General features: G+C 40.7%; 1 long non-coding RNA gene across 1 annotated transcript; it reads right to left on the reverse strand.

Moving 5' to 3' along the window:
- Positions 1-9040: 9040 nt before the first annotated feature.
- On the reverse strand, positions 9041-35095 carry LOC140739009 (uncharacterized). The gene is made up of 3 exons (XR_012101532.1): positions 34978-35095; positions 32085-32152; positions 9041-10012 (listed from the first exon to the last, which is right to left on the reverse strand). It is a non-coding gene; the product is annotated as an uncharacterized lncRNA (long non-coding RNA).
- Between the last annotated feature and the right edge of the window lie 36994 nt (positions 35096-72089).

Raw genomic sequence — 72089 nt, forward strand, 5'->3', positions numbered from 1 at the left:
GCTGGCATTGGAAGATGTACTGGCTCCACAGAGCGACTGACTGGCTTCCTCCTTGCGAAAGTTGAAAAACGGCTTTCTGGAGGATGTGTATCTCCAGGCTCTGTCTGCAAAACTTCTTGCTGTGGCTGGTCACAGCGGACAAAAGACTTTGATATCTCACTGGGTCCACACTGGCTCAATCGTACTGTGATGAGATTCCTCAACAAAAATAGTTTGGACCAAATGCTGGAGTAAACAAGGCTAGGATTGAGACACAGAATAAAACTGGATTGAGAACTGAGCACAAAATAAAATGCAAGGCAATATCTCTGGCTGGAGTTATGATTGAGCACTGAGGCACTGTTCAGATGCTCTTTAAGTACTCAATTCTTGAAGCCCAATGCATGATTGCCAATTAGTGGGACAGTCCTGAACCCTTAAAATGCCAGCTATCCATACTCTGGAGAGTTAGACCGTCTAACTCCTGGAAGCTAGCGTGGTTGGGTATGTCTCATAACACAAAATGCTGGAGGAATTCAGCAGGTCAGGAAGCATCTATAGAAATGAATAAGCAACCAAAGTTTTGGGCTGAGACCTGTCTTCAGAATTGGAAATGAAGAGTGAAAATACCAGAATGAAAAGGGTGAGGGGAGAAGGATAACGTGAAGGTGATAGGTGAGGCCAGGTGGATGGGAAAAGTAAAGGGCTGGAGAGGAAAGAATCTGATAGGTGAGGAGAGTGGACCATAGAAGAAAGGGAAGAAGACTGGGTACCGGGGGAGGTGATAGGCAGGTGAGGAGAAGAGGTAAGAGACCAAAGTGGGGAATAAAATAAGAGGAAAGGAGGAGGAAAAAGACAAAGTTACATCTCTGGGTGAGAGGACGGTACTAATAATTCAATGGATCCAATGGATTCACAGTATATTTATCATCAAAGTATGTATGCAGTGTTCACATCTGAGATTCATTTTCCCCTCAGACAGCCACAAAACAAAGAACCGTGGCACCGGTTCAATGAAAGAAACATCGTACAATACATCAGGGACAAAAGATCAAATCCTACTACAGCAAACTGAAATAGCTCAATAAATGTCGAATGAAATGTTAGTATCTGTAATAGATCATAAGATACAAGACCATTTGGCCCATCGAGTCTGCTCTGCCATTTCATCATGGCTGATCCATTTCCCTCTCAGCCCCAATCTCCCCGTATCCCTTCATACCCTGACTAATCAAGAATCTATCAACCTCTGCCTTAAATACACCCAAAGACTTGGCCTCCACAGCCGCTTATAGGAACAAATTCCACAGATTCACCACTAGTGGCTATGAAGTTACTAAATGGTCATTAAATTTCATCTGATTCCTCATTATCCTGAAAGGAAGGAAGCCTGTCGTCCTTAGCCAGTGGAGCCGACATATAATCATAGACTCACAACAATGTGGTTCACCCTATGAATAACTTAGCAAACCAGACGATGAGTATTCTGGACTGCCATCCTTTCTAGCCAGTGCTTGAAGAACATAGCCAGTGTCTTTCCCTTTTGCCCAAGATGATACATGTTTACTAGGAATATAAAAGCAAGGATGTAATGTTGAGACTTTATAAAGCACTGGTGAGGCCTCACAGAGTATTGCGAGCAGTTTTGGCCCCCTTATCTAGGAAGGGATATGCTGACATTAGAGACGGTTCAAAGGAGATTCACAAAAATGATTCCAGGATAGAAACACTTATCCTATGAGGAGTGTTTGATGGCTCTGGACCTGTACTCACAGAAATTCATTGGAATGGAGTGGGGGGGATCTCAATGAAATCTATCAAATGTTGAAAGGCCTAAGTAGAGTGGATGCAGAGAGCATGTTTCCTTTGGTGGGTGAGTGTCAGACCAGAGGACACAGTCTCAGAATAGAGGGTATTCTTTTAGTACAGAGATGAGGAAGATTTTCTTTAGCTAGAGAGTGGTGAATCCATGATATTCATTGCCACAAGTGGCTGTGGAGGCCAAGTCATTGGATATATTTAAGGTAGATGTTGATCCATACTTGATTAGTCAGGGCATGAAGGGATAAGGGGGAAAGGCAGGAGATTGAGGCTGACCGGGAAATGGATTAACCATGATGAAATGGCAAAGCAGACTTGATGAACCAAATAGCTTAGTTCTCTTATATCTAACAGTCTTATGGAAGAGGATCTAGGGAAGAGGAAGCTGATCTTAAAGACTAGTTAAGCTTAAAGTGAGGGCAGAAGGAAGCTAGTGAAAGATGTGAGCTTAGGATGAGGTCAATTCTACAGTTAAGCAACATTTGTTTAGAAAAACATTCACCAGGGAGTAACAATAAATTCAATCTTTCCTCCTCTTAGCACAGATGATAATAGTCAATAACAGGATATATGGTTCCAATTAGGCCTTGAAAGCCATGTAAATATATCCACTGCTGCAGTGTTAGATAGATAGATAGATAGATAGATAGATAGATAGATAGATAGATAGATAGATAGATAGATAGATACTTTATTCATCCCCATGGGGAAATTCAACTTTTTTCCAATGTCCCATACACTTGTTGTAGCAAAACTACTTACATACAATACTTAACTCAGTAAAAAAATATGATATGCATCTAAATCACTATCTCAAAAAGCATTAATAATAGCTTTTAAAAAGTTCTTAAGTCCTGGCGGTAGAATTGTAAAGCCTAATGGCATTGGGGAGTATTGACCTCTTCATCCTGTCTGAGGAGCATTGCATCGATAGTAACCTGTCGCTGAAACTGCTTCTCTGTCTCTGGATGGTGCTATGTAGAGGATGTTCAGAGTTATCCATAATTGACCGTAGCCTACTCAGCGCCCTTCGCTCAGCTACCGATGTTAAACTCTCCAGTACTTTGCCCACGACAGAGCCCGCCTTCCTTACCAGCTTATTAAGACGTGAGGCGTCCCTCTTCTTAATGCTTCCTCCCCAACACGCCACCACAAAGAAGAGGGCGCTCTCCACAACTGACCTATAGAACATCTTCAGCATCTCACTACAGACATTGAATGACGCCAACCTTCTTAGGAAGTACAGTCGACTCTGTGCCTTCCTGCACAAGGCATCTGTGTTGGTGGTACTCTGGAAACCAGAGGAGTTTGTAGAATTCTTCCAGGCTGCCTCAGTCCTCAGTGTGTTCTGTGGCAGCAGCAAAACGGTGGTTGACCGGCATTGCTCCAACATCGTCCCTCCTGGAGGAGAGAATGCTGATAACTGGAATTTGCTTTGCATGGCTTGTGGCCTTTGGTAGGAGTTGAACCACAGAGTCAAGTTTCTCATCTCTGAAGCTTGCAATGCAACTGGAAGTTTTGAGAGGAGAGGAGGGCAGTTTAGTAGTGATTTAACACTGATGGACATCAAGGGAAAACACTAGCCACCTCCAGGTTTGCCACCAGGAGGGAAATTTAATTCATGTTCTTTTCTTCTACAGTATACTTTGCATGCGGTACGGGTGTGCACACTTTACCATCTTAATACTGAGACCTTCTATGGAATCAAATCATGTTGGTGTAATACATCTGTTGTATTCCATCCTAGTTCTAAGTTCCTCTTTAGTGCTTCAAAGTTCAAAGCAAAGTAATTTATTCTCTAAGTACGTATATGTCACCATATACAACCCTAAGATTCATTTTCTTAAGGGCATACTCTATTGAATAATAACCATTGCAGAATCAATGAAAGACCCCACCAACTTGGACATTCAATTGGAGTGCAAAAGACAAAAAAAAACTGAGCAAATACAAAAAGAAAGAAAGAATAATAAATAAATAAGCAATAAATGCTGAGAATATGAGATGAGGAGTTCTTGAAAGTTATTCCATTGGTTGTGAGAACATTTCGATGATGGAGCAAGTGAAGTTGAGTGAAGTTACCCCCTTTGGTCAAGACCCTGATGGTTATGGGTAGTAATTGTCGCTGAACCTGGTGTGAGAGTCTTGAGGCTTCTGTCCCTTCTTCCTGATGACATCAGCGAGAAGAGACTATGACCTGGGTGGTGGTGGTACTTGTTGATCGACACTGCTTTCCTGCGACAGCATTTCATGTAGCTTTGCTCAATGGTGGGGAGGATTTTATCCATGACTGGGCCATATCCAGTACTTTTTATGGGATTGTCCATTCAAGGGCATTGGTGTTTCCATATCAGGCTGTGATACTGAATCAGAATCCGAATTAGGTTTATTATCACCGGCATGTGACGTGAAATTTGTTAACTTAGCAGCAGCAGTTCAATGCATACATAATCTAGCACCTCACATCTATAGAAATGTGTCAAAGTTTTAGAAGATAAGCCAAATTTTCACAAACTTCTAAGATTGTAGAGGCACTGCCTTGCTTTCTTTGTAATGACACTTACATACCGGGCCCAAGACAATTCCTCTGAAATAAAAACACTAAGGAATTTAAAGTTGCTGACCCTCTCCACCTCTGATTCTCCATGGCCCTCTGGTTTCCTTTTCCTGAAATCAATAATCAGTTTAATGCCAGTAAAACATTAATTCTTAAAAGTTCCAACAGCTTGCTTTTGGGAGACGAAATTTGGAGTGCTGACTATTGTCAAGCTGATGTTGTCACATCTAAACAATTGCTAAACCTGGCAGAGGCCAGGATTCAGAAGCAGAAAGGTCAAGCACTCACAACTCTTACAAATTATTTATTTCTAATGACATAAGAACATAGAGATAGTAGCCACGTGCATTGGTTAAGAAGGTGTATGGTGTGTTGACCTTTGTTAGTTGGGCAGAATGAGTTCAAGAGCCACAAGGTAATGTTGCTGCTCTATAAAACACTAGCTGGACCACACTTGGATATTGAGTTCAGTTCTGCTCATCCTAGTATAGGAAGGTTGGAGAAGCTATAGAGAAAAAAAGCAGATGATTAGAGATGAGGAAAGATTGAGTGAGCTAGGACTTTTTACTTTGCAGTGAATGAGGATGAGAGGTGACTCGATAGAGATGTATAAGGTGAAAAGAGGCACAGATAAAATGGACAGTAAGCATCTTTTTCCCAGGACGAAAATGGCTAAAATGAGAGGGTGTAATTTTAAGGTGATTGGAGGAAAGTATCAGAGAGATGTCAGGGATTAGGATTTATTACACAGTGAATGGTGGGTGTATGGAATGAACTGTCAGGTGTGGAAGTTGAGGTATAAACATTAGAAACATTTAATAGACTGATAGATAGACACATGGATTAAACTAGAATGGAGGACAATGCAGGATGGAGGGGTTAGATTGATCTTGAGGTAGGTTAAATGTTCAGCACAACATTGTAGGCCAAAAGGCCTGAACTGTGCTCCAAAGTTCTATGTTACAGGAACAGGAGTTAGCCAACTGGACTATCGAGCCTGCTTTGCTGTTCACGGCTGATCTGGCTGAGGATTCAGCTCCACCTGCCTGTTTTCTTCCCCGTAACTCTTAATTCTCCTACTATGCAAAAATCTATCTCTCTATGTTTTTAACACTTAATGAGGTACTGTAGTAGTCTTTACTGCTTCTTTGGGAATTCCACAGAATGACTACTCTGTAGGAAATGCAGTTTCTCTTCATCTCCATGCTAAATCTTTTCTCCTGAATTTTGAGGTTGTGTCCTCACAAGTTTAAAGAACTTTCCAGCCTCTATCCTATCTACCTGTTTCATTATTCTATATGCTTCTATAAGATCCCCTCTCATTTTTCTGAATTCCTGTGGGTATGGACCCAGGTGGCTCAATTTCCCCATTTCCAGAATCAAAGCCAGTACAGTATACCTTTCCTCAAGTCAGTAGTCCAGAACTGCATATAAGAAAAAGCCTCCATGTGAGGCTTTATGTGTCCCCTGTACATGTGCAACAAAAGCTCCCTGCTCTTAAATTCAGTCCCCCTAGCAATGAAAGCAAACATACCATTTGCAGTCTTGATACTCCATTGCACCTGCAAACCAATTCATTGTGATTTCTGCACAACACTCCCAAGTCTCTCTGCATGTAATAGCATACTGCAATCTTTCACAATTTAAATAATGAACTGATTTTTCAAAGGAATGACCTTGCATTTATCAACATTGTACTCCATCTGCCAGACCCTCGTCTATTCACTTAATCTATCTATATCTCTTTGCAGACTCTCCTCATCCTCTGCACAATTTGCTTTTCCACTCAAGTTAGTGTCATCAGCAAACTTAGATATGCTATGTTTGGTCCCCTCTTCTGAATCATTAACATATATTGTGAACAGCTGCAGGCACAGTGTCTACCTTTTTCCCTTACCAATGACTGCTAGCCAGAGAAACACCTATCTTTAATTTGTTAACCAATCCTCTCAACATGCTAATACATTACCTCCAACTCCATGCATCCTTATTTTATGGAAAAGCCTTTTATGTATCATCTTATTGAATGCTGCCTTGAAATCCAAGTACATAGCATCCACCAGTTCCCTTCTATCCATTCTACTTATTACATTCTCAAAGAACTGCAGTATGTTTGTCAAACAGGTCCTGTCCTTCATGAATCCATCCTGTGTCTGCCTGATGCAACCACTTCTATCCAGATATCTTGCTATTTCTTCCTTAATGATAGCTTCAAGCATTTTCCTGACTACAGTCATGAAGCTAACTGGCCTATAATTAGCCATCTTTTCCCTACATCCTTTTTGAAACAGTGCTGTGACATTCACTGTCTTCCAGTCCACTAGGATCTGCCCTGAATTCTATGAATTTTGGTGAATTATCACAAGTGCATCTACATAACTTCTGACATTTCTTTCAGTATTCTGGGAGACATCACATCACTACCGGAGGACTTGTCTGCTTTAAGCCCATTAGTTTTCTCATGCCTACCTCTTTAGGGATAACAATTGTATTCAGGTCCTCACCTCTCATCGCATTCACAGCATGTCCTCCACTGACAAGACCGACAAGAAGTATACATTCACGCTCTCAGTTATTTCCACGTTACCCAATATTAATTCCCTCTTCTCATCTCCTAAGGGAGTGATGTTCATTTTAGCCAAACTTTACCACTTTATACTGTATAATTATAAACATTTTTACAATCTGTTTTTATATTTTGTTTAGTTCACATTCATAATCTCTTTTTCCTTTTCTTAATGCTTGCATATTTGTTCTTGTTGGTTTATCAGGTTTTCCCAATTTTCCATTTTCCCATTCCTCTTGGTAACTTTGTATTCATGAACTTACAGTTTTATGCATTCTTTGATTTCCATAATTATCCAGGACTGGCTCTCCTCACCCTTTTTGTCCCTGCATTTAATTAGAATACATTTTTGATCAACACCATGGAAAAATTTTCCACTGCTCCTCAACTCTTCCACCATATGGCTTGTGTTTTCCATCTGCGCCAGCCAATTCTTCCCTAATCCCATTGCAATCTCCCTCACTTAGAGCCTTTGCTGCTGTGATCATAAAGAAGGTACTGGAGCCTCAGGATTCACACCACCAGGTTCAGGAACAGTATTACCCCTCAACATTCAGGCTCTCGAACCAGAGGACATAACTTCACTCAACTTCACTCACCCCATCATTGAAATGTTCCCACAACCTGTAGACTCACATTCAAGGATGCTTCATCTCATGTTCTCAATATTTGTGAGGCTTATAAGTTTATCCATTAACTCTGCTCCGATGACAGGAATGCAAGAACAACTGCTCTTGCAACTAAAAGTTAAGGAACAAATTTCATAACAACTGAAATATGCTTGCAGCTGCTTTCAAGACCAAAGCTTAATGGCATAGCACACCATTGCCCTCCCCACTATTGAGCAGATCCACACATAGTGCTGTTGCAGTGAATGTAATTGGTGGAAATGTGCATAATTCACAATCATCAACATTGAGTTGGGGTTACTATACAAGGCTGGTCTGGTGTGATAATGTAATAACGTGAAGTTTTTTTACTGTGCTTTATATTCTGTGTTTGGTTGAGAATAAAGAATTGTTACAATTTCCCTTAAATGTAAAACACCTCTGCCATTTTGTTTAGGAAAATCTACAATAGTCCTAACAGGCATCTGATATTCCAATATAACCTCTACTTAAAGAGACCACATAGATTGACTGCTCGTTTATCATCATTGGTTTGTGGTTAACATCTGAGTTTTTCAAGAGTCAATTCCTGTTCTTAGCAATAAAATAAGGGCTCTTGTAAAGCACTGTGCGAATATCTGATACTGAATTACTGAATTACTAATTTACTGATACGGAATAACTATTGGAAAGCCTAGATCGAGTGGATATGGAGACGATGTTTCCTATGGTTGAGAAGTCTAGGATCAGAGGAAACAGCCTCAAAATAGAGCAACATCTATTTAGAATGGAAGTGAGAAGGAATTTCTTTAGCCAGAGGCTGTTGAATATGTGGAATTCGTTGCCACAGAGAGGTGTAGAGGCCAAGTCACTGGGGGTAGTTAAAACAAAGGCTGATAGATTTTTGATAAATCAGGGCCTGAAAGGTTACAGGGAGAAAACAGGAGAATGGGGTTGAGAGAGGAATAAATCAGTCATGGAGCAGATTTGTTGGGTTGAATGACTGATGTCTTATAGTCTTATGAGTTTCACTTGCCTGTTCAGAAACTGGTCTTTTTCAGTCATTGGTAACCTAATAGGTTCTAACTTTGGACAAGAAGAAAATGTGATGAAAATGAAGTAAAACAAGGGCAGATGGAAAATGGAGGAAGGCAAATAGTGACCATTTCACAAACCTCAAATTCACTAACAGAGTAACAGAGCATTACTATGAAGGGCTACATTGAGCTACATTACCTCTGGAGACACCGATCAGACTCAAAGCTGAGCAGGTCAACCTCAAATTCACCAACTGAGCAATAGAAGATTATCATGAAGGTCTTCATCGAGCTATATTGCCTGTGGAGTCACAAATCAAACTCAGAGCTGAGCAGGTCAGTTGTTGCTGTCAATTACTATTAGGCAGTGATTCCTTCAAAACATAAGGCTTTGGGTAATTGATTATGCGAGGTGCAAGAGATTCAAAGTACATTTATTATCTAAGTATGTATACTGAATACAGCTCTGAGATTTATCCTCCCTAGGGAAGCCATGAAACAAAGAAACAGCATGGAACCTGTTCAAGGAAACATCAAACACCCAATATGCAAGAAGAAAGAGCAAACTGAGCAAATGTCAAAAAGTGAGCAAACAGCGCGTAGAATATCCACCATCAAACCAGGATTCCAGTGGTACTCAGCTTAGTTCAGTCCAGCGCCATGCTGCTAGCCCGCTTCAGGCGGCATTCTTTGCTGAAGTGCCCCAGACCGCATCAATCGCCTTAATCAACCTGTTCCAAAACAGCAAAAAAAAAGTAACCAGAATCGAGGAACACATGCAATATGAACCTCAAAGTCCCTCCAAGCGAATCCATAGCCTCATCAATCAATCCAGGTGTCTTGGGATCCATGCACTTCCCTCCGACATCAGCTAATGAGAGGGAGAAGAAGACTGGTCAAGCACAGGCAGATGGTGCCGAACGCCCAACCTGTCATCTGCTCTTGTCCTCATCAACACCAGTCTTGCTCGACACCTCAGTCGGAGAGAAGCAATGGAGTCGATCAAGGGGCCGTGTTATCAATAATTCATTGATTTATTCATAGATTTCTGGGCATCTGTTGTTAGCAAAGTCATTATCCCTTAGAAGCTGATGGTCTCACACCACTGTAGTCAAGGTACTCACACAAGGTACAGATGAGTGAGGAGTTCTAGTGTTTGAAGCCAGAGGTGAAGAAGGACCCCCAGCATATGTCCAGGACAGGATGCATGTAGGCAGGCATGTTCCCATCTGTCTAAAGCCTCATTCCTCTCAGTCATACAGGTCACAGATTTGGATGCTGTTGTCTCATGAGTAAAATCAGTCCACTTTTTCATCGTACGGTCAATAGGCACCAGTGGTAGGAGGAAGGCGTAAAGTGATTGTTGGACTTGAGACATCTTTCAGGTTATGGAACCGGAGTAGAGGCCATTGATTCAAACTTGAACCAGTCTTCAAGAAACCTGCTGAAAAGTAAAATACAAGCAGTAATCAGTTTTGAAATTAAAAGGATATCTGTAACCAAACAGCACTGTCTATGGAAAAATGGGCTGAAGCAGGAGGCTGGCTACTCAAAAGATATAAGCTGACATGACATGACATTACTGTGTACGTCAACGAAACATAAGTCAATTTGTTACGGGCATGCGTATATTGGCAACCCAGATACCAGCTAAGTACATTAAACACTTTTGTTCTGCCCTTCGAGCAATTAGTTTGTTTTTACTTTGTGATTAAGCATTTTCAGCTTTTTTTGATGAGCAGTTTCTGGTCTGTATTAGGTCCTCAACACAATTCCTGCCTGAGTTCTCCGTGCTGAGACCATCCATGTGAATTACTTTGTCCCAACAAAGGCATTTGAACATTCAGAGATGTTATATCAGTTATAATGTGCTCCTGCAATAAATATATACTTCAATGAATCCATTTGTCAGGCACAAGGAATGGAGGTAAATGCTAACATTGTAACTTTTGAAATTGCATTGAATCACCTGTTGTTATCTTTGTTCTTAGGAGTGTAAAAACATGATCTACTCTGAGTTTCAGAGGGTTTCCAGGTGAATGTCTGCTTGTCATGATAAATAAAGACTTTTCATATCTACCAGTTTTTCCAGTGACTTAGTCACAGTCACAACAGAATGAGTGCACAGGGTGTCAGTGAAACAAATGTTTAAGGTGGTACATGGGATGCCAATCACACGGGTTGCTTTGCCTCCAGATGGCATCGATCATTTTGAAAATGCACTCATCCAGTGACATACTATTCCATCATGGATTACCCTGTATAATGATTTGCAGATAATGGATAGGTTTCAGGGCGTCAACAGTTAAATCATGTTCACAGCATATCCTATCTCTGCCCTACTCTTGTAGTTACTATGTGTACAGTATATGGATAACCCAGGATAGATGTAGGACATGGCATTGTTAATGCATTCAACAGCGAGAAGAATACACTGAGCAAGCTTTCAAAAGGTGATGCCTCAAAAAGATGGCATCCATCATTAAGCATATGCCCCATCACCCAGGACATGCTCTCATCTCATTGCTACCATCAAGAAGGAGGTACAGGAGCCTGAACGATTCAGGAACAGCTTCTTCCCCTCCGTCATATGAATTCTGAATGGACGATAAATCCATGAATACTACCTCAGTATTTGCCCTCTCATTTGCTCTATTCACTTAATTTACTTTTTATACAGTATATACTTATTGTGATTCATAGTCTTATTATTATATATTACAATGTACTGTTGCTGCAACACAACAAATTTCATAACGTACAATACTGTGTAGAAGTATTAGTTGCATACATACTGTATATGTAGCTAGGGTGCCTTGCACCAGAGACGTTCTGTAATGATCAATAAACCAATTGTTTGGAATTAAATGACCTTCCTGGTGTCTCAGAGCTGGGTGTGTCTGTACCCACACCACTCCCCATCCTTGGCACTCCTTCTCTGCCACCTGTCCCACACCCTTACCATTACCTTTGCTCCCGTCAGATTTACAAACTTACTCTCTGCTCCACATTGACAAATACAGTACTGTGCAAATATCTTAGGCACTGTGTGTGTGTGTGTGTGTGTGTGTGTGTGTGTGTGTGTGTGTGTGTGTGTGTGTGTGTGTGTGTGTGTGTGTGTGTGTGTGTGTGTGTGTGTGTGTGTGTGTGTGTGTGTGTGTGTACCTAAGAGTTTTGAACAGTACTGAATTACAGTACACTGTTACTGCAAAACAACAAATTTTGTGACATATGCCAGAGATATTCAACCTGATTCTGATTCTGGATATGAGTCATGTGCTTGCTGGTGATTCTGCTGTTTGGAGGGAATAATTAAACTGTGATGGCTTCTAGAATGTCACTAAAATCAGTCCATCCTGATTACCTTCCAAGGACGTGATGAAGATAGTGGATGCAGGAATGTCAATGAATATTAGTTCTGTCAATACTTAGAAGGCATTTGATAAAGATCATCAAAAGGGACTGTTAGTTGCAGTAGAATTCATAACATTGACGGCAAATTGTTTACTACAGCCCTGGATCACAAGATGTAAATCAAAGATAGTAAAATTACATAAACAAAGTAGGATCTGCATGGAATATAGAATGAAAACTTCACAAGGCTCCGATGGAACTGATAAAGTCACGAGAGCCACGGTAGTGTAGCAATTAGAGTGACATTATTATAGCTCGGGGCATTCCAGAGCTTTGAGTTCAATTCCTATGCCGTTCTGTAAGGAGTCTCTGTACGTCCTCCCAGTAGAATGCATGGGTTTCCACTCACTCCTATACTGGTCATTGTAAATAGTCCCGTGATTAGGTTAGGGTTAAATCGGGGTTGTTGGGGATGCTGGGTCAGTATGACTCAAAGGGCTGGAAGGGCAAAATAAATAAAAATAGAGGAAAGAGCATATTTCCTTTGGTTGGAGAACAAGCCTAAGGAATCAGATCTTACAGAACGCAAAAAAAGGCTCAATAAACTACATGCCATGGTCCTGTTTAGTTCCTTTGTTCCCTTGCTCCACTGTCCCATTACAGCACTGTCTCATTACAGCACTGTTCCATTATGGCACCGCCCCATTAAGGCACTCTCTCGTTACAGCATGGTCTCATTTCAGTACTGTCTCATTACAGCTCTGTCCTATTATGGCACTGTCTTATTATAGCACTGTCCCATTACAGCACTGTTCCATTATGGCACTGCCCCATTAAGGCACTCTCTCGTTACAGCATGGTCTCATTTCAGTACTGTCTCATTACAGCTCTGTCTTATAGCACTGTCCCATTACTGCAGCCTCCTGGATATAAGTTTCTACTTGTTCTTTTCAAATAGAATTTTTCTCTAGTTATGGAAATTATTTTTCTGGAAGAGCTTTCATCTCATGTGGGTTACAAGAGTTCTCTGACAGGCCATTGCTGTACAGGTACTGCAACACTGGATAAAAGGATCTGGGAGCTTTTACTGGAGCTGCCATAACAACTTAACCACTCTGAACCTCTTTGCTGCACCTTACTTCAAGAGTTTCTGACTGACTTCAGAGTTGAAAGTAACGTCTAATTCCCTTTCCACCAAACCCATCACTAGGTTGCAAGGTCTCGAAGGGTGATTGATTAAGTGACCTCTCCAGGGCACAAGCCTGGGTGGAAGGTATGGAGATTCTGGGATGCCCAGTCATCAAGATCCCCCTCCTGGCCTCACCAGTGTAGTCCAAAGGAAAGCTATGAAGTAATATGTTTGGCACTAGCTTGGCTGCAGAAGCTGCTGGAAGGATTTCTGTCTGGGTACTCCCATAGACTTCATCTCTCCTGAGGCTTCCCACAAGGCAGTGGGGCTATTTACCCATAGCTGGAGGTTTGGTTCATGAGCACCAGGGTGTGTCTATATGCCAGTGGGCCTGCATACTACGTGTGCATGGGCCACACTTCCTCCTGTCCTCTGTAGTTCTGCCTGAGTTGAAAAGCAGTTCATTTTCTGTGTGTCGCCAGTGAGGAGGCACTATTTGAGGCTTGCTGATGGAGAGGCTATGCATTCAGCTCTCCTTTTCATGAGACTGTTGGCCAGCGGTGGAAGCTGAAAGTGAAAGCAACAAGCACTACCCACTACTCTACCACACTAGATGCGTAACAACAACCATTTGAAACTAAGGTGCAGTTCAGGAACAGTTATTATGCCTCAACCATCAGGCTCTTGAACTGAAGGGGATAACTTTACTCAACTTCCCTGAACTGTTCTGACAACCTATAGACTCACTTTCAAGGATTCTTCATCTCATGTTCTTGATATTTATTGCTTATTTATTATTATTACTATTTATAAACATTTTTTCTCAGCTCAGGCTGGTAAACCTCAGGTGCAGGCGTAACCAAGTACATTCATTTCTCTATTGCCAAGAACTTTTGGACCATTCTAATGGTGTTTAGTGTTATGGCTTTCTAAAGATTTATATAGATATTGCTGTGCAGCCGGAATTGTATAACAATATTGTGTAGTGACTTTGTGATGACACCAGGTGTAGACATTCCAATTGGGACAATGTATATCCTGTTCATGTTCCAAAGCCTTTCAATTTCCTCTTTTAATTCATCATATTTCTGGTGTTCTTCACTTACTGATTTCTGCATTAATGTGTGTTTGGAATGGCTATACCTATCAAGTAAGTTGTTCTAGTTTGTTTATTCTGTGTTATTATATATGGACAGTTATTATGGATTGTATTATTACTGTTATTTATTTTCTTTCTTTTGTTGTCTTTTGCACACTGGTTATCCACCGTGTTGGTGCGGTCTTTCATTAATTCTATTATGGTTATTGGATTATTTGAGTATGCCCTGAAGAAAATAAATGCAGGGTTGCGTATGGTGACATATACAGTATCTACTTCAATAACACATTTACTTTGAACTTTGAAGATAATTCATTATAACAACAGGATATTTTCTCTCACAAGATATTGATTGATGCCTTTTGTGTCTAGAAACCTATCTATCTCCCTCTTAAATACAATATATTCAGCTTCTTGTTCTCCACGGTCTTTTGTGACAGAAATTCAAAGGTTCTCCACATCCAGAAAGAAGAAATTTCCCCTCATATTAGTCATAAAATTCCTATCCCATATCCTGAGACTGGGACTCAATTTGAGAGCCTTCAGGCAGGGAAACATCCTCCCAGCATCTGATCTGTTTAATGGTGTCAGAATTTTGACTATTTCAAAGAGATACAGTGTCGTTCTTCTTAACTCTTATACATGCAGGTCTGATAAACCAAGTCTCTCTACAGCAGTCATGATATCCTAGAAATCATTTGGGTGAAGCTTCACTGCAGTCCCTGAATGGCAAGTATAGCCCTATGCAAACGTTTTAGACACATATATATAGCTAGGGTGACTAAGACTCTTGCACAGTACTGTAGTAATTTTATGTTTTGCACTGTACTGCTGCCACATAAAAAACAAATTTCATGGCATATGTGAGTGATGTTAAGCCTGATTCTGATATGGTTTCTATTGTGGACTGAGAGTGGGAAAGGCTCAGGGAGAGGGGAATCATGGTTGATAGAAGGGGAAGGGAGAGGGAGGTACCAGAGGGACATTTTGTAATGATCACTAAACCAAATGTTTGGAATTAAATTACATTACCTGTTGCCTCAGGGCTGGGTGTGTCTGCACCTGTGCCACTCTTCCGCCCGTGGCACTCCATCTCTGCCACCCGTCCCAAACCCCTCCCACGGCATTCCACCCTTACCATTCCCAATAACCTTTGCTCCGTCCAGATTTAAAAACTCACTCCCCACTTCACATTGACAAATACAGTACTGTGAAAAAGTCTTAGGCACCCTGGCTATATATTGGCGCCTAAGAATTTTGCACAATACTGTATATTCCTTCTTGACCAAAGCTACACATATTATTCCTAGTGCTGTCTCACAAGGTTTTGTAGAGTTGTAGCAAGACATCACTGGTTGAATGATAAAAAATTTTGCCAAACTTCTATAGATGCACAGTGGAGAGCATACTGGTGGTTGTATCAAAGCTTGGTATGGAAACAGCAATGCCCTTGTATGGAAAAGCATATGAAAGTTAGTGGATACAGCCCAGACCATCACAGGTAAAGTCCTCACCAACAATGATCACATCTACAAGGACCTTCTTAATTCCTTGCCGTATCTGCTTGTTTGCTTTCAGCGATAACTGTACATATTCCTTTAATAAACAAAATTTCCTAATACAGGTACAGTTCTGTGTAAGGATCTGAGGCTTATATGCATAGCTAGGGAGCCTAAGACTTTTGCACAGCCCTGTATTTGTCAAGCAGCACACACAAAATGCTGGAGGAACTCAGCAGGCCAGGTACCATCTATGGAAAAAAGTCCATTTCCTTCTTCCATTTCAAATGAACTCCCTTCATGTCAATGTTCCCTCTAATTTGTAATGACTAGTGTCCGCAAAAATCTTGTGCTGTGCAATTGTCTGCCCTGTGACAACAACATGTGCACACTGAATTTTTAAGTGGAAGTAAACCTGAAGCTATTTGAAGGATAATAAGCTATCAAGTCCACTTGGTACTTTTTTCCATAGCCTGGCCTGCTGAGTTCCTCCAACATTTTGTGTGTGTTGCTTGGATTTCCAGCATCTGCAGATTTTCTCTTGTTTGTGACTCAATTTGTCAATGTGGAGTTGGGAGCGATTTTGTAAATCCAGCAGGAGCAAAGCAAATTGGGAATGGTAGGTGTGGAGTGCTGCAAGAGGGGTGTGGGACAGGTGGCAGAGAAGGAATGCCAGAGGCTGGGCGATGTGGGGCCGTGGGGTTGCAGGCTCCCTCAGCCCTGAGTCACCAGGGAAGATCATTTCATTCCAAACAATCGGTTTATTGATCATTACAATTATACTTCCTTCTCCCTTCTCTGTCCCTTACTCTTTTCTCAACCATGATTCCCCTCTCCCTGCCCCCTTCCCACTCTCAGTCCACAATAGAAACCCGTATCAGAATCAGGTTTATCATCACTCACATATATCATGAAATTTGTTTGTTCAAGAGATGTTAGGCATCCAAAAGAATTTCCATCCAAATTTTTGTGCTTAATGTATGTATAATGGAAAATAGTTAAATGCAGTGTCAGAGATGTATTCATCTGGGAAGCTATTTAACAACATCTGAAATATGATGTTGGGTGGTGAGGTGGGCGTACATCATGACCAAAATGTAAGCATTGTAAGGAATTCCTTCTCTCCGCCGTCATGATGGCCCATGTCATACAACATGGCACGTAGCAAACAAACTATTTTGAGCTCTTTTTCATATACCTGTTGCATTTGGATATCTTGTTAATATTTCATTGGAGCATTTCAGTTTTTTCCATTAGTAAATGGCAGGCACTGTTCCTTTTGAAGATTATTCATGAATAATCAACAGTGTGATTCTGGGGAGAAAATGGAACCTGTGTCAAAACTGCCAAATTAAGCGTTTCTAATTTTAAAAGTGTGTATATTCACCTGGGAAGATGACAAGTCAGAGCTCCCCCTGCAAATGGATTGCAGATAGCAGAGGCTTATTTCTAATGGATGGTTATTATTTATCAATGTATGCAGAAAGGAATTCTTTACAGAAGAATTAAACTATTTAACTGAACTCATAAGAGAAATGGTAATTTAACAACTTAGATTTCAGCAAATGATGCAGCAATAATTCAATGGGTGTCAAACCAGAATTATATATCACTAAAAGAAAGATCTCCTCTCATTTTAACTGCTAGAAAAATTCAAAGCTAATCACAGTCAATGTTCCCTCCAATTTGTAATGACCCGTGCACAAAAATCTTGCGCTGTGCAGTTGTTTGCCCAGTGACAACATGTGCGCACTGAATTTTTAAGTGGAGTAATTGTTTAACAGAAATAAAATAACACACAACAATGAATCTTATTTCTCAAATACTATATGACAGCATGTAATAATATCAATCATTTCATGTTATTAAAGAATACTCTAAATAACTTAACAGGCCAAAATGGTAGAGGGTGACAACCTTTTGTAAATAGTTTAAATACCTTTGTGCACTAGTAGCAAAAGAAGTTTACATGCACACACATCAGGGAGAACAGTGATCACTGTACACTCTGACAAACCCACCATCCTCAGTGCTTTAAGGTGCTGCATGCTAGATTTGCTTTACCTGAGAAGGCTCTGCATTCCACTGGAATAATGCCATGTTGCACATGCCTTCAACTCTTCCAAACAAATCTCAATGATTGACTGCTATTCCACCTATCCCAATGGCAAATAATAGTATTTATTTGCATTATGCTATGATAGTCTTATGTTTTGCTTCATGGAATTAACAAAGAAATTTAAATGTGCTTTAAGCCATTGACAAGAACATGCCTATGGCAAATGCAGTTGCAACAGGGTTTTAAATGATGAGGTGAATTGCAGCACCTGTCGTAACCTGCATTGGTTTGAGGGAATTTAATTTTTAATCTGTAACCTAACAGTGAGAAAGGAAATAATTGTATTTCTTTCCAACTGATAGATAATTAAGAAGGGGATGGAGCAGCGGGGGATCCTCATTGAAACTTCACAAATGGTGAAAGGCCTTGATAGAGTGGATGTGGAGAGGTTGTTTCCTGTGGTGGGGGAACCTAAGACCAGAGGACACAGCCTCAGAATAGAGGGGCGTCCATTAGGAATGGAGATGAGGAGGAATTTCTTTAGCCAGAAGGTGGGGAATCTGTGGAATTCATTGTCACAGGTGGCTGTGCAGGCCAAGGCATTGGGTATATTTACCCAAATGGCCTAATTCTGCTCTTATATCTAATGATCTTATTATTCACCCATTTACACTAAAGATTTCCTGAACCCATTTTATTCCCACACATTATCATCAAATTCTCCCTGGAAGTTGTCACTTGCCAACACATCTGGGACAATTTACAGCACAGGAGATCAGGGCAGAATGCAGTTGTCTGGAGTTGTGAAGCAGTCTTACGTTAGCCATACCATTATGTCATCACTTTATGAGAAGAGTGAATAGCTGTTTGAAATACCGATAGGATAACACTCACCCTAACTCTAACACTTAAGGGCCTTATTGCCTTAAGTCATCCTAAAGTTTTCACAAGTAGCTCTCAAACAGAATGAGTTCTCCATGCTCTTAAAGAAAAATGGTTAATCTGAGACAACTACTTCCAACTAGGCTTCTAATTTGATTATGTTTTAGTATCGCTCTGCTTTATAATTTATACGTTTGAATTCAATTAATTATGCATCTGTGATACAGGATTTTAATGCATATTCAGTATATATATTGTATGAAAGAGTACTGCCCGCATTTAATTACACATGCTATGCCTCTTTATCCAATTAATGCAATACAACGAGACAAGCCAGAAGAATTCCAATCAGCAACACTGGGAAGAATATTAGGAGTGGGGAAATAAAAAAAGGAAATTAAGATTTTCGGAAAGTGTTGAAAAATAGAGAGACATACAATACTGTGCAGAACAGCTGCTCCCATGGCTTCACGTGACCTTGACCGGTGGGGAGGGGGTTAAGTGAGTGCTGCATCTTGCTTAAGGGTGTCCTGCAGCCTAGCAAAGAGAAGGAGTGCCTTACACCTCCTTTGGTAGAGATGTTTCTCCACCCACCACACTTTTGAAGTGGAGACTAGCTCAGGTGCTCCCGAATACTCTCCTTTTTTACATTACCTATTTTAAAATTATTAAGAATTCAGCAAATGGAAGTTTACCAAAGAGGTTCCCCAAGGGTGTGTCATCTCTCCAGTACTGTGCAACACCTGGTTAGATGACATGCTTGTCACGACATTGAGGAAATGTGCTTAGGGAGACAGTGTGACACTCAGAACACAAGTAAAAATCTTCAGGGATTTAGAAAGTCTGCCAGTGGACATACCTGTCTTAACCCAGCACTGACATATCTTCTTGTGACTCTTGACTCATCAGTGTCAGATGCAATATATCATTTTAAATGTATTCTTTAACTCTACAGTATATGAGACACTCAAAAAAAATCTCCCTCGATGGTAGTTCAAGTTCTTTTGGTCGCAATTGGTGGAAGATAAATAATCTTTCTGAGGATGATCATTTTTAAAGCGATACACACAAAATTGAAGTCTTGTATTTTTCCAATCACTGCTTCACTAATGACCTGACCTCAAATTGCTTATTTCTTTGCTTATATTGTTTCCAATGTCTCATTCATCATCATCAATATGTGCCGTGTTGTATGACATGGGCAAAGGTGGTCTTGGAAAGTTTTTCCACAGAAATGGTTTGCCATTCCCTTCTTCTGGGCAGTGTCTCTACAAGACGGTTGTAGAGACATTATCAATATTACCAACCATTATCAATACACTTCGGAGATTATCTGCCTGACGTTGGCGATTGCATAACCAGGAGTTGTTATATGTACCAGCTGCTCTTACGACCATCCACCACCTGACATCGGTGGTCACATGACCTTGATTGGGGGATCTAAGCAGGTGCTACAACTTGCCCAAGGGTGGTCTGCAGGCTAGCAAAGTGAAGATACAGCGTGAAAGAGGCCCATCTGGCCCTTCGAACCACACCACCCAGCAGACACCTGATTTAATCCTAGTCCAATCATGGGACAATTTGCAATGACCAACTAATCTACCAACCAGTGCATCCTTGAACAGTGGGAGGAAGTCAGAGCACCTGGACGAAAGCATCACAGTCACAGGGAGAACATACAAACTACTTACAGGCAGCGGTGGGAATTGAACCAAGATTGCCTACACTGTAAAACATTGAGCCGACCACTGCACTACAGTGCCACCCTAAAGGAGCGTCTTATACCTCTTTTGGTAGCGGCAAATCTCCACCCTGCCACCCAGATGTCCCAAAGGATCTTGTAAAATTAAGATATTTAATCAGCTTTGCATGAGAAACTTATATTTTAAACAGTTTCACTTTATTTCTGTCATTTAAGGATTTGGCATTTTCCTACTCCTCTACATTGTGCTCATCTCAAAAAATTAACAATTTCGAGACGGTTCAGAATAGTATCAGGATGATTCAGCTGCAGGAATATTCTGTTTGTTCTGTTCTTCTGTAGACCTTAACAATCATTTAAAACATCACTGCCTTGTGAGAAATCCATGTAATAACCACGGCACCAGAGGATATCCTTAGCAGTCAAATTTAAAATATTCAGTGAGTTGTCAAAACCAAGATTCAGCCAGCTAGTTGGATAATGCTCAAACTGTAAACCTCCTGTTGTCAACTGACACTGTAGGATATGTGATGAGCAAGATCTGCAGCTCATGTAGTGACTGAAGTAATGTGTCTGCCAGTAGTGAAAGTCAAACAGGACCATTAGGAATGTGAATCAATGGACATACAGTGTCACAGATATTAACATTCAACAATAATGCTTAGTTAGACACTAAGTGAATCTATACTAACTGACAAATATTGTTTCAGTTAACAACAAGCATATGAATTTATAAACGCACACCCACCAGCTTTCTCTGTGCTTCGCTGAACAGTCAAAGAATAGAAAAGATGACAGCCTGGAAAAGGAGTCTACACTGACCAGGCATTTTTCTTGATCCCGCTGTAATCTCCACTCCGCTCCTCTCAACTCAAGAGTCTTTCTTCTTCAGCCCTTGACCTTTCCCACCCACCTGGCTTCAACTATCACAAACGGATGGCGATTGATGACTTTGTAGTCAAGTTTGCAGATGACACAAAGATAGGTTGAGGGGCAGGTAGTTCTGAGGAAAAGAGAGACTACAGAGGACTTAGACAGTTTAGGAGAATGGGCAAAGAAGCAGCAGAAGGAATACAGTGTCTGGAAGTGTATGGCCATACACGTCAGTAGAAGAAATAAAAGCATAGGCCGTTTTCTAAATGGAAAAAAAATTCAAAAACCCAGGGCACAAAGGGACTTGGGAGCCCTCTTGCAGGATTCCCTAAAGGTTAATTTGCTGGTTGAGTCAGTGGTGAGGAAGACAAATGCAATGTTAGCATTCATTTTGTGAGGATTAGAATATAAAAGTAAGGATGCAATATTAAAGGTTTATTAAGCTCAGGCCAGGCCTCACTGGGAGTATTGTGAGCAGATTTAGGAATCTTATCGAAGAAAGGATGTGCTAACATTGGAGAGAGTTCAAAGGAGGTTCAGGAAATGATTTTGGGATTAAAAGGCTTAGCGTATGAGGAGTGTTGATGGCTCTGGGACAGTACTCACTGGAAGTCAGAAGAATGACGGGGATCTCACTGAAACCTATCAAACATTGAAAGGCCTCAGTAGAATGGAAATGGAGAGGATGTTTTGTATGGTGGGAGAGTCTAAGACCAGGGGGCACAGCTTCAGAGTAGAGGGACGTCCATTTGGAACTGAGGTGAGGAGCAGTTTTTTTTTAGCCAGAGAGTGGTGAATCTGTGGAATTTGTTACCACAGATGGCTGTGGAGGCCAAATCAGTGGGTATATTTAAGGCAGAACTTGATAGATTCTTGATTAGTCTGGGCATGAAGGGATATGGGGAAATGGCAGGAAATTAGGACAGAGAGGGAAATGGATCAGCCTTGATGAAATGGCAGAGCAGATTCAATGAGCCAAATAGACTAATTCTGCTCCTCTACCTTATGGTCTTATGGGTTTTTTTAAAAATCTAATTAAATAGTTCTTATTTCTCATTAATATAAAATCTAATTCCATATTTTGCATAATTAAGACACTAACCTGTGCATAATTGTTTTTGTGTTTTTGAGCTTATGAATTACAACTTTTGCCCTCTTTTCTCGGCAAACCTGGCCAACAGCAGCTGCTGCGTTTCAAGCATCAGAGTATTGTCACTATCGTTTCTGACAATTATTTAAGCTAATGGCACAGTTTATTTGTTCATCCTTAGTTTGTTACTAATACTGATTGCCATGCATCTGCGTAGAGTTTTTTTCCAGCATCCCCCCCACCGGCACCAGCACAGGACAAACTCAATTTCAAGTAGTTAAGCAGCAGGGTGTCTATTCTTGCTTTCTACATCAATATGTCATGGCGTACATCTCTCTTATGGCTTCCTAGTTCCCATGATTTTAGTAAAACATGCAAGAATTTCCGCGTACGTTACCGTCTACAATGTTTAGTATAATATTCACAACGTTGCACCAAATGCTAAACACTGTACATACCAGACATTAAGGAAGTTGCTGTTTAAACTAATGTTCAGGAGAACTAAAGGTCTGCTGGAAATTATTCTTAGGCTGTATGGATAATATAAATTCTGCAGTTTGAAAAATAATCTGCTTCAAGTAATGACACTTGAAATCAGTTACCAAGTATTTTATAGTTTAGTTACTGAATGTTCTGATTTTTCACCCATCTCTGTTCTAACAGACATTTTTGCACCCCAATTTAATGAATCCGTCAGCTTTTGTATCTTATAATAAAATGATTATTAAGAGTTAGAACTTACCTTTATTGTTCTCCAGAACAGTTTATATCAGTTACTTTGTAACTGTTCTCGATGGTACTTATTTCTGCTTCAAAGCATTTCACACTGCAAGACTACTTAATTGAAACTTTGCAGATCTGAAGGATTCAATTATGTTTCACTATAACTCTATGATCCCGAAGACAAATTCATATACCTTTAACTGCAATCATAAAGGTGCAGTCAATTTACCAGGTTGTACATGCAGTACAGTGATGATTCCAATTATAGAGAAATCTGTGTTGTGTGTTGAAAGTTCAAAGTAAATTTATTATCAAAAAATAGGCATGTTACCTTATACAACCCTGAGATTCGTTTTCTTGTGTGTACATACTCTCAGAAACTGACATTGGGACACTGAAAATTGACAGTAATTTCAAATCTGTCAAACTTGATTCAAGATAAATCAAAAACACGAGAAATCCTGCAGATGCTGGAAATCCAGAGCAACACACTTAAAATGCTAAAGAAACTCAGCAGTCAGGCAGCATCTATAGAAATGAATAAACAGTCAACATTTCAGGCCGAGACCCTTCATCAGGGCTGGAAAGGAAGGGGGAAGTTGCCGGAATAAAAAGCTGGGGGAAGGGAATGAGAATAACCAGAAGGTGATAGCTGAAGCCAGGTGGGTGGGAGAGATATAGGGCTGAAGATGAAGGAATCTGATAGAAGAAGAGAGTGGACCAAAGGAGAAAGGGAAGGAGGAGGGGAACCAGGGGGAGCTGATAGGCAGGTAAGGAGAAGTGGTAAGAGGTTAGATTGGGGAATAAAAGAAGAGGGAAGGGGGAGGGAAAAAAGAAAACAAAAATAACAGAATTACCAAAAGGAGTAATGAATGTTCAGTCTACCAGGCTGGAGGCTAAGCAGACAGAATATAAAATGTTTCTCCTCCACCCTGAGGGTGGCTTCATTGTGGCATAAGAGAAGGCCATGGACCAACATGTCAGATCATAAATCATAAGACAAATCAATCGGTTTTAAATTGTTGACACAAGTTCACATGACAAGTTGAAGTATCCAAATTTGGTACAGCAATGGAAGAAAATAGATGCAATATAATACTCTCATCTATAGACAGGGATTTTCAATCCATGTCTATAAATGTCATGCTTTAAAATGAGTTGATTAAAATTATTAACTATATTTTACACAAAATGGAATAGCCATTATGTTTTTTTTTAATTTGGAGAAAACTATATTCACTGCTACAGTTTTATTTGCTCTGTCATCTGTTTAGTATTTACCTTTATTGCAAATTAGATAAATGGATGGCCTTGGAGAAATGTTGAATAGGCTTAATAATGAAGCATTAATAATTCACAATCTATCGCAGGAGTGAAAACACTGTATTTCTTTAAAGAGACAAAACAGCACCATAGCGCACCAATCCTAAACTTATCATCAAACCCCCTGCAAAAATAGGTGCTTTTGTAGTGTGGCGGATTGCCTTCTACTTTGCAGAGGCCAGGCGACAACATTGATTTCTACTTCCAATATTTTTTTTGGTTTTTCTTCCCTTCCCCTCCCTAATCTTCGATTCCCCATTCTGGCCTCTAACCTCTTCTCACTTGCCCAGAGCATCCTCCCTGGAAACCCGCCTTCTTCCTTTTCTCCCATGGTCCTCTCTCCTCTTCAAATTAAACTCCTTCCTCTCCAGGTCTCTACCACCCCACTCACCGGGCGGGCTTCACGTTTCACCTTCTAGCTATCCTCCTCCCCCTTCCCCCACCTTTTTATTGTAGCGTCATCCCACTTCCTTTCCAGTCCTGAAGAAGGATCTTGGCCAAAATGTCAACTGTTTATTCATTTCCGTAGATGCTGCCTGACTTGTTGAGTTCCTCCACCATTTAGTCTGTGTTGCTTGGGATTTCCAGCGCTGGGAGAATCTCCAGTGTTTATGGTGTGATGAAGGTGCTGAGTGCTGCAGATCTTCGTTTATCATTTTGCTGCAATAATTGCAATGAGTTTCAGATTATATATCTACTCAACCAGCAAAAGTGTCCTCCTCCACCTCCATTAATTCACCCACATCCATTCCATGCTGTTCTTAACAACTAACATGACCACCTTATGGCTTTTCTGATCTACTTCCCATTTTCCATGCTAGTTCACATGAGGTCATCTGAAACTTCATGAACTATGACTCAGCGTTCCCCAGTATCATTGTATTTCAATTTATTTATGTCATTGACTTTTATGCGGCAATCTTGCATTGTTTTAAACGCTCATGGTTCTGTTGGCTCTCTGCAATCCCTTTCTGCCCTACAATCATTCTCTGACCTTGGGACGGCAAATCTTATAAATACCAATTGTAATCACTTTGCCTACTTCCAGTTGCCCATCCCCTTCACTCTAGATATCTCTCCTTGAAATTTCTTTGAAGTTTAATCTTTCTGCCTTTGCTTATGACACTCAGCTCTTTGACCAAATGATTCCTCATCTTTCTTGTGTCGCTGCATGTTTGTTTGAATACATTCCTGTGGGCAGCCTAAGACCAGAGGACACAGCCTCAAAATAGAGAGGCATCCTTTTAGTATGGAGATGAGGCAGAATTTCTTTAACCAGAGAGTGGTGAACCTGTGGAATTTATTACCACAAATGGCAGAAGAGGCTAAGTAATTGGGTATATTTAAGGCAGAGGTTGATAGATTCTTCATTAGTCAGGGCATAGAAGGATGCAGGGAGAAGGCAGAAGATTGGGACTAAGAGGGAAATGGATCAGAAGTGATAAAGTACGGAGCAGACTCAATGGGGCAAATGGCCTAATTCTGTTTCTATATCTTATGGTCTTATGGTCTTGTTTTACATCAAAAAAGAAATATGAGTACTGGTATTGTTTTACGATCCAAATACATTTTGAATGGGCTTGGCAACTTTTTAAACATTTGCAAGGAATATTTACAATAATTTCTTACTGACATACAGTACTGTGTAAAAGTCTTAGACACATACATATAGCTAGAGTGCCAAAGACTTTTGCACAGTACTGTATTTATCAACATGGAGCAGACAGCAAGTTTGTACATCTGGCGGGAGCAAAGGATTTTGGGAATGGCGAGGGAGGGTGGTGCACTGCTGAAGGGGTGTGGCACAGGTGGCAGAGAAGGAGTGCCAGGGTGGGGAATTGCACAGGTGTAGATACACCCAGCCCTGAGTCTCTGGGCAAAGTTATTTGATTCCAAACAATTGGTTTACTGATCATTACAGCATGTTGCTCTGGTGCTTCCCACTCCATCTGTGCTTAAGAGTTTTGCACAGTAGTGTAAACTGAACACATTGCATCCCTACTCAGAATACAAAGAATAGTATGTTCTGTACTTTTTGAGCAAAAGTTGATTTATCAATTTCATTAATTACATAAAGACAAACTGAATACAAATTTTCAGCTTTAACAGGGTATAGTCACAACTTATAAAGTTCAAGTATCTCAACTTTCATTACATTGAAATATTTATAGAATCATAGAAAAGCACAGCACGGAAACAGGACCTTTGACCTATCTAATCCAGGCCGAAAATTTAACCTACCTACTCCCATTGATCTGCATCCTGACCATAGCCCTTCATACCCCTAATGTCCATACACCTCCAAACATCTCTTAAGTGTTGAAATCGAGTTTGCATGCACCACTTGTGCTGGCAGTTCATTCCGCACTCTCACCAACTTCTGAATGAAGAAGTTTCCCCTCAAGTTTTTCACCTTAAACTTTTCACCTTTCACCCTTAAACCATGACCTCTGATTGTAGCCCCGCTCAACATCAGTGAAAAAAGCCTGCTTGCATTTACCCTATCTGTAACTCCCATAATTTTGTTTACCTCTTTCAAATCTCCTCTCAATCTTCTACATTCCAAGAAATAAAGTCCTAACCTATTCAATCTTTCCATATGACCCAGGTCCTCCAGACTGGCAAAACCCTTGTAAATTTTCAACCTTATTTACATCTTTCCTGTAGTTACATGACTAAAACTGCACATGATACTCCAAATTAGGCCTCACCAATATCTTTGTCCTTTCAATCGCTCTGGTATTATTCCTGCCTCTCAATCGTCACCAGTCCATATATTGACCTGTCAATCAGTTAACATCTAATGCATGATGAAGCTTCATAAAGCATTGTTGAGGCCTCAATTGGAGTATTGTGAGCCTTGATCTAAGACATTAGAGAAGGTTCAGGAGAGATTCACGGAAATGATTCCAAGATTGAAAGTCTTGTCATGTGAAGAACGTTTCATGGACTTAGCCCTCTACTCACTGGAATTCAGAAGAATGAAAGGTGACCTCATTGAAACCTATGGAATATTGAAAGGCTTTGATAAAGTGGATGTGGAGAGGAAGTTTCCTATGGTGGGGGAGTCTAGGACCAGAGGACACAGCCTCAGATGAGAGGGGCATCTTCTTAGAACGCAGATGAGGAAGAATTTATTTAGCCAGAGAGTGGTGAATCTGTGGAATTTATTGCCACAGGCAGCTGTGGAGGCCAAGTTTTTACATATATTTAAGGCAGAAGTTAAAAGAGTTTTGATTGGTCAGGGTATGAAGGGAAATGGGGAGAAGGTAGGAGGTTGGGGCTGAAAAGGGAAATGGATCAGCCACGATGAAATGGTAGAGCAGACTCAATGGGCCAAATGGCCTAATTCTGTTTCTATATCTTAGACCTTTTACTTTAATTCCTGTGTAGATTCTCATTCATTTGGCACAGTATCATTTATGTTTGATGGACAAAATAGCATCCTCATATAAATATAATCTCAGTACAATATCCTGTCAGTTTATGGAATGGGGATGGAATTAAGGGGCAGCCATTTAATCAAAGCTAGATGTTAAATAATTCAATTTTGTTGAGCAAAGTAAATGTTGCTTGATATATTGTAGGTGAGTGGCATCCATTTCTTTGGATAACCTCTAATCAGGGACTCACTACATGGGGCAATCACAGTGAGGGATTTGCATTTCTCTCCTTAATGGCGTATTGATGTGTGTTTGCACAGTTGTCAAGATGAATGAGGTAAAAAGTGTTTTAATTCAGAAAAGAACAGTTCTGTTCAATAGGTTATGAATTTATTTAATTTCTAAACTGCAGCAGTCATTTGCATGACACAAACAGCAGGAATATAACTAAGAAAGTGCATACTTTGTGCTCCCAAAATAGGAATCTTCAGCTCTAGTCAAAAATAGGCCTTGTGCCTTATTTCAGAATTAAAATCAGAGTCAGAATCATGCTTAATATCATATATCATGAAATTTGTTGTTATGTGGCAGCTCTGCATTACAATACATAATAGTAACAACTGTGAATTACAGTAAGAAGGATATATATAGAATCATTAAATTAAATAAGTAGTGCCAAAAAATTAGTGAGATTGTGTTCATGGGTTCAATGCCATTCAGAAATCTGATGGCAGAGGGGAAGAAGCTGATCTTGATATGTTGAGATGTGCCTTCACACTCCAGTAGCTCCTCCTTGATGGTAGCAATGAGAAGAGGGCATATTTTAATAAAGAGATCAATTTGTTATTGTCTGACACTCCTTTACTTCTCAGAATTAGAATGGGGAGGAGATGGGGTTGGGTGGGGGGGGGGGGTGAGTGTTGACAATGAGACAGTGCCAACTATCAGGAGTCCCATACAACCCAGAGATAATGGTCTAGGCATTCCATGTAAGGTTTCTATTTTTTTGGAATCACATCGCAATACTATTTCTTCTTAATTCTTCCCTATAATGACCCTGGCATTTAGGGCAGCAATGAAGATCTGCGTATCCTCCCCCCCCCCCCCCCCCCCCCCCCCCGTGACTATGTGGGTTTCCTCTGGGTGCTCCTTTCTCCTCCCACAATCCAAAGGGTATCGGTTGGTAAGTTAATTGGTCATTGTAAATTGTCCCAACTGGGCTAGTGTTAAATCGGGGTTGTCGTGAGTGGCTGGGTGGCATAGCTCAAAGGGCTAGAAGGGCCTATTTCACACTGTAGCTAAATTAATAGATAAATAAACCAATTTATATTACAGTACTTATCTGTTCTCTTTCAATCCTTTTTCCTATGCCCTACCACGCAATCCTACCAAGCTGATCTGTCTGCTTAAAATAGGAAATGTAACAAGGGATAACACTTTACAGTACTAGTGACTTGGGTTCAATTCCCACCGCTGCCTGTAAGGAGTTTGCACATTCACCCCTTGACTGCGTGGGTTTCCTCCAAAGGCTCTGGTTTCCTCCCACGGTCCAAAGATGTACCGGTTGGTAGGTTGATTGAACTCTGTAAATTGTCCCATAATTAGGCTATGGTTAAGTCAGGGAAATTGCGGGGCAGCATGGCTCAAAAGGCCAATAATAAATTAAAAAATACCATGACAAAATCTTTTTTATTGGAAAAATACAAATCTATAATGTATTTCCATGATCCATAGTCCATAACCCATGATTTACTGTGATGAAGTATGTTGAGGGGTTGGTCATGGTAGAATTATAAAAATCCTATAAAAGGTAGTGGATTCGGCCTAGTAGATGATGGGTAGAGCCCTCCTAACCTTTGAGCACATCTACATGAAACGTTGTCGTAGCAAAGCAGCATCCATCGTCAAAGATCCTCACCACCTAGGTCATGCTCCTTTCTTCCTGCTGTCATCAGGTAGAAAGTACAGGAGTTTCTAGACTCAACAACCAGGTTCAAGAATGGTTACTACTCCACAGCCATCAGGCTTTTGAACAAAATGGAGATAATTACACTCACTTGCCCATCCTTTAGATGTTCCCACAACCAATGATCTCATTTTAAGGACTCTTTACCTTGTTATCTCATGTTCTCATTATTTATCGCTACTTATTAAAATTTGCACTTGCACAGTTTGGTGTTTATCGATCCTGTTGACAGCTACTGTTCTATAGTTTTGCTGAGCATGCCCATAGGAATCTCATGGTTATATGTGGTGATATGTATGTAATCTGATAATAAATTGTACTTCGAACTTTGAACTTTGAGGATCAACTCCTGCCCAAGTAAAGTCCTGGACATACTGCAATTTGCCTATTGCCAAAATATATCTACCGTGGATACAATCTCACTTGCTCTCCACTTGGCTTTGAATCACTTGGACAATAGTAGTACCTACATCAGCTTGCGATTTATTGTTTACAGCTCAGCATTTAACATAAATCAGACCCTCAGTTCTAATCAGCAAGCTCCAAAACCTGGAACTCTATACTTTCCTCTGCAACTGGATCCTTGAATTCCTCGCTTGGAGACCTCTGTCTGTACCGATTGGAAATAACATCTCCTCCACATTGTCAATCAACACTGGCATACCTCTTATGGCGATGAGGAGGCATACAAGAGCAAAATAGATCAGCTAGTTGAGCGATGCTGCAGAAGCATCCTTGCACTCAAACTCAGTAAGAGCAAGGAATTGATTGTGGACCAGAAGGAAGAGGTTGAGACATTAGACCTCATTGAGAGATCAGCAGTGGAGAGAGCAGTCAACATCTCTGAGGATCTATCCTGGGCCCAACATGTTGATGACATTACAAAGAAGACTCGACAGGGGCTATATTTCATTAGGAGTTTGACAATTCTTGGTAGGTCACCAAAGACATTCGCAAATTTTTTAGAGGTACCGTGGAGAGCATTCTAACTGGTTGCATCACTGTCTGCAATAGAGAGGATTGGAAAAAGCTGCATAAGGTTGTAAACCCATCGTGGGCACTAGCCTTCGAAACATCCAAGGCAGCTTCAAAGAGCGATGCCTCAAAAAGGCAGCATCAATCATTAAGGACCCCCATCACACAGGACATGTGCTGTTTCATTGCTACCATTAGGAAGGAGGTACAGAAGCCTGAAGACACACACCCAATGTTTCAGGAACACTCTTTATTGTACGGTATAGTTTTTACATTATTATCTCGTGTAATGTACTGCAACCGCAAAACAACAAATTTCACATTATATGCCGATGATATTAAACCTAATTCAAAGGTTTCAAAGGTACATTTAATGTTAGAGAAATGTATACAATATACACCCTGAAATTCTTTTTCTTCGCAGCCATCTACGAAAACAGAGTAGTGCGGCAAAGAATGAATGACAGTTAAATGTTAGAATCCCACAGACCCCCCCCCCTCCTGCACATAAGCAGCAACAAAGCAAAGATCCCCCCTCCCCCGACAGCAAAAAGCATTGGCACCCCCCACCGAGCACTCAAGCCTGCAGCAAAGCATCAATAAAGACACAGATTTGCAGCAGCCCAAAGACTACCCATTTACCAGGAAATTCCACATACTACAGGCTCTCTCTCTCTCCCTAATAAGGGAAAAAGAGTTGTCCCCATTTTTCAGCGAGAGGGGAAACATAACAAAATAATTCACTGAGTTATGATGTTAAAAGTCTGTTGTGTCACTTTTTCCGAGCTCTGTGCCCAAAGAACTCGGGTCTCCGGGCACACAGCCAGCAGTCAGCTCGCTGCTTTCCATCCTCTATGTACTCTCATGACACACCAGGTTCCTGCGGAGGCACCGATCTCGAGTCTGCCTCCCTCCAGAGCCACGGAATTGGAATCCCGTAACTCTGAAGGCGCACTAGTCCTCTAGGCTGTGTCCTTGGTATATCGAATAGAGGCCAGTCATGGGATCCAAAGACCGGGTCTCATTCCAGTGCAAAGAACCAAAGTCAGCATGTAACTCCAGGTCAGGGCCTTCAAAGTGAAAGTAAAGGTATTAAAGATAGAAATAGAGCTGTTTCCGAAGATGCAAGCAAACGAGCTGCTGTTAGGTGCCATCGTCTCCTAAGCTCCAATTCTGATTGTGTCGTCTTCTTTATAAATAACATCATTTTTCCGCTTGCTTATTATATCTGGGGAAGCATTTGAAATTAATGGATTCAAATACCTTCAATAATATAGAAATACCTTTCAAATATGAATAAATTCCAATTAGATATTTATTAAGGGCCATATTTGCGTGTCCAATCATATAAAACTATGGTTGAGAGATTATTGAGCAATAATTAAACATACATTCTGACAATGGAATGACAAGCAAAAATTCCTTTCAAATCAGTTAACAATCATCGTGTCATTGCTACCTTCAGGGAGAAGCTGAGGATTCAGTCATCATTTTAGGAACAGCTTCTTTCCCTCTGCTATTGGGTTTCTGAAACAACAAACACCAATCACTACTCCTTTTTATGAACTATATGCTTATTATTACTTTAACAAGAGTAATTTTGTTATGCCTGCACAGTAATTCTAAAACAAAACAAGGGATTTCATTACTGATGTCAGTAATATTAAGCCTAATTCCGATATGGCTAAATTGTGCTGCAATATTGGTTACTAAGATTCTGTTTTTGATGACAGATTGTTTGATGGTCAGTTGTCCCGTGTATGATATTTATGAAGAGACAATTTACACCTGACCCAATAGTAGTGACATCTTTTCCCTTTTTTAGCCTTCCAGATGAAGTGGCTGTGATAACTCTCTCAGAAGATAAAACTGACAGTTGTCTAATCATTATAATGGACATTATAATGGCAATGGCCTAAAACAAGTGATTGTTCTAATATCAAAGCACCATCCCATAATGGAACATTCTAACTAACATATCAGTATTGGATTGAGATGAAGCCTCTGTTGGTCAGGGTCAACCATGGATATTGCATCCTAGATATGCAAGCTAGGGCAGTACAATATGGAGAGCATGCTGTTGCTCTTATAGCAAGCTCTCCCTCTCCACGCAGTTGTTGGAATGGTACGGACCGATACAGTTTGGCTGTAGCGATGTCACAGGTGTTGTCAGAATAAAACTATAAGGACACGTTATTCTGCTATAACTGTAAATAAATAAATGCAGACATGGAGAGATAGATAGAAATCCTAGTCCTATTAATCAACCCTTTGTACATGGCTTTTACTTAAATTGCAAGACATTTTCAAATATCTGTTCTAGTTTCTAATAAGACATATTACACTATTTATATAGCAACACACACAAAATGCTCAGCAGGTCAGACAGCATCTATAGAAATGAATAAACAGTTGGCATTTCGGGCTGAGACTCATCCTTAGGACTGAGTAGGAAGGAGGAAGACACCAGATTAAGAAGGTGGGTGGACGGAAAGGAGGCGAGCTAGATGGTGATAGGTGAAGCTAGGTGGGTAGGAAAGTTAAAGGGCTGGAGAAGAAGGAATATGATAGGAGAGGAGAGTGGAACATTCAGCAATGTTTTCCAAGCACAGACTAGAAAGATCAGCAGTCCCAGCTGCTCATCATCCGGCTGGTCAGGTTATTCACAGTGTGAACCACATGGTTGTGAGTCTGTGATTATACGTCAGCTCCACTGGCTAAGGACGACAGGCTTCCTTCCCTTCAGGATAATGGTGAATCAGATGAACTTTCATGACCATTTAGTTATTTCTTGGCCATCATTACAGATACTAACATTTCATTTAACACTTATTTAGCTATTTCAATTTCCTGTCGCAGGATTTGGTTTTCAGTCCCTCAGTCATTAGTGCAGTCCTCTCATCCAGACCTTCTCTTTTTCCTTCCCCCTTTCCTCTTCTTCTATTCCCACTCTGGCCTCTTACCTCTTCTCCTCACCTGCCTATCGCCTCTCCCTGTTGCCCCTCCTTCTTCCTTTCATCTATAGTACACTCTCCTCTCCTGTCAGATTCCTTCCTCACCAGCCTTTTACCTTTCCCATCCACCTGGCTCCACCTGTCATCTTCTAGTTAGCCTCCTTCCCCTACCCCCACCTTTTCATTTTGGCATCTTCCCCTTTTTTTCCAATCCTGAAGAAGGGTATTGGCACGAAACATTAATTGTTAACTGTGTATTCACTTTCATTCATTTTGTCCTGACCAGCTGAATTAGAGTCACAGAGTCATAGAATAGCACCTCGCAGAAACAGACCCTTCACCCCATCTAGTCCAGACCAAACATGTAACCTGCCTACCCCCATCAACCTCCACACGGACCATAGCCCTTTATACTCCTCCCATCCATGTACTTATCCAAACATCTGTTAAACTTTGAAATCAAGCTTGGATACACCACTTGCACTGGCAGCTCATTCCATACTCTCATGATCCTATGCCTGAAGAAGTTTCCCGTCATGTCCTGCTTAAACTTTTCAGCTTTCACTCTTAACCCATGATCTCTAGTGGTAGCCCACCCAAGCTCAGTGGAAAAAGCCTGCTTCCATTTTTATCCTATCCATACACCTCATAATTTTGTATACCTGTATCACATTTCCTCTCAGTTAACTACTTTCCAAGACATGGTCCTAACCTATTTATTCTTTCCTTAGAACTCAGGTCCTCTAGCCCCAGCAACACCCTTGTAAATTTTCTCTGTACTCATTCAACCGTATTTATATCTTTCCTGTGGGAGGGTGAATAAACTGCAAACAATTCTTCAAATTAATCATCACCAATGTTTTATACAATTTCAACATAACATCCCATCTCCTGTACTCAATGCATTGATTTATGAAGGCCAATGTGCCAAAAGCTTTCTTTATGACCCTATCTACCTGTGACTCCACATTCAATTGATTATGGGCCTGTATTCCCAGATCCCTTTGTTCTACAGCACTCCTCTGTGCCATTCTGTTCACTGTGTATGACCTACCCTGGTTGTCCCTACCGAAGTGCAACACCTTGCACTTGTCTGCATTAAATTCCATCTGCCATTTTCAGTCCATTTTTCCAACTGGTCCAGATCCCACTGCAAGTCACGATAGTCTTCCTCGCTGTCCTTTACACCCCCTGTCCTGGTGTCATTGGCAAATTTGCTGATCCAGTTAACCACATTATCATCCAGATCATTGTTATAGATGACAAGCAACAAAGGACCCAGCACCGATCCCAGCAGCACACCACTAGTCACAGGCCTCCAGTCAGAGGGGCAACTGTCTACTACCATTCTCTGGCTTCTCCCACAACACCAACGCCTAATCCAATTTACTACTTCACCTTGAATGTTGAATGACTGAATCTTCTTGACCAACCTCCCATGCAGGACCTTGTCAAGTGCCTTGCTGAAGTTCATGTAGACAACATCCACTGCCTTGCCTTCATCAACGTTCCTGGTAACTTCCTTTAAAAAATGGTAATTAAGATTGGTTAGGCATAGTGTATCACACACAAAGCCATGCTGACTATCCTTAATCTGGTCCATTAGAACACTTTCCTATAATTTTCCCACTACTGATGTCAGGCCTATAGTTTCCTGGATTATTTTTAGAGCCTTTCTTAAACAGCAGAACAATCTATGCTATCCCGTGGCACCTCACCTGTCACTAAGGATAATTTAAATATCTCTGCTAGGCCCCTGGCAGTTTGTGCACTAGCCTCCCGCAGGGTCCAAGGGAACGGCTTGTCAGGCCCTGGGGATTTGAACACCCTAATTTGCCTCATGGCAACAAATGCCTTCTCCTCTGTAATCTGTACTGGGTCCATGAAGTTGATGCTGCTTTGCCTCACTTCTGTAGAACCTGCGTAAATTCAGATGCAAAAATATCATTTTAAATCTCTCTGATGTCCTTTGTATGCAGTACAATTCTGATCTTCCAGATCAGTTTTGTCCCTTGCAGTCCTTTTGCTCTTAATGTAGCCATAGAATTCCTTAGGATTATCCTTCACCTTGTCTACTAAGGCAACTTCATTCCTTCTTTTAGCCCTCCTGATTTATTTCTTAAATGTTTTCTTGCATTTGTTATATCCCATAAACACCTCATTTTTTCCTACCTGCTTATACCGGCTATGCACCTCCTCATTTTTATTAGCTGGGGCCTCAATAACTCTTCAAAATCAAGGTTCCCTAAACTTGCTACTTTGCATTTTATTCTGACAGGCACTTACAAGTTTTGCACTCTCAAAATTTTGAATGCTTTCCATTTAAACAAATACACCTTTGCCAGAAAACAGCCAGTCCCAATCTGCACTTGCCAGATCCTTTCTGATACCATCAAAATTGGCTTTTCTCCAATTTAGAATCTCAACCCACGGACCAGACCCATCTTTTTGCATAATTACTTTGAAACTAATGAGATTATAATCACTAGATCCAAATTGTTCCCCTGCAGAAACTTCTGTCACCTGCCCTGCCCCATTTCCTAATAGCTGATCAAGTATTGCACACTCTCATTCCTCCAGCATTTTGTGTGTGTTGCTCTGGATTTTAACACCTGCAAAATCTCGTATGTTTAAGTGCATGGGTTAACATCATGGAAACCACCACAACAGGAAGGCAGGGACAATGTACTTGACAGCATTAGTGGAATTGATAAACACTTTGATATTCAAATTTGGAACAAAGTAAACAAGAAACTCAACCTAAGTTTATCACTAAGTTGTACATGAAAAGCATTTTGTGCCCTATTAGAAGTGTTAGGATCATTCCTGTGGAAGTCCTATCATCAGAAATTTAGACCAGTACTTTCTGTCACAAATCACCTGAAAGCTGAGGAGAAAACTTCACTCACTCGATAACTGAACAGATTCCACATCCTATTGACTCATTTTAAAAGACTCGACAATTCATGTTCTCAATATTTATTCCTTATTTATGTATTGTTATTATTTTGTTTTTTAATATATTTGCTCTACTTGTCTTTTGCACATTGATTGTTTGCCCATCTTTTGCAGTTTTTCATTGAGTCTATTGTGTTTCTTGATATTTACTGTGACTGCTCTCAAGAAAGTGAATGTAAGGGTTGTATATGATGACATACAAGGGATGATTGATAAGTTTGTGGCCTAAGGTAGAAGGAGTCAATTTTAGAAAACCTAGCACATTTATTTTTCAACATAGTCCCTTCCTACATTTACACACTTATCCCAGCGGTCGTGGAGCATACAGATCCCTTCTTTGTAGAAGTCGACGTCTCAGACCTCCAGAAGCGATCGACAGCAGGGGTGATTGATAAGATCGTGGCCTAAGGTAGAAGGAGATGAGTTGTACAGCTCTCGTTATATGCACGTGCAGTTCAACTCTTTGAGTGATTATGCAGAAAGTTTGAAGTTAATAACTCATCTCCTTCTACCCTAGGTCACAAACTTATCAACCACCCCTGCTGTGGACCACTTCTGGAGGTCCAAGACGCCGACTTCTACAAAGAAGGGATCTGTATGCTCCATGACCATTGGACTAAGTGTGTAAATGTAGGAGGGGACTATGTTGAAATATAAATGTGCTAGGTTTTCTAAAATTGACTCCTTCTACCTTTGGCCACAAACTTATCAATCACCCCTCATATATGCAATTTTTAAATAAATTTACTTTGAACTTTGAAATCTCTTCTGCATTCTCGCCATAGCCTTCACATCCTTCCTGTAATATAATGATCAGAACTGCACACAACACTCCAAATGCAGCCCAACCAATTTTCTATAGTTGCCTAATGACTTCCTTATTTTTATACTCAATTCCCCAACTGATGAAAGTGAGTATGCCTTCTTTCTTGACCTGTGTTACCAATTGTAGACAGTTTGTTCCCCCAAGATCACTCTAGGCATCAATGCTCCTAAGTGTCCTATCATTAACTGTATACTTTCCTGTTACATTTCACCTCTGGATTAAACTGCATCTGCCAGTTCTTTGCCCATATTGGCAACTGCTCTATATCCTATTGTATCCTTTTGATGATTGTCCAAAATACCACCATTTTTCGTGTTATCTGAAAACTTCATTCTCAGTCTATCTATTTTCTCAACTAAGTCACAAACAACACAGGTTCCATCTCTGATCCCTGCAGAACATCTTTAGTCACTTACTTCCATTCAGAACAATACCCCTCCACTACTTCTCTACCTTCCCTGGCCAAGCCATTATTGAATTCAAGCTACCAAGTTGCCATAAATCTAATGCTTCCTAATTTCAGCAAACCAAGAGAGAACTTGTCAAAGGGTGACCCAGTGACTGTAGCACAAATTCTATTTAATCTGTGCTCCCAGTGTTGAGTTGTGTCACATGATACTCATTACATCTGTTGAGGCAATTTCCCCCATTTTACCGAAACCCCTTTCCATTCCCTCACCTCTATTGTAATCGCATAGAAACGTCCCTGTAAAAGACCTAACCCACTTAAAACCCACAGGTGATATAATCGCTATCAACATAGCAAGATGTTTTCATTCCTGAAACCTAGCACAATAATAACTTCTTTAAGAAAGGATGTCCAAACATATAATCTTTTTTTATGACTCCTAAAAGGTCAAAGCGGAGGTTGACACTGTGGTCAAGAAGGCATACTGTGCATTGGCCTTCATCAATCGTGGAATTGAATTTAAGAGCTGAGAGGTAATGTTGTAGCTATATAGGATCCTGGTCAGACCCCACTTGAAGTACTGTGCTCACTTCTGGTCGCCTCACTACGGAAAGGAAGTGGAAACCATAGAAAGGCTGCAGAGGAGATTTACAAGGATGTTGCCTGGATTAGGGAGCATGTCTTATGAGAATAGGTTGAGTGAACTCAGTCTTTTTTCCTTGGAGCGACAAAGGATGAGAGGTGACCTGATAGAGGTGTATAAGATGATGAGAGGCATTGATCAGGTGGATAATCAAAGGCTTTATCCCAGGGCTGAAATGGCTAGCATGAGAAGGCACAGGTTTAAGGTGCTGGGGAGTAGGTACAGAAGAGATGTCAGGGGTAAGTTTTTTATGCAGAGATTGGTGAGTGCACGGAATGGGTTGCCGGCAATGGTGGTGGAGACGGATACGATGGGGTCTTTTAAGAGACTCCTGGATAAGTACATAGAGCTCAGAAAAATAGAGGGCTATGGATAACCCTACATAATTTCTAAGGTAAGGACACGTTCGGCACAGCTTTGTGGGCCAAAGGACCTGTATTGTGCAGTAGGTTTTCTATGTTTCTAATTGGTTTTAGCTCTAGATGCAGCATTTATTTAGCACACTGGATATACCTCATGCCTAATTTCTAGGCAACTGAACACTGAGAACACATGTGTGTTTAGAATCACTGAGTCATAGAAAAATACAGCACAGGTACAGGCCCTTCAACCCATTAAGCCATGCCAAAACCATTTAAAAACTGTCTACTCCCACCATCCTGCACTAGGACCATATCCCTCCATACCCCTACCATCCACGTACTTATCCAAACTTCTCCTAAACATTGAAATCGAGCTCACGTGCACCATTGTGCTGGCAGCTCATTCCACACTCTCACCACCCTCTAAGAAGAGAAGATTCCCCTCATGTTCCCCTTAAACTTTTCACCTTTCACCCTTAATGCATGACTTCTGGTTGTACCCCTCAGTGGAAAAAGCCTGCTTGCATTTACCCTATCAATAGCCCTCATTTATCAACTACAGGTAAACCTGATGTTTATAAGGCAATTGTTCAACTGCCAGAGCTTACATCTTTAGCTCTATTGAAGAAAACCCCAGATGTTATATACAACTCAGAACATTCTCCATCTATTCTCTATCCATTACATTTTTATAGTTAAAAAAAAACTTTTCTTCAAGGCTTTTTATAAATTCTTCACAGTCAAATATTTACTTATTGCAATACACGCACAGTAATTTCAAAAACAATATTGGACCTCTATACAATGTCAATTGAGTCATAAATTATTCCCCTGACTTGTTTGTCTGATGAAGTTGGAAAGTTAGCCAGTGTATTGGAAAAGACATTGTGCAAAGGTGAAGGAGCACATATTGCATTTTGAATTTGCTTATTGTTAGATAATATTTTACAGGTGCTAACACTCTCTGAAACACATGCATGAATGGTACGTTGATGGTCCATTGTGTTCGACGATGATGGGAAAGTTGTGTGAGAGAGTTTTTAAAGTGGAAAAACAATTGTTCCATCAGATCCAGTGGTATAAGCAAGTGTCACAAATGGGGGGCTTCCTTGGTTGTCATGCCGTTCACTCTCCACGGAGCATTGTAGTACCGGCTACCTGACCGTTGGATCTCACTGTGGATCTCATCCGCCCAGTTCGCTGGAGCTGGCTTCACAAGCTTTTTTTTATTAAGTGCAATCGTGAACAATAACCAGATCAGAAATGCTGATCAAGTCAACTAGTTTGCAAAGAGAACTCTGATAGGCCAATCAGATGGTTCACTGCTGCTCAGCGATAGAACACAAAAAAAATCATATGTACAATTAAGAAACATTTTATAAAATAGTAGAAATACTGGAGTCATGATGATCATGATGAAGTCTGCTGGAGAGAGACATTTATACACATGCTGTCCTCCACAATTCAAAGAGATTGAAGGATAAGGCTGCAGGGTGACAAAACGTGGCAGGAGCACTTGGAACTAAAAACTAATCCCTACCGAGAGAAAAGAGCACCTGCTCTTTCCGCACTGTTCTCCAGCAGTTTAAGGACCAAGTCCAGCCTTAGCTAGGCCAGGCTTGTCCCTGTCTCACCGGGGTATGAAGCCACCAGCTACCTTAACCTGGTTTAGTCAGGTCTGTCGAAGCGGTGTACCAGGTTGAGGACAATGTCGCATGCAAATAGTTACTTGGAGCTACAGATGAGAGCTGAGTGCTCAGTGGGTACCAAAGGTGAGTGTACTTCCCCAGAACGAACATGATAAGCCCCTACTACCCCTCCTTGGACACCCCATACACCCCCATGCATAAATAGTACAAATTACATTACATCACCAACAAAAGACTTAAGCAACATTAATACACACAATGCGTTGGAGGAGCTCAGCAGATCAGGTAGCATCTATGGATGAGAATAGACCATTGATGTTTTGGCCCGAGACCCTTCATCAGGACATTGTGTGCATTGCTCTAGATTTCCAGCATCTGCAGTACCTCTAGTGGTCTTTGAAGTAACATTAGCTGTTTACAAGAATTCTAATACCACTTAGGTATAAGTTGAATAAGCTCTGACTTTTTTTCTACAAAACACTCCTGCTTACACTTCCTGTTGCTTTTCATTAGGCCTAGCTTGGTTGGAAATAACCCACGAGCCCTTGCTTTTGTGATACTATTTAATTATTGTTCATTCTTTTCAATAGAAATGGAATACAAAATTCTGTTCCTCATTTGCTAGGGTGCCTAAGACCTTTGATCAGTACTATAGTAATTTTATGTATTGCACTGTACCGCTGCCACAAAAGGAAAAACAAATTTCAAGTAATATGTGAATGACGATAACCCAGATTCTGATATGGGTTGCTATTGTGAACTAGAGTGGAGGGAGCAGGAAGCACCAGAGAGACATTCTGTAATGATCAATAAACCAACTGCTTGGAATTAAAATTACCTTGTCTGGTATTTCAGGGCTGAGTGTGTCTGCACCCACACCACTAGCACCCCCTCCTCTGCCACTCCTCCTCAGCCACCTGTCCCATACCCAACCATTCCCAATATCTTTTCCGCCTGCTAGATCTCCGCTCCACATCGACAAATACAGTACTGTGTAAAAGTCTTAGGCATCCTAGCTATATACATGTGCCTTAGACTTGTGCACAGTACTGAAGTTAAAATCCATTCATTAAAGAAGATCCTAAGTGACTTTTAAATAGGAGAGAAAGGAGACCATTAAGTCCATTTTGCATGCAAAGACCAAGAAGGGATATTCCTTAGATTACTCCTACTCAGTTTCCACCCTGTGAACTGCAGCCCTTCAATTGCTCAACCATTAACTTCAGTAAGAATTCTTGTCTCCACCACCCTTCCATGCAGTCAGTTCCAAAACTCTTCAACTCTTCCTGAAGCCTTTTTAAACTAATTTAAATTCATGTTCCATATTCATTGAACTCTGGCAGGAGACTCTTGCTGTTCTCCCTGGCAGGGCCTCTTACTCTGAGACCAAGATTTTAAGTGTTCCCTCCGTCTCCTTTGTTCCAATAAAAACAACCTTACCATAGCTAATCCTTTCATACAACTAAACTCATTCAACAAACATCCTCATAAATCTCCCCTGCATGCTTCCTAGTGCTATTGTATCCTTCCTATATTTAAAATAAATCTGCACACAATTCTCCAGCTGTGTTTCAATTTGAGTTTTATGTGAGTTACCTTATTTGTTGCTCTTCCTATAGACTGAGATTAACACCTTTAAGTTTGTATTTTATTACTTGCTTTCAGGAAACAGCAAACACTTAGACAGTCAAATATTATCAGCTCACAATTCTATTGTTTCTTCATGTTTTTCCAACATCTGCTACCTTGATTAAATATAAGGGATTTCCTTTGTTTTCTGCGTTGAATAATTGTCGGAACTGCAATTTACATTGTAGCTGCTGCTTATGATTCTCTGTCAATGAGGTGCTGGACCACAACTTTTCACTGATAACTCCATTCACAAAAAAGATCGCTGCTTGATCGTCTCATAATTATAGCGTGCTCCTGTTTACCTCAGCAGTGTTGAGGTTGAGAAGGTTGGGACCTTGAAGTTCCTCAGTGTGGACATCACCCTTAGCCTGTCCTGGTCCAACCATGCTGATGGCATGGGCCAAGAAAACTCACCAACTCTTCAACTTGCCTTTATTAGTTGACGCATTGAGTTCAAATGACACGAGGTTATGCCATAACTTTATAAAACTCTAGTTCGGCCACATCAGTCCTGGTCACCCCACTATAGGAAGGATGTTGAGGCTTTGGAGAGGGTGCAGGAGAGGTTCACCAGGATACTGCCTGGTTAGAGGGCAAGAGCTATCATGAGCAGATGGACAAACTTGGGTTCTTTTCTTTGGACTGGCGGAAGCTGAGTGGAAATCTGATAGAGATTTATAAGATTATGTGAGGGTAGATAGAGTGGACAGGGAGTACTTTTTCCCCCAGGGTAGAAATGTCTAATACCAGAGGGCATGCATTGAAGGTGAGAGGGGCTAGGTTCAAGGGGAACGTGAGGGGTAAGGTTTTTACTCAGAGAGTGGTAGATGCCTGCTATGGTGGTAGAGGCAAATACATTAGATGCTATTAAGAGACGTATAGATGGGCACATGGATGGAAGGAAGAAAGAGGGATATGGACATTGTGTAGATCAGAGGGATTAGCTTTTGGGTGTTTTTCGATTTACTTTTTTTTCTCTGGTTTGGCATAGCATTATGGGCTGAAGGGCTTGTGTCCGTGTTGTACTGTCCTATGTCACTTCCTCAGGAGGTAAAAGATATTTGGCATGTCACCAACGATTCATATCAATTTTTTTTTTATTAATGTTCCACCAAAAGCATTCTGTCTGGATACATACCAGCTTGGTACAGCAACTGAACTGAACATGACGTTGTGAAACCGCAGAGTTGAGCACACAGTCAGCATAACACAGGAACCAACCTTCCCTCTGTGGATTCAGTCTTCATTTCTCACTGCCTCAGTAAAACAGCCAGCATAACCCTTCTTCCATTGGGCAAAAGATGCAAAAGCCTGAAAGAAAATACAACTAGGGACACCTTCTTTTCCACTGTATCAGACTCTTGAATGATAAAATAGATGCTTGGTCTCACTGTACTTTCTGGCAGATTTTGCACTTGATTCTGCATTATTATTGCTTTAAGTTAGAGACTAGTCTCTAGCAAAGCAGGTATAAGGCACTCCTTCTCTCTGCTAGACTGTAGGTCACCCTTGGGCAAAGTGTAGCACCTGCTTAGCCCCCGATCAGGGTCAGGTGAAGCCATGGGAGCAGGTGGTGGATGGTCGTATGAGCTGCTGGTGCATATCACAAGTCCTGGTTACGCAACCACTGACACCAAGCTATTGATAATGGCTGTGTTCACCCATCTTGTAAAGACACTGTCCAGAAGAAGGCAATGGCAAACCACTTCTGTAGAAACATTTGCCAAGGACAATCAAGGTCATGGAAAGACCATGATCGCCCACATCATACGACAAAGCACATAATGGACGAACGGTGATCTGTATAAGTAGTCTGCAAGACCAGCTTTCCACTCTGAATAGAGACATATGACATTAATAAATTAATATCAATGCCAATACCAATCATGGCTTTACTTTCAGTATTATATTTAAATGTTTTTTTTCAAACAACACAATACAAAAATTAAATAACTCTGAATACTGCTTAGCATTAAATATGATATATATGTACAATGTCTGAAATACATCTTATGGCAATGCTTGTTTGATGATGAACTTCAATAAAAAAATAAATTACAAAAAAAAACTCTTTTATTTATCACCTGAGTGTTAAACATCACTTAGATGGAATCACTGCCACTAAAGTCAGAATCAGAATCAGGTTTAATATTTACTTATTTATTGAGATACAACACAGAATAGGCCCTTCTGACCGTTTCAAGCTGCGCCACCCAGCAATCCTAATCACGGGACGATTTACACTGACCAATTAACCTACTAACTGGTACGTCTTCGGACTGTAGGAGGAAACTTGAACACCTGTCAGAAAACCCCCCGTCACGGGGAGAATGTACAAGCTCCTTACAAGCAGCAGAAGAAATTGAACCCGTGTCACTGGTACTGCAAAGTATCGTGCTAATCACTACGTTACTGTGCCATCCCAATTTCACCGGAATATTTGCCAGTAGTACAATACAATACACAATCATAGAGAAAAAAAACATGAATTACAGTAAATATATATATAAAATAGTTAAATTTAATAAGTAATACAAACATAAAATTAAATAAAGTAGAGCATTAGTGTTCATGTGTTCAACGTCCATTCAGAAATCGGATGGCAGAGGGGAAGAAGCTGATCCTGAATCATTAGGTGTGTGCCTTCACATTTCTGTACCCTTTTCCTGATGGCAGCAATGAGAAGAGGGCGTGTACTGGGTGATGGGAGTTCTTAACGATGGATGCCATTTTTTTGAAGCATCGCTCCTTGAAGTTCCTGGTTCCTGGTTTCCTTCTGTTAACTTGAATAGAAGAGATGAAATGGACTTGATTTTTCTCAGGACAGACAATTCTTCCATGCTAGGCTTTCTATTTAACTCCCATCATCCATAATAATAACTAGCATCTATTGGCAAGGTTGAAAATCTTCTAATAGACTCTGAAATTGTGCTGTGAGATACTAAAGTACAATCACTTAATACGTTGAGTTCAATACAGAGTCTTGTGCTATTGGTGTATTTGTAGGAAGAATGGATTTGCAATGATGTGAGCACTACCAGGTTTAGTAGTGTGTATTGGAAGACAAGCTACAGTATTCATAGTGAGCGTAAAGGGCTCAGTAAAAATGACGGTAGTCAGAGAATGGATAGAGTTCCTCGCATGACTAAATACTAACTCCTGTCACAGGAAAGCAACATCCATATTCAGTAATCCCTTCCACCCAGAACATGCTCACTTCTTGCTGCTGCCATCAGGAAGAAGTTACAGGAGCCTCAGGACTCACACCACCAAGTTCAGGAATAGTTGCCTCAACCATCAGGCTCTTGAACAAAGGCGATAGCTTCACTCAAATTCGTTTGCCCTATCTTTGAAATGTTCCCTCAACCTATCAAGGATTCTACATCTCTTGTTCTCGATATTTATTGCTTATTTATTCATTTATTTGTTTGTTTATTATTATTTCTTCTTTTTGTATTTGCACAGTTTGCTGTCTTCTGCACTCTGGCTGAACATCCTAGTTGGGCGATATTTCATTGATTCTGTTTTGGTTATTATTCTATAGATTTATTGAGTATGCCCATAAGAAAGTGAATCTTAGAGATGTTTATGGTGACATATCAGCACTTTGACAACGAATTTACTTTGAACTTTGTACTTACTCGCAAACATGAAAATCTTCTAATAGATCCTGAAATTGTTCTGTGAGATACTAAAATACAAATCTTTAATGCCTTGAGTTCAAATTTGAGTCTTTTGCTATTGGTGTTAGTAGCAAGAATTGATTTGCAATAGTGTGGATATAAGTAAATGCTCCATCTTTAATAACATGCATTGAAAGACAAGCTAATGTATTGCCAGTGAGTGTAAAGGGCTCAGAGAAATGCCTATAGTACATAGAATGTACAGAGTTCCTTGAATGCCTAAATACCAACTCCTACATTCACTAAACATGGGAATAAAGCTGTGCCTTCAGATTTTGTGGATTATCATTAAAGACTTGAATTCCTTTAAGTAATACAAGGCAAGCATCCAATGTAAATGTTAATTTGCTGCTCCTTCAGGGTCACAATCTTCCAAGCGTGCAGATGCCATTGACCTCTTGAAGATGAAGGACTATGGAACAGAAGTACTGTAATGTAATGTCAGCTAACATACCCTTTTCCAAGAAATAACTTGAAGAGTGTCCACTTTCTTTCTAATATACCTGATTGAATAGTTAGATCTGTATCAGTTCTTCCTTCATTTTCCTTTTTTTGTCCATTCCCTGTTGATTCTGCTTGTATAAGAGCTCAGTTCATGGGTTCCCAACCATTTTTATGCCATGGACATTTACCCTTAACTGAGGGTTCTGCGAACGTCTGTTTGGGGAGCCCTGACAAAGATGCTGAACATGCATTCCATATTTTTGGGTATAAAAATATGACAAAAGGATTTCCAGCCAAAAAAGGAAGCAAAATATTTCAGGACCACCTAGCATCCTGGCAGGTCTGTAAGCGATTTGCTATTGATGGCAAAACATCTGAAGCAAATTCAAGTTTGGTAACCAGATGTTATTGAAATAATATTTTTTCAGCGTTGAAATTTGCAGGCGGATTCTCAATTGCCCATGATTTTGGGTGGTGGGGTGGAGATATATATCTACCAAAGGAGGTGTAAGGCAGTCCTTTGCTCCACTAGCCTGCAGGTCACCCTTGGGCAAGGTGTAGCACCTGCTTGGTCCCCCAATAAGCGTCACGTGAAACTATGGGAGCAGGCGGTGGATGGTCGTATGAGCAGCTGGTGCTTATCACAAGTCCTGTCTATGTGACCACTGACACAAGGCAGACAATCTCTGGAATATTGATAAAGGCTGGGGTTAACAATCTTGTAAAGACACTGCCCAGAGAAGGCAATGGCAAACCCCTTCTGTAGAACAATTTGCCAAGAACAATCATGGTCATGGAAAGACCATGATCACCCATGTCATACAAGGCACATAATGAATGAGCATCCATAATTTGTTAATAGAAGCCAGGTAATGACATTAGGACATTCTGACTTAAGCTTTCTCTACTATTTTGCATGCAAGTCTTAATTTATTTATCTAAGAATAATCTACCAACCAGCCTTGGTTTTCTTGCATTCATATCTTTCATTTGATTGAAAATTTATCTTGCTTTTGTTCAGGCTAGGTCCTTTTTTTATATCTAATTGTGTTTGAGTTTGTCGATCCAGCAACACTTTTTCTTCTTACGTACTACATTATAAAGTTCTTTTGATGCTTTAAACTCAATTAAGTTGAAAAGTTCGAAGTTTGAGGTGCATTTATTATCAAAGTATATATGTTTTATTCAATCTTGAGATTCATCTGCTTATAGGCATCCACAAAACAAAGAAAACCAATAGAACCCATTAAAACAAAACAAGACTGTCAAACGCCCAATATGCAGAGACAATAAACACAACTCAAACAAAAGAATGCAACTCACATGAACAGTTCTCAGTATTATAAGTCCGACTATTACTTGGCTAACCTTACACTGGTGCCCATCAGCTAAAGGAGTCTCTGTCTCACAATACCAAAGACCCAAGTACAGTCCTGACTCTGGATGCTGTCAGCATGAAGTTTGCACGTTCTCCCTGTGACCACCAGGGTTTCATCCAGATACTTTGGTTTCTCCCTCCAACCCAAAGGCACGAAAGCTAGTGGGCATTACAACCTGTCTCTCATGGAGGCTGGTTGTCAAATCTGCGAGGAGTTCTTTAATATGTAGGGGCCAGAGGATTAAGCTATGATTACAGTAACTGGGTGGTGTAGTTGGTGTGAAACTGCTGGGCTGGTGGACCTGTTTATTTGCACTATTTTTCTATGATGCTGTGGCAGCAAAACCAATCCAAAATCAAAACAAAAAAACAATTGCAACTTGCATATGCCTGTATGGACTGTTATACCAATGATTGCTCCAAGAGTTGAACCCTTTATTTGATCCTATATTAGCAATTAGCAAACATACAATAATGCATTATTGAGCGTTATTTCAGTGGTCAGCAGAGATATGACCCCCACGTTCCCAAGCTACAAACTGCCACAAACTAAGCAAGAATATGTAACTTACACCCTTAGCCTTTACCACCCCCCCCCCACTAATGTGTCTAGTTACCATAATAAACATGCAACACAGAACACAAAGCAGATGGAGAATAGATGTATCGCTCCTACAGACACTATTATAGAGCTATGATTCTTAATTTCATTACTATATGTAACTAGTTAAGCTAATTAAAGTCCCTTTAATCTCAACAGGCATAGTCAATTGCCTTCAATTTCATATTTTCTCTGAAGAAATAATCATTATTAGTCTCAGCACTATTACTCTGCTCCCAGTAATACACAGTGCAATGGCTGAATTAATCTATTAATCTCTTATTTTGACCAAAAAAATTAGGTGAGGGAAACATGGTCAATAATTGAGGAAAAATTAAATATTGCACTACAGAATCAGAATCAGAATCAGATTTAGTATCACCAGCATATGTCATGAAATATATATATTTATATTATATATATATATGTGTGTGTGTGTGGGTGTGTGTGTGTGTGTGTGTGTATGTGTGTGTGTGTGTGTGTGTGTGTGTGTGTGTGTGTGTGTGTGTATGTGTGTGTGTGTGTGTGTGTGTGTGTATGTGTGTGTGTGTGTGTGTATGTGTGTGTGTGTGTGTATGTGTGTGTGTGTGTGTGTGTGTGTGTGTGTGTGTGTGTATGTGTGTGTGTGTGTGTGTGTGTGTGTGTGTGTGTGTGTATGTGTGTGTTAAATTAAGTAAGTAGTGCAAAAAAAGAAAAAAGTGTGCAAAAAATCATTTTAAAAAGTAGTGAGGTAGTGTTCATGGGTTCAATGTCCATTCAGAAATCTGATGGCTGAGGAGAAGAAGCTGTTCCTGAATAATTGAGTGTGTGCTTTCAGGCTCCTGTACCTCCACCTTGATGGTAGCTATGAGAAGAGGGCACATCCTGCATGATGGGGTCCTTAGTGCCGCCTTTGTGAGATATGGCTCCTGGAAGATGTCCTGGAAGCTGGGGAGTCTAGTGTCCATAATGGAGTTGATTGCAATGGAATTAACTAACATCTACTGTTGTTCCTTTCTGCGCCTTCTGGTTCATTGGGTGACAATCTTGCCATTTCTTTATCATCTTTATCTACATTTTTTTAATGAGGCTGAGTTACTAGTTTGATGCTCAATCCAGCACAGATGGAAAGCATGTAAGGAGCCAGCCAGATTCGAATCCATGACCACTCACCTCGAAGTCCAGTGCGGATGTCACTACACCACTGGCTGGCTGAAGTAATATTTTCATCAACGGCTTTCACAACTCAAGTTTAAGATGTAGGGTAATTGAAATATTTTCAGACAACCAGTGTCCACTGTGGTTTGATCACCATGACCAGTAGCGTCCTTTGTTCCATCCTGGTTGGATAATACAGTACTGTGCAAAAGTCTTAGGCACCTTAGCTATATAAATATGCTTATGACTTTTGCACAGTACTGTATATGGTACAGATTAGAGAAAGTCTGTGCATTACAAATTTCTGCAAACCTATGTGTTTTGGCTTCTACCTCAACTTACCTACAGTTGGTATTCAAATCCATGCTTTTTATTGACTGTTCCAAGGTTGTCCAAAGTAACCTCCCATTTTCCATTCTACATACGTGTGGTTGACCTCATCCAAAATGATGATACTCATTTCCCAACTCCCCTCAAATCCCATTAATTCCCAACTCCAATGGCTGCTGACGTATTATAGCACGGGGTCTGCAAACATGTTAGTTTTAAAATTTCTCTCTTATCCCTTCTCCTATCTTCACCAATGGTTATCCTGTCATCTCTCTGCACCCTCCTTCACTCTGACCGAACTCTACAAACACTGCAATTATGAGCAGAAGTAGGCCATTTAGCCCTCAAGCCTGATCTGCTATACAATAAATTTGTGGCTGATCTGTTCATAAACAAAACTATTAAATTTTCGATTCCCATGGTAACTTTTCACCCCTTTGCTTATGAAGAATATAGCTACACCTATCTTAAAAGTTTTGGAATACATTGCTTCCACAACACTTTTGGAAATAGAGTTCCGATGGCTCATGACCTTCCAAGAAAATATATTCAGTTTATCTTTGACTTAAATGTGTGAGCCCTTATTTTTATTAGGTACTACTAGTTCTAGATTCTTTCACAGGCAAAACTCTTCTCTATATCTAATCTGTCATGAACTATGAGCTTCTTTTATTTATTTATTTATTTATTTATTTGCTGTTTGGTTGATTGATTGATTGATCGATTGATTTATTTAGATGCAGCATTAAGCCACGCCACACAAAAATTCCCCAATTTAATCCTAGACTAATTACAAGACAATTTACAATGAACAAATAACCTACCAGTCTTTGGACTGTGGGAGGAAATCGGAGCACCTGGAGGAAACCCACGAGGTCAGAGGGAGAATGTACAGACTCCTTACAGGCAGCGCCAGAAATTGAACCTGGCTTGTTGGTACTGTTAAGTGTTGTGCTAACCATTGCACTTCCGAAACTTGCTGTGGCTTGCTTTACGATATGACTTCCCTCTGCTCTCTTCTAAATTCTTGATCATCTATCTTGCATCTTCTTACTTAGAATCTTGTATGAAGTATGAGCTTTGTTTGTAATTCTCCCCTATGAAACACTGTGAAATATTTTACTGTGTAAAAGATGCTCGGAAATTTAAAGACGTAATTATTCTGAAAAGCAAGTTTGGAAATCTCCTGGTCAATTCATATAACAAATTTGGACTTTAAGCTTCTTTCAAAATCATAGATGATGTGAACTTGCAAACTCTATTGTTGGTGTTCACATGTACAGTAATTGTCATTACTGGAAGTAGTGCAACAGCTTTTACAAAAGGTAGTTTCCCATCTGTATGCAATTAATGACATTCATTACTGTTGAGGTGAAATTGCTGTATAAATAATGTTTCTGAAGATGCTAAACTGTTGTTAATTATTGAGTCCAACTCTTTATCTTAAGCTATTTTCTTGTATCTACTTACTGCCCATTACGCCACTAGCGTTTAGGGCAGCAATGAAGTTCTTCCATCTGGTTGTGTTTAGAGCTTCCTTCATTGTGCCAGTAGCTTCCACTCAGTTTTCATTAGTCAGTCATGCAAGTCCCGGGTGGAGACTTGTGGGATACCATCACACACAAATGTAGGAGGCTCTTTCATTACTGTTTCTGTAACAGTTTTGTTTTATCTGTCAAGGTTGTTGGCCCTAAGCTGAACCCCCGAACCTGGAGGACCTGTAGACCACTCTTAGCCTGCCCTCTACTCTCTGGCCTGTTTGGTATGGGTGACCCTACCAAGAGCCATTGCATAAAGCCCTGACTCCAGCCAGCACAGTTCTCTGGGTCATTGAGGCACAAAAACCTTCAAACCACGACAAGGTTGTGGTCCTCTTGGAAGTACAATTTTATTGTAATCTTGGAATCTTTTATTTCATCTACTCTATTTTCCATTGTTTAAGGATATTTACTGCCAAAATGAACATTTCATTCATATAATTGATTGCTTTAATTCTTTTATGTGGCTGAGGGAATTTGTGCAAACAATACCTAACCTTATTTCAACTGTAACGTTATGCTGGTGTTTGATTAGTTGATATGGAAAATTGCTGACTAGCTTTTCATAGTGAGTACTCTAAAACACAGATGAATAGAAAATTAGTGATTATTTCAATGTTATTCTTTCAATGTTGAGGCAAGCAATGTCTTACAGGCGTACCAGTGAGGACGCCTGACAATCTGCATCTCCATCTGGTATGGGAACATTGGACCAGAAGTTCCTACAAAGGACTGTGAGAATGACCAAGAGAATCATAGGGGGCCCCCCACCATCTATCAGGGACATTTACAAGGATTTTGTTACCCTCAGGGCACTTAATTTTATCGAGGATTCAACCCATCCATCCAGCATCCTCATTGACTTTCTACTATCGGGCAGAAAACCCCAATTCATAAAGACAAGAACGGTCAGGATGGGAAACAGCTTCTTCCATCAAGCCATCAGGCTTCTGAACTCCCTGCCGCATTGCATTTGAAGTGTCACCGGATAACTTGTATGCTACCTCAGAATATTTAATTTATGCACTTTACTGTGTTTATCCATGAGTAATTCATTTATAAATTTAATTCTTACTTTCATAAGTTATTGTGTATTATACGTGTGTTATGTGTAGTACTGTGCTTTACAACCTGGTCTAGAGAAACATAGTCTCATTTGGTAGTATACATGTATTTAGTTAAATGGCAATAAACTTGACTTGACTTATACTTTTGAACAATATGCCAGTATTTTAATGAATGAGGCTAAATGTTAGCATCCAAATATTATGGTAAAATGAGGATCAAAAGAAGAATAGTTATTGTGATCCAGAACCCTGGGATAATTTTGCTTAGGGTGGACCATTGAGGAGTGCACAAGAGCTTGCCAGGAATTGCTCCAAACACCTATTGAAATAAGCTACTGACCTGATAATCTATAGCATAAGACTACATGTTTACCTAGAACAGAATTAGCATGTTATAAATAGAGCCGAATTACTTTTATTATCAAAAGCTCATTTGAAGCCTTCCTGATCTATGTAATTACTTGCAACATATGAGATACTGAAGGACTTTGGGGAGTCAGGTAGTATCTATGAAAGTAGCATCTATAGAAGTAAATAGTTTATGTTTCAGGTTGAAACATTTCACCTGCAATGAAACAAAGAGGTGAGAATAGCTGGTATTAAAATTGAAGGGAAAAGGTAGAACAAGATTAGTAAGTTCCCTGTTGGGGATCAAGACATCACCTCAGGCTCTGCTGAAACATTTCACCTTTCACCCTTAACCAATGACCTCTAGTTCTAGTCTTATACAACGTCAGTGAAAAGAGCCTGCCAAAGGAGGTGATATGCACTCCTTCCCTCCGATAGCCTGCAGGTCACCCTTGGACAAGATGCAACACCTGCTAAGCACCCCCCCACCCCCCACTGAATCAGGGTCACGTGAAGCCATGGGAGCAGTTGGTGGATGGTCGTATGACCAGTTCATATCACAAGTCCTGGTTGTGAGATAATTGATGCCAGTCAGACAATCTCTGAAGAGTATTTATAATGGCTGGTATCACCAGTATTATAAAAACAATACTCAGAAGAAGGCAATGGTAAACCACTTCTGTAGCAAAACTTTGCCAAGAACAATCAATCATGGTCATGGAAAGACATTGATCGCCTATTTCATGTGACGCAGCATGTAACGTAAGAAAGATACCCCTCTGTGAGGGTAGGTGGAAGCAGTGGGGAAGAGATACACTGGGAGGAGTGTGTCTGTGTTAAGCAGTTGGAATAGGTGGATATGAGGATAGAAACAGTGTAGTTGGGGCTGGAGAGAGTATTGGGAGAACTGGGCAGATAAGAAGAAGAAATAATTACTTATCCAATAAGTGACAAAAGATCCAAGAAAATCCCAGCTTCAGTCAATATACACCCCTGCCAATGAGTGCAAGAGGCAAGGTTGAAGCATTTGCAACCATCTTTTGGTCAAAGTGATCCTTCTCAGTCTCCACTAACACAGTTGTCAGTCTGTTTCTGGGTCACTGTCATAGACTGAGAGGGGGAAGAGGGCAGGGAGAGGGGAATCACCACTGGGAAAAGGGAAAGGGAGAGGGGAGGAAGCAGGAAGCACCAGAGAGACATTCTATAATGATCAATAAACCAGTTGATTGGTGTCAAATTACTTTGCCAGGTCTCCCAGGACTGTTTGTGTCTGCATCCACGCCACCCCCCCTGCCCTGCCAACTGTCCCACTCCCCTTCTGCACTGCTCACCCTTTCATTTCCAAAATCCTTTGCTCTCACCAGATTTACAAGCTCATTTTCTTCTGGGTGTTCAAAATAAATCTTGTGGCCTCTGTCAGTCGTGGTCGACCATGGGTACTGCACCTCTGGTAGTCACTGGGAGTGGCTTCTCCAGGGTGCCAGCCAGGGCAGAGTTGATAGGGAGATCCGTCTGTTGCCCGTGCAGTGGGACCCCCCTCTCCATGCTGATGACAGATCCAAAGGAATGACGAAAGTCGATACAGTTTGGTGCCAGCAGCATCACAGGAGTTGCCGTGCCGGTGCTGGGTACAGCAGTCAGCCGCCTTCGGGACTCTGACTCTGGGTTTTTCCTCGGGGTTTTCTCTCAAAGCCTTTCCCGTGAGCAGGTACGGCCACAAGGCAGCGGAGGTTTGAAATCAGAGTTTTCCCTCTCCTAGATGAGTTACCATCCATGGTTAATGAGCCCCATCTGCCCGCAGTGACTGGTTTTAAGGTGCCAGTGGCCCGCCTTTGCCCCTTCTCCTGTCAGTGAGAACAGCTCCGCCGGGCATAAGAACTATGCCACACGTGAAGGCCAGGAGTTGGACTTGGTTGTCAGAGGCTGTTTGAGACGCACGCCATGAAGAGCATTTGTTTAGCAGTGGGAGTTCGTCCCCATTACCACCCTTTGGTTATGACTGCCCTGTCTTCTATAAATCTAAAGTATAATAATAATAACAGAATGAATGATTCTGTGGCCAATCCAGTCATCAGAAGTTTTGAGTGGAGGAGACCTCAATCAGGTCTACTGCCGGACGATAGAAGACAGGGGCAAGCACAGCAGCCATTGTCTGAGTGGACATAGCAGAAGTGGTGATCTTGAGGCTGTCGTGAAGAGAGGCTTCAATCAGAGAAAGCAAAGGAAAGAAAAGCTCAAGTTCTTTTTGTTTTCTTCTTTATATCTGCTAGGCAAAGGCGAGATGCCAGGCAGGATAGTGGAATGGTCCTCTGCGGGATGTGGGAAGACAGGGAGGCCTCCAGTGCCCCTGACAACTACAACTGCAAGAGGTGCATCCAACTGTGCCTACTAACAATCCGCATTAAGGAGTTGGAGCTGGAAATGGATGCACTCCGGGTCATTTGGGAGGCTGAGGGGCTGATAGCCAGGACATGTAGAGAAGTAATTACACCCAAGTTGAAGGACACAGGAAACTGAGTAACAGTCAGGAAAGGGAAAGGGAGCCAGTGCAGAGTACCCCTGTGGCCATCCCCCTTAACAGCAGGTATATCACTTTGGATACTGTGGTGTGGCGGGGGGTGGTTGACCTAACAGAAGAAAGTCACAGTGGTCAGGTCTCTGACACTGAGGCTGCCTCTGTGACTCAGAAGGGAAGGTGGGGGTGAAGAGTTACACTGTGGTGACAGGGGATTGGTTAGGGGGACGGACAGGAGGTCTGCGTGTGAGAACAAGATTCCCAGTTAGTATGTTGCCCCTCGGGTCCCAGGGTCAAGATAGCTCGAGTCCTTAGCATTCTCAGGTGGGGGCTGTGAACAGCCAGAAGTTAAGGTCCATGTAGTTACCAATGACATGGTCAGAACAAGGTTCTGCAGAGGAAGCTCAGGGAGTTAGTTGCTAAGTTAAAGGTTAGGACCTCCAGAGTCGGCATCTCAGGATTACCAAGTGCTAGTGAGGCCAGAACTAGGAAGATTATACAGTTTAATTCTTGAGACTTTTGGATCATTGGGCTTTCTTCCAAAGAAGGTGAGACTTGTACAGGAGGGACAGTTTGCACCTGAACTGGAGGAGGACTAATATTCTTGCGGGAAGGTTTGTTAATGCTGCACAGTAGATTTAAACTGAAATTGCAGGGGGATGGGAACCAGAGTGCCAAAACAGTTCATCAAGAGGGTGTGGAGGCAGATGTTGGTAAGACCTCATTTCAAGAGGATTAGAATATAAAAGCAAGAATGTAATGTTGAGACTTTATAAAGCACTGGTGAGGCCTTACTTTGGAGTATTGTGAGCAGGTTTGGGCACCTTATCTTAGAAAGAATGTGTTGACACTGGAGAGGGTTGAAAGGAGCTTCACAAAAATATTTCCAGGATTGAATGGCTTGTCATATGAAGAGTGTTTGATGGCTGTGGGCCTGGATTCACTAGAATTCAGATGAATGAAGGCTGACCTCAGTGAAACTTATCGACCTGTGAAAGGCCTTGATAGAGTGGATGTGGAGATGATAATTTTTATGGTGAGAGAGTCTAAAACCAGAGGACATAGTCTTAGAATAGAGTGGCGGCCTTTTAGAATGGGGATGAGTAGGAATTTCTTTAACCAGAGAGTGGTGAAACTGTGGAATTCTTTTCCACAGGCAGTTGTGAAGGCCAGGCCTTATGGATATTTAAGGCAGAAGCTGATAGATCCTAAACTGGTCAGTGCATAAAGGGGAACAAGGTGAAGGCAGGAGATTGGGGCTGAGAGGAAAATTGGATCAGCCATGATGAAATAGCGGAGAAGACGATGGCCAAATGGCCTAATTTTGCTCCTATATCTTATGGTCTTTTCAATAAATAAATATTGAGAACATGAAATGAAGAGTCCTTGAAAGTGAGTCCAAAACGCTTGGCCTATGCATCACATCTTAATTCTATTTTTGCTTACTTATTGAGATGCAGTGTGAAATAGACCTTCCAGCCCTTTGAGCCTCACTGCCCAGCAATCCCCTGATTTAATCCTAACCTAATCACAGCAACCAACTCACCTTCCAATCCATCTGTCTTTGGATTGTGGGAGGAAATCACAGCACGCAGAGGAAACCTACGTGGTCACGGGGTGAATGTCGAAACTCCTTGCAGGCAGTGACGGGAATTGAATCTGTATCACTTGGACTGTAAAATGTTGCGCCACCATGCCAGCCTGGCGTACATCTACTGCACATCCACCCTCCCGCACAGCAACTTCCGGAACACAAGGAAATATTAGAAGAAGGCCAGCCTTCCAGCATCGTTCTTAAATGTTAGTGCCACTATCATTTTGTAAATCTTGTGTCCAATAACTTACCCTAATATGGAAAATTTGACATGATACCAAGGAGAAGTTTTTAAGCATTAGCTGCTGTAGAAAGAATTTTTACTCTTCCCTGAGCAAATAACAATACTCACAAATCTCCTTTTACCTTCCTTCATACAGACACAAATATTTCTACTTTGCTGCAGGATAGACTTTATTGCTGACACTTTAGTATCTTACCAATGGTACAAATGTTCAGACTGCTGATTACATTGTCAGCTAAAGCTATTTGTGCAAGCCATACAGTGTGTTGGGTAACTCACTTGATGTGATTGACATTATGCCCCAGTCTATTAAACTTCACCAGTTACCTATTTTGTAGACGCTCATAAGAATACAATTCACCTTGCAAACATGTACAACTCGACCCTGGAATGGTTTCTGCTCACTTTTGTCTAATAATTCCTGAAAAGAAAAGGAAGAACGACTTGCATTTCTGCACTGCCTTCACGCTCTCAACAGACTCCAAAATACTTCATGACTAATGAGGTTGGTTTGAAGTTTAAAAGCTGCTGGAGGAACTCAGCTGGATAAGCAGCGTTCTTGGAGGGAGAAAGACAGTCGATGTTTCAGATCAAGACCCTTCATCAGGATTGATTGTTTTAGTGATTGTTCTATAAGGCTGGTAACAACTAAACTGCACACAGTAATGTGAAAGTGAACAGCTCAACTTCCTTGTAACATATGATGAGAAAATATCCGGCAAGTCAGTCAGCATCTGAAACAGAATCTGAACCTAAACCTGAAACTGAACATTCCTTGACTGTTTCATTGACTTTCTAGTTTCATGTTTTATATTCTGTGTTTATCACTCATTTTTTTGTTACTGTTTGCACAATTTCTTCACTTTTTGCAACTTGGGTGTTTGATATTTTTCTTTGAACGTGTCCCATGGTTTTCTTTGTTTCGTGGATGGCTGTGGGAAGACCAATCTGCATACATACTCTGACAGTACGTGTACTTTGAATCTTGAATCTTTAAGGAACTATGATGTTTCAGGTTGATAATCTCTGAGCTGGAAAAAAGATAGAAACAAATCATGTTTGCTATGGCAGAGAAAGTGGGGGAGGGGGAGGAGCAGGGAGAGCAAAGAGAGAAGGTTTGCGGAATAGTGGAGAACTAAAGAATTTGAGTCACACATGCTGGTGGTGCTGGCTGAAAGAAATGGTGGTGTATGAGTATCTGGAGCAGGGGGACTGGAATGAAATCTGAAATACCAGAAGAGAAGAAAGAAAACAAAATCACTGCTGAGAACATGAGATGTGTGGTCGGTCATGTCTATCAATCTTTATGAGTTTTTTGCAGAAGTTACCAGGAAAGTTGATGAGGGCAAGGCAGTGGATGGTGTCTATATGGACTTTAACAAGACATTTGACAAGATCCCACATGGGAGGTTAGTCAAGAATGTTCTCTTGCTTGGCATTCAGGATGAGGTAGTAAATTGGGTTGGATATTGGCTTTACAGAAGAGGGCAGGAAGTGATGGTAGATGGTTGCTTCTCTGGCTGGAAGCCTGTGACTAGTGAAGTGCTGTAGGGATCGGTGCTGGGTCCATTTTTGTTGGTCATCTATATCAATGATCTGAATTACAATGTGATAAACTGGATCAGCAAATTTGTGGATGACACCAAGATTGGAGGTGTGATAGACCTGATTTCAATACTTAAGAGGAAGTTGGATACATACACGGATGGGAGGGGTATGGAGGGCAATAGCCCAGGTGCAGGATGATGAGTTCAGCATGGACTAGGTGGGCCAAAAGGCCTGTTTCTGTACTGAAATGTTCTGTGAATCTATGAGATACAAGAGGGAATAGATGATTATTTGAATTGTTGAATTCATTGTTGAATCTTAAAGCCTACATTACACAAAGTTGGATGAGGAGGTACTGTTTAGCAAGCTAGACAAGTGTTTTTACGATGTTGATTTTGGTACAAACATTGGCCAAAACAATGAAGAAACTGACTTTGAAATGTTATGCGTGTTCTACTTGTACCGAGAGAGCTAGGGTGGTGGTGAACACAAGTGCAGAGTAGGTCTAGAATTAACTCAGACTCAGACTCAAAATAAACAAGATGACACAAACAAAATCCAAAGTTGTAATCACAAACAGTAGCACTAGAAATGGAACTCCTATGATTGAGTATGAAACATTTCAAATTCAGAATCTCCATGAAGAAATGTGGCAGGCCATAATTGGCAGTCTGACTCTTTAAAGGACAGCAGCAGCCAGACATACTCTGGGGAATTGGATTGCTGAAACGTGGATGGCTGCCGTTGTTCAGTCAGGACCATGACACTACTGAACCAAAGGGGGGCTGGAGACACTGAGCCACATGCATCATGGTTTGCTCAACAGTTGTTCTCACCTTGTTGTATACTGTAATGGAATGTGATACCTCATGTTTTGTTTGAAAGAATCTTCTTCACAGAATATTGTTTACTTATCAGAATCAGAATCAGAATCAGAATCAGACTTTAATTGCCAAGTACCTATGCACATACAAGGAATTTACTTCCGGCAGATGTTGTCTCTCTGCTCATAACAATAATAATGATAAATATAAATGAAAATATAGATTATACATACAGGTAGTGCAATCCAAGTAATAGTTAGCCGACAGTTAACCGGCAGTTAACTGTTCAGCAAAGTGACCGCAGTAGGGAAAAAACTTCTCCAGTGCCTATTAGTCTTAGTCTGGAGGGATCTGAAGCGCCTACCAGACGGAAGCAGATCAAACAGTCCGTGTGCAGGATGGGAGGAGTCCTTTATGATGTTCCCCGCCCTCTTCTTCAACCTGGAAGAGTACAGGTCCACAATAGAGGGCAGGGAGGCTCCAATGATGCGCTCGGCAGTCCTCACTGTGCGCTGTAGTCTGGTTCTATGTGTTTATGGGTACTTATTAAAGAAATGTCTGTTGTCCTCTTAGACATAACAATACATAACACTTACTCCAGCAGTAATAAGCACCAGCGATATTTCCATTTTTTTTTACAGCTGTGCAGGTCACCCACTGCTCTGAGCAGGAAATTCTTACGCAACCTGAAGACAGTGTAGCACTTAATTTTTTTTTGTAATATGCATGCTACAAGGGGGTGATTGATATGTTCATGGCCTAAGGTAGAAGGAGTCAATTTTAGAAAACCTAGCACATTTATTTTTTCTACATTTACACACTTAGTCCAGCAGTCGTGGAGCATACGGATCCCTTCTTTGTAGAAGTCGGCGTCTTGGACCTCCAGAAGTGGTCCACAGCAGGGGTGATTGATAAGTTCGAGGCATAAGGTGGAAGGAGATGAGTTATTAACTTCAAATTTTCTGCATAATCACTCAAAGAGTTGAACTTCACATGCATGCAACGAGAGCTGTATAACTCATCTCCTTCTACCTTAGGCCACGATCTTATCAATCACCCCTGCTGTGGACCACTTCTACAAAGAAGGATCCGAATGCTCCACGACCGCTGGACTAAGTGTGTAAGTGTAGGAGGGGACTATGTTGAAAAATAAATGTGATAGGTTTTCTAAAATTGGCTCCTTCTACCGTAGGCCACTAACTTATCAATCACCCCTCGTATTAATATTTAGAATGAAAAGTGAAAAATCACACACTTTTGATTTTATTGATTAATTGAAAGACATAATGAATACAGTACATCAAAGAAAATCTTTCATGCTTCGTGAACTTTTTCTCATCTGTCCTTGTTACAAATCCATTGTCTATAAACAGTGTCCAGATTAATTTCACATCCAAATAAAAGAAATGTTTTAATCCTCATTGGATCATACAAATGTTCCACTTCTAGTCCGTCTCTGGATTTACATTTGATACAGGTCATAAAACTGAATCCACGTTCACAGTCAGCACCAGAAGCTGGCCGGTGGTTTATTAACCAAGAGTTACTGACTTCCATTCTGTGTTTGTTGTCACAATTTTGTAACAGTGTTGGAATTTAAAACACTAATGATGTAAGCACTTTGAAGCTCTTAAATATTTCAAAGTAAAGGTTGTGGAATATTTATTACTTAGAAAATTTATGGATTATGTTCATTAATACAGAATTATTTACAGGGTTTTTACTGTTATATTAATATCACTGTCATCATTATGTGCTGTGTCGTATGACATGGGAGATCATGGTCGATGACCATGATTGCTCTTGGCAAATTTTTCTGCAGAAGTGGTTTACTGCTGCCTTCTTCTAGGCAGTGTCTTAATAAGAAAGGTGACATAGATTAACATAGATTATAAAATTACTGTATATCAGCATAATTTCAAAACTATATTAGCATTATATATAACAAGATTCCAGCTGCATGGGCACAAATGCTGTGTGTGGGAGGATTACAGTTACTCTGCGGCTGTACACGTGCAGCTTAGAGGGAACAGCATCAGTTTATATAGATTTTCTCTCTGGGATTCTGATATTGAAAGATGGTTTGGACTTTGTGAGGTTGCTGAGGAGAGGTACCAAAATTATACCTAGGATAACAGATTTCTGCACAGAGAATGGAGGAGCTAAGATAATACTCCTTAGAATGGCTGAGAAGATTTGATAGAAGTTTTTAAAGGTCATGAATGTTTATTTTTAATCAGAGAAGATAAAAAACTGCTCAATTGAAGAAAGGATAAAGGACAAAAGGACACAGGTATAAGATAATTGGCAGAAAATAGGTGACACAGGGAAATGTTCTTACACAGTTACTTCTTGCCATCTGATTCACAATGACTGGAAATGTTTTGGAAGTGGATTCAGTCACATCTGCCAAAAGGGAGCTGAAACACCAGACACAGTGCTGTCTGATTATTGATCACGAAGGTATGTTAGAATCCTTTATTACAAGAAACACTTGAGTTTTAAAGCTGTCCTTCTGATTCCGTTTCTTACTGAGGAAACACACATAAGAAGGAATGGCTAAACACTTTAATTTCGATGCCCATTCTTGCTTGACATGCCGATCCATGGCTTCCTCTTGTGCCAAGACAAGGCCACCCTCAGGATGGGAGAACAACACCTTATATCTCAACCTGATGGCATGAATATTGAGTTCTCAGTCCAGTTAAAAAACAAATCCCTCTTCTTCCTTCTTCTTCTATTGCCCGTTCTGGTTTCTTACCTCTTCTCAGTTGCCAATCACCTCTTCCTGGATCTTCTCCTCCTTCCCTTTCTCCTATTGTCCACTCTCCTCTCCTATCAGATTCCTTCCTCTCTAGTCCTTTATCTTTCCTTCCCACTTGGCTGTACCATTCACCTTTAGTCCTTTTCTGTCATCTTCCCCCTTCCTTTCCAGTCCTGAAGAAGGGTCTTGGCCTGAAACGTCAACTGCTTAGATGCTGCCTGACTTGTTGAGTTCCTCCAGTACTTTATGTACACTGCTGTGGATTTCCAGCATCTCTTGGGCTTATAATGAAAAGGAATGAGTAAGATATTCTCCTACCTTGTCAACAAAAAATTACTTGCAACATCACATCCTGATACAGACATCAACAATCTCTCTGCCTCTGCAGAGGCTGCTTGAGCTGTTAACCTACTCTAGCAGTTTATTTTCTCACACAAGATTCCAGCATTTGCAGTCTCTTGTGTCTCTGTTATTCTATGATCTTGCACAATTTCTTTAATGCATAGTTCTATTGAATTTAATAAAAATATACAGTGTATTTGTTGTTTATTTTTTTCATCCATGTATGGAGGCTCCCGAGCACATGAAGTGATACCAGTGTGATCCATCTATTGACAGAAATTTTGACCATCTATTGGAATACTAAATCAAATCGGGTGCCATAGTAGTGTAGTGGTTAGTGCAATGCTATTACAGCTTGAGGCATTAAAGTTCAGAGTTCAATTCCAACATCCTCTGTAAGGAGTCTCTATGTCATCCTTGTGAAATGAATGCATTCTCTCCGGGTCCTCCGGTTTCCCCCCACAACCTAAAGTTGTAATGGTTGGTAGGTTAATTGGTAATTGTAAATTGTCCCATAATTTCAGGCCCACTGTTGGTCGCGGTTGACCATGGAGATAGTATTATAGTTGTCTACATGGTATGCAAGCCAAAGCAGTATGATATGGAGAGCAAGTTGTTGTCCAGGCTACCCATCACTGTGCAGCTGATGAATCCAAAGGACCGGCAGGGACCGATACAGTTTGGCATCAATGGCATCGCAGGAGTTGCCAGTCAGCATTGAACTCAATGTAGGACTGCCCTAGGGAACCCAGCTCTGGATTTTTCCTCGCAGCTTACTTCTGAAGCCTTCCCCATGGGGGGGGGGGGGGGGGGTGTAGCCACAAGGTAGCGGATGTTTAAGATAGAGTTTTTCTTCTCCTAGGTAAGCTGCCAACCATGGCTGATGAGACCCATCTGCCAGAACCAACTGGTTTTAAGGCACCAGTAACCCGGGAGAAACACTCCTGTTAGGCTTAGTAGCTAAGCCACATGTGAAGGCCAGGAGTGGGACTTAGTTGTCAGAGGCTATTTGAGATGCATTCCATTGGGAGCATTTAATAGGTAGTGGGAGCCTATCTCCACCACCACCCCCGGGCTTCAACAACCTAAGGAGCCACCTGATTTGTTGTACAATCGCAACATTTTGCTGGCTTTGATTAGTAATGATTCTGACTGTAACCAAGCTGGAGCATATCAATCAATGATTGCACATTTTTTCTTATTGATGTTATGATTAAAATATTTAATGCAATGGAGGATCATGTGGTACACTCAGCTACATAAAATCCACCAAGGACTCCCTCAGAGACATCCAAATGGGAGAGGCGATGTCTCCTCCACCTATCATCACACCAGGGACTTAAAATCCTTCCTATTATTTCACAGAGTCATTTGCCAAGTCCCAGATTATTGAAGAAGTGTTTTTTCTCTCTCAATAAAAATATTTGTTAGTGGTGCGAAGTCGACCATTCCTTATTTTCAATTGTTGCCTTGAAGATGACTTTCAATTAACTGGCAAAATTTGCAACCTTTCACTATCGTAGTAAAGCTCTCAGTTCGCAGAGCTTAATGAGCTGTGTAAAATCGTTCTATTCTAATCCTTTGGGTCAGGGTTGATCCAGCATTTACGTAACTGTGACACCAGAAACAAAGATATGGAAGCAAAATATTGTGGCTTTTCTACATTGGCATTGAACTTGTACTTAAATCTGGGGAATATAAATTACCTGATAAATCTTCGTTCCAGCATTAACAGGGTGAAGGTGCTGAAGTCAAATAACATACTGATACAGAGACGACTTAAAAAAAATTAACACTGTCAGTTAATTTTAAATCATAAGTGCATTTCCCTTAATGACAAATTCTTAATATCATATATCAATGTCACAAACTAAAATGTTACTGGAAAAGGATAAATAAATCAAGTTTTCTGTGAAAATTAAATATTTCAATTATCGGCATTATTTGTTAAATGCAGCTTTCAAAGTTTACCAAGTGAAAAGGAACTTCAAATTGAATTCTGTGGCCAGCAGCACATCAAATTTTACAAAAGTTGTGACCAGACTGAGTGTTTCTGTCAGCTCTGCCTACAATAAAATGGATATCACTCAGTGGTAGCTATCTCACTTGTCAGCACAATCACAGGTGAACAAAAGATCTAAAAGGGTCTAATTATTGATTACAGCTCAGCTTTTAATACCATTTCCCCCTCAGCACTAATCAACAAGCTTCAATATAGGCTTCTGTACCTCCCTCTGTAATTGAATCTTTGACTTCCACATCAGGAGACCATGATCAGTGTAGATGGGAAATAATATGTCTTCCTTGCTGACAATCAACACAGGTGCACTTCAAGGACTGTGAGGGCAAGCAATCTATAAGTTCACCTGTGATGCAACTGTTGGTGGTAGAATCTCAGATGGTGACGAGGAAGCATACAGGAATAAGATCGATCAGCTGGTGGAGTGGTGTTGCAACAACAACTTTGCACCCAACATCAGTAAGACCAAGGAATTGATCATGGGCTTGAGGAAGAGGAAGTCATGAGAACATACACCAGACTTTATTGAGGGATCAGTAATTGAAAAGTTCCTGGATGTCAACATCTCTGAACATCCATCTTGTTCTCAACATATTGATACATACTACAGAGGTGACACACCAGCTATACCTCATTAGGAATTTGAGGAGATCTAATGTGCCACCAAAGACTTTAGCAAATTTCTAAAGATGTGCCATGGAGAGCATTCTGAGTAGATTCATCTCCACCTAGTTTGGAATGTCCAATGCACAGGATCAAATAAATCTGCAGACTCAGCTAGCTTGATCATGGGCACCAGCCTTCTCCAGCCCTTGATCATTCCCACCCACCTGACTTTGCCTATCGCCTTCCAGCTAGCTTCCTTCCCCTCTCACACCTCTTTACATTACTACCGTCAGGGTGGAGGTACAGGAACTAGATGACAAGCACTCAAAGTCTTAGGAACCGCACCTTCCCCTCCACCATCAGATTTATGAACAGTCCATTAATCCAAGAACACTCATCATCACCATTATCAGCAGGTCAGGCAGCATTTGTGGAGGGAAGTTGATGGGTGACATTTTGCATCGAGACCCTTCATCTAGTCCAGGGGTTCCCAAAATTTTTTATGCCACAGATCAAAATGATTGAGCAAGGGGTCCATGGACTGCAGGCTGGGAACCCCTGAGGATCTCAATCCAAAACATTATCTATCCTCTTTCATTTATAGTTGCTAACTGATCATGATAGTTTCTAGTGATCTGAGCCATTCCCCTGATAATATCTAGCTATTAAGGAAATATTGACTAATGACACACGTGTTCACTGGGAGAACCAGCATTCCAACTATGCAAAATCATACGTTTATCTTCGGAGTTATTGCTGCTTGAAACTAAAATAACACAGATCATTTTGGCCTTCTCGCGAGTGACACGCATTTTTGTCCATGTGCCGTGTTTCTTTTCGCTTATCAGTCATAGCTGTGCAGAGCTTGTGTCCATTCAGAGAGTCAGCAATTCCTTCCCAGAGCTGAACTCGCCGAGTCTGTGTTCTTGGTTCTCTTGTAAATATTCCATTTCATCCACCTGCAAGTAGTTAGCTGATCAAAAGACGGAGGGTCAGACTCAAATTTGAACACTAAATCATTGACAGATGCTGCGTTTTATGTTTTGGGTTTGACGGAATGGTATGTCATGTGACAGCAGTATTATGTCTGGTTGCCTGTGGATTTAAATCACCGACTCCCACATAAACCAAAGCAGCAGTTTTGCCTTGTTTCTTGAAAGAAAATTCTCAGCACATAACATAAGGCTGTGTAAGTGGCTCTGAGAGTAATATCTGCAGGGTTTCTTTGTAATAACTATGCATTTTCCACATATTTTAGTTTGAGACAGAAGATCAGTTGAGAATGTTGGTAATGAAACAGTGATTCAGTTTTCTTTAGACAGGACAGAGACCTAATTCGGCTCTTTATCTTCTTAATTGCTGGTGCTCCTTCAACACTTCACATGTCGTTAAATGCTTTAGTGAGCCATTGCACCGACTGTGTTGGTCATGTGACATGTGGAGCTTCTTCAAAAGGAGCTCTAAATATGCGAGAGTAAGTGCGTCAATTTACATTCTTTATTGGACCTGTTCCAGCAAATGACATTAATGCTGCGGTTATGCAGTAGCTGGCCTAACGGGCTAAATATCTTTACAGATAATTGCACATTGGGTATCAATAAATTTGCTATTTCCACCACACCCCTCAAATTAACAAGGAAGTAGAGAAAGATTTCCCGTGGGCCAAACATTTTAATTCCGATTCCGATTCCCGCTTTGACATGTTGATCTATGCCCTCCTCTTGTGCCAATATAAGGTTGCCCTCACAGTGGGAGGAGCAACACCTTATATTCCTTCTGTTACGCATCCAACCTAATGGTATGAATATCGATCTGTCCTTTCAGTGAACAAAATTTCCTTCTCACCCCTTCCTCTAGTCTTCACTCTGACTTTTTAGTTCTTCTCACCTGGTTATTACTTCCCACTGGGTTCCTTTCTCCTATTGTCCAATCTCCCATCCTATCAGATTCTTTCTTCTCTAGCCCTTGACCTTTCTCACCCACCTGGCTTCACCTATCACCTTCCAGCTAGCCTCCTTCCCCTTCCCTCAGCTTTTAATTCAGGCATCTTCTCCCTTCCTTCTCAGTCCTGAAAAAGAGTTGTGACCCAAAACATCATATGTTTATTAATTTTCATAGATGCTGCCTGACCTGGCCAGTTCCTTCAGCATTTTGTGGGTTACTTTGCATTTCCAGCATTTGCAAATTTTCTCATTTAAAAAAAAATGTTCCTGAAATTTTACTGTCAATAAGACGACATTCCTCACGAAGTATGGAACCAACACATAGATTTGATGTCAACTGTTATTTACCAGTGTAGGTGGTCGTGGTAGAACTGACTGTTCCTTGGAAAGACCGGATTGAGAAGGTGTTTGAGTATAAGAAAGCCAAATATCAGGTACTGGTAGAGCAGTGCTAGAGACAGGAATGGAGGGCATGATGTGAGCCCATAGAAGTGGGGTGTGGAGGCTTTGCTGGCTGCTCGCTGTGGAGAACCTACTCTCTCCTTGGTATTACAGGGGCTACAAAGAAAAGAGCCAACAGAACCAACACAGAGGCTGCTGAGGGAGCCTCCAGATGGCTGTGGATCGAGAGGTGTGACCCCTGGTCCAATGCTGCTGCGATCAGCTCTGGCAGGGTTACCTGGATGTGAGTGTCTGATGTTGAAAGACCGAAACACCCGATGACGCCAGGTTGCATCACTGATGGTGTGTCGCAGCGCATCCCTCAGCATCAACATCAAATAAAATTGCAACACTATTAATTTCAAATGCCAATTTCAAATCACATGAAGGGATATAGGCGGAAGGCAGGAGACTGGGGCTGACAGGGAAAATGGATTTCAAATGTATACAAGTTACTCAACACTTTTTTCAGGCAGAGGCTAATAGATTCTTTTTTGGTCAGGGCATGAAGGGATATAGGCGGAAGGAAGGAGACTGGGGCTGACAGGGAAAATGGATCAGCTATGATTAAATGGTGGAGCAGACTCAATGGGCCAAATGGCATAATTCTGCTCCTAAATCTTATGGTCTTATAGTCTTAATATACAATTCTCCAGTTTCGATCAGGCAACAAATCACATCTGTCTACTTCACACTGTGGTCCAGAGTGGAAATGCCCCCACTTTGTCTCTATGTAGAGGATAAATGTGAAAAATGAAGTAGAAACAATGTTAGATGACAGGTTACTGAGTACAGGAAATAGGATGTTATGCTGAAGTTGTATAAGGCGTTGGTGAGGTCAAATTTGGAGTATTGTGAGCAGTTTTGATCACCTACCTACAGGAAAGATGTAAATAAGGTTGAAAGAGTACAGAGAAAATTTACAAGGATGTTGCCAGGTCTGGGGTACCTGGGTTATATGGAAAAATGGAACAGGTTAGGACTTTATTCCTTGGAACATAGAAGATTGAGAAGAGATATGACAGAGGTATACAAAATTACGAGGGGTACTGCTAGGGTAAATGCAAGCATGCTTTTCCACTGAGGTTGGGGGAGATTCTAACTAGAGGTCATGGGTTAAGGGTGAAAGGTGAAAACTTTAAGTGGAGCATAAAAGGAAACTTCTTCACTCAGAGGCTTGTGAAAGTGTGGAACAAGCTGTCGGCGCAAGTGATGCACGCGAGCTTAATTTCAACATTAAAGAGAAGTTTGGATAGGTACATGGATGGTAGGGGTATGGAGGGCTATGGTCCCAGTGCAGGTTGATGAGAGTAGGCAGTTTAAATGGTTTGTCTCAGACTAGATGGGCTGAAGGGCCTGTTTCTCTGCTGAACTTTTCTATGATCCTATGACAGCAAGAAAATGATATATTGATGAAATAACAGACTTTAATTAGTGGACTGTTTTCCAGAATATGTCACTTTCTCAACCTCGTATAAGATACAGGGTCTGGCAGAGGTGTGGTTAATTTCCTCGACCAGCAGCCAGAATTCCAGACCATTAATTTGAGATGCAGGTTTGAATCCCATCTCTAACTGCTGCCTGTGAGAAGTTTGTACATTCTCCCCGTGACCATGTGAATTTCCTCCCGGTTGCTGCAGTTTCTCCCCACAGTCTAAAATCATTGTGGTTGGTAAGTTAATTGGTCATTGTAAATTGTCCTGCGATTAGGCTGCGGTAAAGCCAAGGGTTACTGGGCTACGTGACTCAAAGATTCAGAAGGGCCTATTTGACACTGTATCTGAATAAATAAATCCAGTCGGGAATCTTATGCGTGGATTATTGAAGAGTCTGTCCACCTTGGTCATTGATATGTTAAGCCATGGAGGCAATGCTGCAGGCAGATCCGTGGATGCCCATTCTGAGCTTGTTGATCCACATATAAAGTGGAGATATAGGCTGAAAGGGACTATTCCACACTGTACCTCAATAAATTTTAAAAAGCAGCTGAGGATTTGACATTCAAGTAATTAGAAAAAGATATGGAACTTTTAAAACTTTTTTTGTTAATTAAGACATCAAAAATGATCAGATTACTGTGAAAGTCCCATCTGGGTGATTACCATCCTTCAGAGTAGAAAATCAGCTGTCCTTACCTAGGCTGGCTTGTATGAGACTCTAAACTACATCCTCAATTCAAGAGAAATCAAGAATGTGCAATAATTGCAAATGGTGCCCAGATGCTATGAATAACTGCACCTTTTTAAAAGAGAACTTTCAATTGCTTCAATAAAACTGTTCAAAGATTACCATCAGTTCAGGAAGCTGAAGTCTTTTACAAAATCGTTTGAAGACATTTACCTCTGTTGATTCAGTAGGTCAGGAACATAATCCTAGACTGAGATAAAATGATTGATAAATGCACTATTGCTATTAATATTTCTGTCAGCTATATTATTTTTGGCTTCAATAATGCATTTAGTAATTCCCAGAATTATGCTAATATTGTGGTTTGGCAAGTTACAAATAGCCTTTTGCTGGATTTTTACGTGCAGCTCCAGCACACGCAATACTGCTCGCTGTTTTGCGTGGTTCCTGAGAATTGCTCTTTCATTATTACTTTTATGCTGTAAATGGAAAACTGTAATTCCCACAGACAGACCTGTGTAGTATGAGAGGGGAGTTGCTCCACAGGATCAAAAGAAGAAAGTTGTGAACTCAGTCACCTCTACCATGCACTAGCCTCCCCAGCGGTGTTCTGCCTGCCGTTATACACAAATCATTGAACATTAACGTACTGGTTCATCAAGCAATGAGAAAAGCAAGGAAGGTATTGGCCTTTACTGGAAGAAGACTGAGCATAAGAAAAAAAAAAGTTTTTAAACAATTATATAGGGCCCTTGCCGTACGGCAAATAGATTTTGTGTACAAGTTTGGTTTTACTTCTTAACTAAGGTAAAGACATTCTTGTGAGAAAGGGATTGAAACAAAGATTCATCAGTTTTGTTCCTGGGATAGATAGTTGCCCTTTGACGGGAGGTTAAACATTCAAGACCAACGTTCCCTGGAATTTAGCACAATGACAGGTGATCTCATTTAAACATGACGCTCAGATGGGGATTTATAGGGAAGAAGGAGAATGATATGCAATCAATGCAATATCTGTCCAGATATATGGAAAACATTTCTATACACAGAGGATAATGAATACTTTGAAACTTCCACTGAAGAATGGAATGGAGGCTCAGTCACAGAAAATATTCAAGGCAGAGATCAATAAGTTTTTGTATTTCAAGAGAATCGAGACATATGGGGTTAGTACTGGAAAATGATGCTGAGGTAAAGGATCAGCAATGCTCTTAGTAAATGTTAAGGCAATTCACTAACACTTGAATGATCAACATCTCTTTCTCCTTGTTCTGAGTGTACATTTATCTTTATTACCCAAAGACCCCACAATCCCATTTAACCTCCCATCCAATATTACCTCCCTGCTGCTTCCCCATCACTGTACCTCTGGTAAGCTATTACTCTTTAATTCATTGTAAAAAAACTGAAAGCAAAGAGTTAACATTTTTATAAAATTGTGTTTTGTTCTGAATTGATTTGCTGTCTTTTTTAAGATCCAAAGCATTAAATTACAAGGAAAAAATATGGATAAGCTGTTCAATTAGTGTGCCTCCTGGGTTATTTGCCAATTGAACAATGTGCCTTTCCTAAATAGTTGGCGGTGAAGCATATTTAGAGATCATGTATAATTTTCCAATAAGATCTCGTGATTCTGGTTATGAGAGGCCCTTATTTGAAAGGCACAGTTTGTGACTCTGATTTTGGCCACTTTACCTTCCCTGGTGGTCGAAGAAAAAATGCACAGACTCCATCTAAAGAAAGATCTGTTGCTGCTTTACACAGACTGGAATGCTGGGCTGGAAGTCTAGAACCTGGACAATAGCCAAGTTTGCCAGTGTTACATGTGGCAGATAAAACTGTAAGGATGGTCAAAGAAGTGTGTAGCCTTTTTTACATGTCAATGTCAAAGTCAAAGTAAATTTATTATTGAAGTAAAATTTATTATCGTAGAATATGACAATTATATCCTGACATTCAAGAAACACCTATAACTAGTGTAGCTACAGAATGGATGAAAATGATGGCACATAGCAACTGGCTGTTTACTGAGATATCTGAACTGATTTCAAAGGAAATGTTATCAGCCCAGTCTTTGCATTAATGCCGGCTTTTCACATTTTTGAGTAATGATTGTACCAGATGTCTCCAATATTGTCTTGAATGGCATCTTACATAATATTTGAAATAGTTTCAGCTGTCTTGTGATATTCATCAACAGAGAAACGTATCAATTTTCTGCTTTGAACAGATGAACGGTTTTTATTTTGACTGACCAAGAGCTGAAGTTATTATGGATTTGAGATTATTTTCCATTGATCCTTGAAATGTTATTATTCTTTAAAGAAGAATTCAAGTGCTAGGATTTTTATTATTTTTAGTATTTGCTTAACTGTTATTTGTGCACATGTGGTCGGCAAGTGAAAAGCTTTCAAAACGGAATTAAATTCCTTAAGTAGGTATTCTGTCAAACAACTGTTTTAACCTAACAACTGTTGTAACTTAACAGTTGAAAGCCACAGAAGATTGAAAGTTAAGTATTAATTTGGCCCTAATTG

The sequence above is a fragment of the Hemitrygon akajei genome, chromosome 14 (assembly GCF_048418815.1).
Source record: "Hemitrygon akajei chromosome 14, sHemAka1.3, whole genome shotgun sequence".
Classification (NCBI taxonomy): Eukaryota; Metazoa; Chordata; class Chondrichthyes; order Myliobatiformes; family Dasyatidae; genus Hemitrygon; species Hemitrygon akajei.